This window comes from Cupressus sempervirens, chromosome 6, assembly GCF_028749045.1.
Source record: "Cupressus sempervirens isolate cs-2001-9-10 chromosome 6, ASM2874904v1, whole genome shotgun sequence".
In the NCBI taxonomy this organism is placed as follows: domain Eukaryota; kingdom Viridiplantae; phylum Streptophyta; class Pinopsida; order Cupressales; family Cupressaceae; genus Cupressus; species Cupressus sempervirens.
In genome coordinates, this window is record NC_143123.1 from 375,816,743 (window position 1) to 375,885,588 (window position 68,846).

A 68,846-nucleotide genomic window follows, 5' to 3' on the forward strand; every position below is an offset into this window, starting at 1 on the left:
ATCCCAACAACACAATGTTTGAAAACTCATATTGCTCGATATCCAAATATGGATACATGCAGAGCTTGACTCCAATTGTCCAACCCTACATATACCCACACTTGGGTATCGACAAGTGTAACTTAAAATTGAACTTCCCAATTTCCTTAAAAAAAAAATTAACACCCATAACAGTAAAAGGGTAAAGGTTAGGAACTGCCCCCCTACCTTAAAACTTAACAGATGAATTAAAACGTTCAACTCAGAGCTCCAAAATTCTGCTTGACTCTGAAGCCCCAATCAGAACAAAATCTCCACAATACAAAACAACTGAAACCAAATTTCCAACTGCAAGAAAAATTCCATTGAGTTCCCTTTTTCTCAATTACATAAGCAAGAAAATCCTTCCAACAGAAACCCCACATCTTGCCGGAAACCCAGCAACAACACACATAGGTGTTACTCGAAATAGAGGAAAAAGGCCCAAATTCAGGTCATTTCTATCGAAATCCTCTTTCAAACAGAAAAGGCCGACATTCCTTCAAGGATAGTAAAGCCTCCATAAAAGAGCATTTAATAAATCTGCAACTCCCAAAGAGTTGTGCATACGGCTTTCCTAATAGCCTCCGCCATTTTGGCCTCGAGAAAACAATAAACATTTTTTTTTTACCTATTCAAATCATGTGAAACCCTCTAGGGTTTTATGGTAAATGGTTTTATTCAAATATAAATAATAAGTGCATAACAAAATCACCCCCAATGGTTATTGCCATAGTATTTAAACATTGCAAGCTCCCAAAACCATTACTCCACACAAGAATTTATGTGAATATATGTGCGAATATCTCATACCTATATTTATATGAATTTTGTGTGTGACATCAAATTATCCCTTTATATAAATATATTCACAAGTCAAGAACTTAAAGGCATGGAATGAATTTCTCGAAAATAATAAAGATAGCAATATACCTAAGAAATTCCTAATAATACCATAATTCATTTGTCATACATGTACCAGATATGTTTTCTTTCCATCAATAAGATAAAGATTAACATCTATGTAAACATATATACAGTTACATAAAAATACAAAAGAGTTTTACAAACATCCTTTTAACATTATGCTCACAATCTAATATACCTGCAGAAGAATATAAAAATCAAATGTACCAATACATAAGTTATACCAGATCAACTTGAAGATACCAATTCTATTTTTCACAAGCATAGCCATAACTAGAAATCCTACAATTACAATCCTGTAACAAGAATTCCATGAAAAAATTAATTCTAATCAAAACCTGATTCAGTTTAGAGATCAAATGATGTATTTCAAAATCAACACTACAACTAAAATAGATTAGTTGTAAACCCGAGAATAGTCCAATTGCAATGCAAAAGCAGTATCCAAAATATATGTATCTCATAAAACCAAAACTAACCTATCTGATATAACAAAACAGTGTTCAAAATATAAAATCTCCCAGCCAAAGAACTTGTGTCAAAACAACATCTGAAGTGAATAAAGAGAAACAGGAAGAAGTAGGGTTAGGCATGACACCCTCCCCCACTAAGGTTCGACTTTCTCCTGGAAGTCAACAAATAAATGTGGATGAGCAGCTCTCATCATTTCAATATCCTCCCAGGTAGCAGATGCTTCATCATTGGGGTCCCATAAGACTTTTACCTACCTTATTTCTCTTCCTCTTAAACTCATAGTTCTGCTTTGCGTGATCAGCACTGGTTCCAGCATGACCTGCCCATCCAAAATCTGCAAATGTTTCCAATCCAGCACATGAGCAATGTTAGGAATATACTTGTGCAAAACTGAAACATGAAAAACATTATGAATGCGTGAAAGATTCGGTGGCAAGGCAAGTTTTTAGGCAACAGGTCCAATCCGTTCTAGAATTTCAAATGGACCAACAAATCGTGGTGCTAACTTGGACCCCTTTCCATAATGAATCGGACTCTTACGCGGCCTAATCTAGAGAAACACTTTATCACCAACCAAGAATTGACGGTCGATTCTATGCTTATCAGCATATTTCTTCTGCCTATCCTGAGTAGTAATAAGGTGCTCTCTGATCCTCTTAACTTGCTGCTCCAAATCTAACAATATATCAGGTCCTAGAAGAGTCTTGTCCTCCAAATTGTCCCAGCTGAGAGGAGTCCTACAAGGTCTTCCATACAATGCTTGAAATGGTGCCATGCTTATGGAACTGTGATATCCATTGTTATACACGAACTCAACCAAGTGTAGATACTGCTCCCATTTATTCTATCTATCCATTACGTACATCCTAAGCATGTCTTCCAAAATTTGGTTGACACGTTCAGTTTGTCTGTTCGTCTCAGGGTGATAGGCTGAACTGAAATTCAGCTGAGTACCTAACTCTCGCTGCATGGATTTCCAAAGAGATGAAGTAAACACTAGATCCCTATCAGAAATAATCTTTTTAGGAATTTCGTGTAACTTAACTATTTGTTCCATATATACTTTGGCAACCGTTGCGGCATTATAGGATGATCTAACTGGAATAAAATGAGCAACCTTAGATAAACGGTCCATAACCACCATGATAGCATCATGCCTTTGAGCTGTCATAAGCAATCCAGTAATAAAATCTATCGAAATGGTGTCCCATTTCCATTCTAGAATATTATGTGGCTGCAATAAACCTGCAGGGTGCTGATGTTCAGCCTTAACACGCTGACATTCCAAGCATCTAGCCACGAAGTCTACTATGTCTCTTTTCATTCCAAGCCAATAATAATGCTGCTTAAGGTTAGCATGCATTTTCTTGACACTCAGATGAGCCCAATATGGTGCCTTGTGTGCTTCAACCATAATTAGATTTCTCAAATCCCCCAGCTCAGGAACGTACACATTCCCTCTATACAGCAGCAAACCTTCAGGATTCACAGAATACCCCTCAAAATGTCCTTCCAAGATGCTGCCACTGTCCATAACAGCCATAACATCCTGAAACCAATGATATGCGAAAAGGTTCTGTAAGATCCTATCCTTAAGATCCACTGAAAGAATCAAAGAAGATAGTTCATGTCACCTTCTGCTAAGAGCATCAGCAACCACATTCTCCTTCCCTTGCACATATTTAATCTTGAAGTCATATTCACACAGGAATTCCATCCATCTTTGCTGCCTAGCGTTGAGGTCTGGTTGTGTGAAAAGATACTAAAGACTTCGATGATCCAAATGTAACTCAAAACATTGACCCAAAAGAAAATGCCACCACTTGGTCAAAGCATGCATAATCGCAACAAGTTCGAGATCATGAGTAGGGTAATTCACCTCATGACTCTTAAGTTTTCTAGACTCATAAGCTATAACACGTCCCTCTTGCATTAAAACTGCCCCTATGCCATCCAATGATGCATCAGTGCAAACCACAAACTCCTTAGCTAAATCAGGGATAGCTAGAACTGGTGCGCTGGTCAAACATTCCTTTAGTCTCTGAAATGCTGCCTCACACTCAACTATCCACACAAATTTCTTCCCTTTTCTCTAAAGAGATGTGATAGGATGCGCTATTCTAAAGAAATTTAATACAAATCTACGATAATAGCTTGCTAAGCCCATGAAACTTCGAACCTCGGATACATTCATAGGTGCTGGCCAATCTACAATAGCCCAAATTTTGGATGGATCCACCGAAATTCCATCACCAAAAATAATATGCCCTAAGTAACAAATCTCCGATTTGAAGAATTCGCACTTTTCAGGATTGGCATACAATCTGTTCCTACGAAGGCATTCCAAAATCTGTTCTAAATGCTGCTTGTGCTCGTCAACAGAGTTCGAGTAAACCAAAATGTCATCCAGAAAAAACCACCATGAACTTGTCAAGGTAAATTCCAAACACACCATTCATCAAACTCATGAACACAGAAGGTGCATTAGTTAACCCAAAAGGTACCACTGTGAACTCAAAGTGTCCATACCTGGTGCGAAAAGTTGTCTTATGGATATCAACTTCCTAGATTCTTAGCTGATGATATCCAGATTTCAGATCAATCTTAGAAAAGATTCGGGCACCCTTGACCTGGTCAAACAAGTCATCAATTCGAGGCAAAGGATACCTGTTCTTAATAGTGACTTTGTTCAACTGTCTATTGTACACTAGAAATGTGTCACACTCTAAACCCTTCTATCCAAACGATTCCATGAGTTTGGAATGCTTGGATGCCGACTTAGAGCTCCCTATCCACAGAGTGCAAGAGAGTGTATTTCAAGTTCAAGGGCTCTCAGATGAGCCTTAGAGATACTCTTCTTGCTAGTAAACCATGCAATGGGAGGTTCCAAAGACAAGATGCAAGAATGCAAATGTCTCAAGGAGTTCCTCAAGAATGCAATGCAAATGAAAATTAAGCTAGAATGAGATGCAAAGTGGAGCTATGCTAAAACATGTATGAGAGTGTTACAATACCATTACTAAGCTATGTGAGATTAAGCTACATGTAAAAATGAAAGCTAAGCTAAGCTAGAATGCCATGATGCCATGGATGAGAGAATGTAGACAAGAAATAGAAGTTCTCCTCAAAGCTCCAAAGAAACATATTAGAAAACCTGCAGCATAACAATATTCAAAATGAGGATTGATGCTTTGAGGGGAAAGCTCTCTCCCTTTTAAAGTTGTATGGACAATAGAGATCAAGATGAAGATGGTGGATGATCAACGGTGGAATTTGAAAAGAGGAGTGATCCATGTGCACACACAAGTCAACCAATAGAATATAAGTTGACTTGTCATATAAGACAAAAGTCATAAAGCCTTTTCTTTTAATTGCAAAATAGAAAAAGGACTTTATGTGTGCACTTTAAGTGGGTTAGAAGAATGGGGTCTTTTATTTAATTAAAAGGGGAGTTGTTCTTTTAATCAAATAATGAACTTAGGATAGCATAGACAAACTATAGGTTATAATCAAATAAATTGATTATTAGCAATTTGGTCTAGGTAAATGATTAAATTAATTTAGCCAAAATGTTGAAAAGGGGGCTAATAGTCTAGATGACCATTTTTAGGTGATTAAATAGTCTAGGATACCTGTTCTTAATAGTGACTTTGTTCAACTATCTATAATCGATACAAAGTCTTAAAGAACCATCTTTCTTCTTGACAAAGATCACCAGAGCACCCCAAGGTGAAACACTAGGATGAATCAAAACTTTTTCCAAAAGCTCTTCCAACTGACACTTAAGTTCAACCAACTCTTGAGCTGTCATTCTATAAGGAGTCTTGGAAATTAGTTTCGTTGCTGGCACTAAATCGATCCGAAAATCCATTTCTCTCTTCGGAGGTATCCCAGGAATCTCCTTAACAAAAACATCTGAAAAGTCCCGCAAAATAGGATGATCAAGAGAAGAACTCTTAACTACTGAATCTTCTAAGTTGTTTACCAAAATGGCAAACAAACTGTAGCCTTTCCGAGCACACCTTGCTAATTGCTTTGCAAAAATTGTCCGCAAAGACATAGGTCTCTTGATTCCTGTGATAACTCTGACTGATCCAAAATCATCAACACAATAGATTGACTTATCTTTGCAATCCAAAATAGCTTGATGTTGTTCTAACCAATCCATACCCAAAACTATGTCATACGATCCTAAAGGTATAACCCTAAAGTTCACTGAAGTTGAGAAAGATTTCATACAAATCTTACAGTCAGGAGCAATAATATCAATGTTTACCTTAGACCCTGATGCTAATTCCACTTTCCATCTATTCCTTGCCTTAACCACAGGTATATCACAATGTGCAACTAAAGCAGAAGAAATGAATGACTCTGTAGCTCCTGAGTCGAATAAGATACAAACTTTTGTACCTTGAGTATTACCTTGAGCTTCTATAACCGAGTTCTGGTGTTTGGCCTACTTCTAATCTAAAGTTGCAAAGATATGATGGTTCCTGGCAGAATCACCAACTGTCGCTTCAAACCTAGCTGGCTTAGGTCCAACCTTTGGCTTATCCCAATTAGGACACTAAGACTGATAGTGCCCTAACTGTCCGCAATGAAAGCACTCAACAGATTTCCTAAATCCCATATTCTGACCAGAAGGTTTAGGAGATGGCTTGTTACTCTGTACACTCTGAGGTGATTGAGATTGCTTAGGCTGTTCTGAACCTTTGGAGTTCTTATCAAACTTCCTCTTCTTGAATTTTCTACCTGAAAATCAAATTTTTGAACTACTCTGTGGAGGCTTCTGATTCTTACTAACATCCAGAGTAGGTGAATTCATGTTGGTTTTTTAAGTAGCCCCATGATAACCAGACTTCATCTCAATTAACTTTGCTCACTCTGAGGCTTCTTGCATAGTCAAAGGTCGGAAAGTTCTCACTTCCTCCCCAATTTTGGGCATAAGCCCTCCGATGAAATGTTGTATCATGGCCTTATCATTTTTAGCCCACCTAGAAAACTTCTTAAGTTCGAAGAACCTTCGTTCATAAGCTTCCACTGTAGAGCCAATCTGCATGATCTAAAAGAACTCCTCAGCACGAGCCTGACGCTAATATTCAAACATGAATCTCTCCTTGAAGCGCTCAACAAAAAGTTCCCATGTGACTAGGGAGATATCAATGCCAAGCTTTTCCAACTCCTGTTCCCACCATAAGGAACCAAATCCTCTCAAATGCATAACTATTCATCTGACCTTCACGTTACTCAGGTAACAGTGTAAGACAAAACATTGCTCAATATTTAGCAGCCAAGCTTCTGCCGCTATACCCTGTTTCGTACCATAGAACAATGGTCCTTTCATCTTGGATAGGTCCTTGAGCTGAGCTCTTGCAACTGGATCTTCTTCTATAGGAAGATTAACACCCTGCACAAGAGGTCTCCTATCATTCACTCCCCCACCAGGAATCTGGTTATTAGCCTCAATATTATCAACACGTTCCAAAATTCTCTGAAGTACCAAAGCCTGGTCTGCCTGATTATTCTGGTTGTTACCAACCCCAGCATTCTGATCAAATTGATCATTTCCAACATCATTCTGGTACCTAGGACCTCTACCATGGCCCCTACCTCTACCTCTTCCTCTACCTCTACCAGCAAGGTCATCCTCAGGGATACCGTGTCCTCAAATTCCTCTAGTGACGGGAGGCATGATAGCAACCTAAAAACCAAAATCTATTAATAATGCATCGATGACAGGTTAAACCCTATAACCCAAAAGTCCTGGTTATACTGAACCTTGCTCTGATACCAAATGTAATGCCACACAAGACATAACCAAAACAATCTAAAACAAAATACAATTCCATAAACATAATAATTTTTTTTTTTATAAAATCATCTCAACACAAATTCCAATACAAGGACTGAATCACTCTTATACAGAAAAGTTCCCAATGAAAGAGAATATCGTCCAAATACATTTTCATTACAATAAGAATACATAAAGAGTTTAGAACTATAATGAAATACAATTTCATTTCTTGACACCTATGTCCAATATAGGAATCCTAAATACTAATTCAAAAAGTAACTTCGATAAACATCCTTAGCTACTTGAAACTCGAAGCACTTGAAAACCACACAGAAAGCAACATAACACAAACAGGGGCTCGGTACATACTGAGTTTAAAAGCAAGATCCATCTGCATACATGTTAGTACCAACATATAGATATCCAAAAACAGATTTCTAATCCATCTAACATAGTGCAAATCTGGTAATAATATGCAAGAAGTAAACAATTACTTTGCATTGCTAAATTAAACCCGCACTAACAATAACTCATAAATGAAACATATATATTTTGAGGTGTCATCGTTATGGCACTAAGTTTCTGCATCCAAATATGGTATGCTCTTACTCATCATATAATGGTATTCTCTATTTTACTTGTCATTGACTGAATAGAGACATGCCTTTTCTCCGTACTTAACCATATAGGTTTAAGTCATAGGTAAGGCCAATTATCTTTTATGTGAAATTAACCCACCCAATTTATTTTAAATTTATCACTGAATTAATTAACTGAATAGGATAAACCAAATTCAGCCACCTCGATATACGTTCATCACAGCTATTCTTAAACACACTTCAAACAGATTTACTAAGAATTCACATGTAATGAATAACTATTCAATATAACCTGTAATACTACATTCCTTATCAAATCGAAACACATCCTCTTTTGCCAATTCTGAAAGTAAACTTAGGTCATTACAACAACAGAAACCAAAACTATAATACGATGATTCCATAAATATAATTAAACTGATTCAACCATTTAATGACATTTATCGAACCTTAATACTATACAATTGAATACTGCTGATATAACAAACTAACTTATCCTTCGTAATGACTAAGATATTAAAGTAATTTATGATAATAATGAAATTTCACTAATCACATATCATAAATTCACCTTTTTATTTGAAAACAACTTTTCTATTCAACAATGAATTCTAACAGTTCTGTAATCAAATATATAACAGAATACATCTTTCGAAATAAAAGACTTCTATTTTAAAGCATTTAATTTCAAGGAAAACATATTAAAGCTAATGAAATAATTCTTATCCATTTATGCATTCTTGACAAATTACCTATCTTCAAGGTTTATTCAATATTTAAACTGAGATCAAAGTCAATGATGTCGACTTAACATCTGTATATACATATATATCATCCTAATGCAAATTATTTTGTTTCACGAAAAGTTTTCATGTAAATCTTTCAGCATTTTACACAACTATTTAACAATATGTCAATACTCTAATTATATATGTATGTTTGTTTTCTGTAATGCCCCGCCAAGAGATCCAAAGAATTTTTCTAAGTTTTCCAAACAATTTTTTTTTTTTTTTAAACATGAAAGATAAAACCATTCATAACATTTGCGGAAGCAATAGCAACAATTCAAATTAAAATAAACACAACATATATACATAACAGGCTACATTCTTTAAAGATCTCTTAATGTTGTATCATATCTAAATTAACTATTCATCTAACATCCCATCCTTATGAAATAACAATGATACATCCAATGTACTTAAACAATATACAAGTGTCCTTTTGTAATTATATTTTAGTTTAGCTCAATCCTCCACTGTACATATCACAGGGTATGAAAAGCTTAAAAGAATAAACATCCAAGTAAATAAAGTACATCATCTTCATCTAATATTAATCCATGATGCAATAACATAAATGAAATCACATATCATACATGATACATCATCACAAAAGATATAAACATCCATCACAAAAGATAACCATATATCACAAACATAAATAACTAAGTGCACGATTCCTCCCAATCGTAAATAGCATCATTAGACCATCGTGGATCCTAGCCATCCCTCTGTGCGTAACATTCCCAAGCACCGAAGAGATCATCGGTATTAACATAGTAGGAATGTCACTCCTAAAAAATACTACTAACATGCAAAGTAAATCATAATAAATCATCAACTAACATATGCAAAGTAAAGCAAATCATCGATATAAGAAACATACCAGTAAATACATCTATCATAAGGTATATTATCTATCATAATGCTCCAAGAACATAATGAAGAATAAATACCAACCAAAGATACTCCAGCCACAGTGTCTCGGATGGATCTCAAATGATAAGAGTGAAAATACACTACCACCCAACCGTGTGGAACCTAAGTGGTCCACTCCCAACATGCTGAGGAGATAATCTCAAGTCCCAAATAGGATATCAATACACATAGCATAAAAAGTTCAGGAATCCTAAAAGTATACTAACTCAAAGGTTCCAACACACACAAAATCGACATCTAATTCCCAGAGGCACACAAAGACATGTAGGAAACCTACTCTGCAAGCGGAAAAGTGTCATCTCAATTATCATGTACAAGTTACTCTGGCAGTTAGCTAAACTCCACGGGTCCATACTGATCTCATGCGGCCACTAGTATCATCTCATACTAATGAGGCATACTATGGAATGCAAGGTCGCAACCCTGCATTCTCACTACTCCCATCCTAGCCTCTACAATCGCTAAAGGCATGGGCGAGAATATCAAAACAATTATCTTTTTAGGTTCATTTAATCTCCATTTAGTGTGTAAATGTTATCACTTATTAAGCAAACCTACAATGAGTTACCCTGGCAGCCACTTAGGGCCCCGGCCCCCATTGCAAGCCACTTCCCAACACTACAAGTAGATTACCTACCCTAAGCTCATGGAATCATAAATCTCAAAATCATAAAAGATAATCCATAATAAAATCATCAAATATGCATAAAAGTATCAAATATCCATAATAAGAATCATCAAATCTCCAAGATAAGAATCATCAAATCTCCATGAGCATCTGAAAAAGTATCCATAGAAAATCATGACCACAACAGTTCTCTATTGGCAACTGAAGGCATCACTAATAATCATAAGTATCAATTGGTTCTCAATAACCAAAATATATCTCAAGATAAATGGTTCTCAACAAGCAACCAAGAATATCTCAAAATCATACTGATCGAAGACTCCAAAATGGTTGAGTTAAACATGTCACAACATGAGATCATCAAAAAAAAAAAATTCACATTTCAGTCCCATCATGGCAACTAGAAAGTAATCCAAGGATAACTGATCGATGACTCAAAAATGATTAGCTCAAACATCTCAGATATATATATATCTCAGCTTCACACATGAAGGCTGAAGAACAAATAAAAACATTTCATAGAGCATACGATCACATAACCATGGTTGGACTTATAAAGATCAAGACCAAATAAGATCAACATGCCATCACATCTCATAACCCCCGAGCTTCTGGTAACAACCTAGGACTGGTCAACACTAGTCAACCCAAAACTCAAAACAAGAAGCATATAGAATACACAATGCAAACACATGTTTTGGTTTACTAAATTCACATAGTTGAATAATGTGTAGGGTTTTCGGTTTTCTGTTTGCAAGTATACTTCAAGTGTTTTAAGTTTCATCATTTGACCTACAAGTCAACTCAATTGTTCTCCGATAGCATTACCCTTCCATTATTAAGAATTACATTCTAAGAATAACTTAAGGATAAATATTCACTAAACTAATCATCATTGACCTTAATTAAATTATCCTTTATATTTAACCATGATCCATATTCTAATTGATTAATCTTTCAATTTTTTTAGGATCATTATTCATTATATTATAAGAGGACCAATTATCATTCTTTGAATAAGAGATTATAACTTTATTAAAATGATCAATTACATCAATCAATTAACATAGGTCCATATTCTAATAGTCCTCAATTAAATATTACTAAGTCTTCACCATTAAATATCTAAGGTCATCATTCAAGTCATAAGAATAAGACCTATCAACTTGATATCAATATTTCTACAATCTTATTAGAAAAATTATATTAATTAAATCTTCATTAATTAATTATTAATTAAATCTAATTAACTCTCATTGATTGATTTAATTAATAATTACATAATCATAGCAACGTTCCAATTAATATCAGTTGACTAATAACTAACTATAATTCTGTAAGTTAAAAGCCAACTATAATCTAGTACACAAATATTCACATTCATAGTTTAATAATAACTTGTTAATATTTAATAACAAGTTATATTGGGAATCTTATTAATAAATCTATAATGACCACATTCATCACTCTACAACAATGTTCCCATTTATATTTTAATAATAACAAGTTATAATAAATCCCCAATACCAAGTATTATTATCTCAAATAAGTTTCCCCTATGTACACTGATTCAGTTAATTGATATTCTTCCAAATTATTAACCAATTCAATTTGATTAATATCTTTTACAGTACTTCAATCATTAACTAATCTCCTCTAGATTAACTCTGATCGAATTAATTTGATAACTATTTAAACTATTTACACTATTATTTATTAATAGTTTGTTAGTCCTAACAAACATTAATAAATAATAAACTCATCAAAACTATTATTAATCGATCTAAAAAACTTTACATAAGCTTCATTAGTTAACTCTTAATACCATTAAGGTATTCAAACGTATTAACCAATAACATAATAATTCTGTCTTAATCCAATATCATTCAGAGTTTCTAAATTTAAATCAACATAATATAAATTATTATCTTACAATTATTTAATCAATATTAAAATCAACCATTAGACTCCATTTTCTAATTGTTCTAATAATATTTTGTCTATATAAATGTTGTTTGAAAGAGATCCCTATCACAAACCAATAAGACTCATTGTAGATTTTAACATGAATAATCTTCAAATTCTTAACATTATCATCTTCATTAAACAACTCTAAAATTGTTTAATATATATTAAATAGTATTCAATATACATTATAAAAAGTCCGCTATATAAACTATATTAAAATATCTTTTTTCTTTTAATTTTCTCTCATCCATTTACTTAGATTGACTAATAATTAATTACACTTCTTCTACTATTAATTAATCTTAATTAAATTTGATTTAATTAGATTAGATAATAAACCATATAAAAATAATGCATATTAATAAGATTCTAATAAGGGAAGATTTCAATAATATCTTTAATTCATTCCATGCTTTGATATATTATTTTTGTGAAGTTTAAGCATAAAGAACTCTTGGTTATGGGAAATGGAAAAATATCTGTCCTTGAATAAAATAGTCCCAGTACGATGGCCATATCTCCCTAATGAACCGTTGGATTGGAATGAAATTTAAATATGTTGGAGAGGGCCAAGTTGCGCTCTGACCGGAGTAATCCTAATAAAAAGTTATGAATGACTGAATTCAGGTCTATCCAAGGAGCAGCGACAGGTCAATTTGTGATGAATTAAGAATTTCCTGTTAAAATAATTGTTCTCTAAATTTAACCATAAAAGGGTTTGTTAATATGCATCTAAAAATATAATTGATAGAAAGATTACATCTAATCATTCGAATTTTCACAATAAAATTTCTATTTTAATTCCAAATCTTTTCTTTCTAATTTAATATAAATTCGAACCCAAACCCGATTAAAATCTAATTTCTTTCTCATTTGAAACTAGAATTTTTCTATTGTTTTCTTCTCATCCAAATAAAATATCTAGATTCCAATTTCAAATACAGAGAGTATTCAGACACATAAAATAGATATGATGAAGATAGGAAGAGAAAGAGTGCAAAGGGAATATGAGAATATCACGAGTGCACCTGGACACTGATGCTAATTTGCCATGCCTCAGAAGTCCATAGAAAATCCCTTCCTTCTCCATCATTTGCAATTCTTCCAATAATCCAAGCCAATCGAATCCTCCAAGTGATTAGAAGTGCTAGAAGGAGCATAGAAGCAAGTAGAAAATATATGAGCATATGAATCTTCTCCCATGCATGTAAGCTTTGAAGCTTCTTTTTTTTTTTTTTTAGCTTGTAGCTCGAGGCTTCCATTAAACTTGTAGCTTCTATTAAGCTTTTCATTTAAGCTTCTATGAATGCCTGAATATCAAGAGCTCTCAAGAAACTTTTGGAATGCTTCTTGAAACCACTTAAAGGTGTCACTAACTAAGCATGGGTCTTTTCTAATTCTTTTTGACGAGTCATAGAATTGTAGACACCTTGTGCTTAATTGATGCACTAACCCCCGTGTTGTTGACACATGTTAATTCTCATGCAAGCTTGTAACTCCAATTTACTTTTTAAATAATCTCTATTTAAATTTTATAACTTTCATTTTAATTTTTATAACTTTTATTATTATTATTTTATTTATTACTTTATTATTATTTTATAATTATTATTAATTTTAATTTCTAGTTTTCTTTTATTTAATTCTTTTTCTTCAATTATTAACATTTAATTAATTACAATCAAAATATCAAAGATCATGATATTTTATTAATTTTCTCAAATAAATAATTTATTAATTAAATCTATTTATTAAGACTTAATTAATGGAAATTTCACCATAGACCTCCAAGATAAAATATGAAAATCCATCATAGAACAAATCATACAAAATAAATCTAAAGGGTTAAAAATCACAAAATATGTCATCTGACACATTCGATGGCTATTCAACTCAGATACTTGTCCTAATTTTCCAATTAGGACAAATGGCTCAAAGGGTTGGGATTTGGACTTGAGAATTTATCTCCCCTCTCTTATCATTGTGATAATGTGATAGGGTACGCTCATCCTGGCAATTCAGGGAAGTCGATACACAAGTCAAATATTTGACAAAATGTTGTTGCCTTCAATTCCTACTAACAATACTTCAGAAACAAAACCTCACCGTCTACGAATGGATTATAACCGCTATGCACTAAGATTTTGACATCCTAAATACATACGGTGAACATCGTATTCATTCATGGATAACATAAACACAAAATTTCAACAACGCAATGTTTGAAAACTCATATTGCTCGATATCCAAATATGGATACGTGTAGAGCTCGACTCCAATTGTCCAATCCTACATATACCCACACTTGGGTATCGACAAGTGTAACTTAAAACTGAACTTCCCAATTTCCTTAAAACAAAATTAACACCCATAACAATAAAAGGGTAAAGGTTAGGAACTACCCCCTACCTCAAAACTCAGCAGATGAATAAAAACGTTCAACTCAGAGCTCCAAAATTCTGGTCGACTCCGAAGCCCCAATCAGAACAAAATCTCCACAATTTAAAACAACTGAAACCAAATTTCCAACCGCAAGAAAACTTCCATTGAGTTCCCTTTTGCTCAATTACATAAGCAAGAAAATCCTTCCAATAGAAACCCCACATCTTGCCGGAAACCCAGCAACAACACACACAGGTGTTACTCAAAACAGAGGAAAAAGGCCCAAATTTAGGTCATTTCCATCGAAATCCTCTTTCAAACAACAAAGGCTGACATTCCTTCAAGGATAGTAAAGCCTCCATAAAACAACATTCAATAAATCTACAACTCCCAAAGAGTTGTGCATATGGCTTTCCTAATAGCCTCCACCATTTTGGCCTCAAAAAAACAATAAACATTTTTTTTTTACCTCTTCAAATCATGTGAAACCCTCTAGGGTTTTATGGTAAATGGTTTTATTCAAGTATAAATAATAAGTGCATAACAAAATCACCCCCAATGGTTATTGCCATAGTATTTAAACATTGCAAGCTCCCAAAACCATTACTACACACAAGAATTTATGTGAATATATGTGCAAATATCTCATACCTATATTTATATGAATTTTGTGTGTGACTTATCAAATTATCCTTCTATATAAATATATTCACAAGTCAAGAACTTAAAGGCATGGAATGAATTTCTTGAAAATAATAAAGATAGCAATATACCTAAGAAATTCCTAATAATACCATAATGCATTTGTCATACATGTACCAGATATGTTTTCCTTCCATCAATAAGATAAAGATTAACATCTACGTAAACATATACATAGCTACATAAAAACACAAAAGAGTTTTACAAACATCCTTTTAACATTATGCTCACAATCTAATATACTTGAAGAAGAATACAAAAATCAAATGTACCAATACATAAGTTATACCAGATCAACTTGAAGATACCAATTCTGATTTTCACAAGCATAGCCATAACTAGAAATCCTACAATTACAATCTTGTAACAAGAATTCCATGAAAACATTAATTCTAATCAAAACCTGATTCAGTTCAAAGATCAAATGATGTATTTCAAAATCAATACTACAACTAAAACAAATCAGTTGTAAACCCGAGAATAGTCCAATTGCAATGCAAAAGCAGTATCCAAAATATATGTATCTCATAAAACCAAAACTAACCTATCTGATATAACAAAATAGTGTTCAAAATATAAAATCTCCCAGCCACAGAACTTGTGTCAAAACAACATCTGAAGTGAATAAAGAGAAACGGGGAGAAGTAGGGTCAGGCATGACAAATAGACTATCCTGGAATTCATCAACGGTTGAGATCGATTTCAATCAACGGTCAGGATTAAAGTTGAAGTTCATTCATAAAGGGATATTTCCAAATTAAAGGGAGTTAATAGATTTAATTTGAGTAAAATAAGGAGTTAACTGATTCAATTTGAGTAGAAAAAGGAGTTAACTGATTTAACTCATTTTTTATCAATAGTGAACTGGAAATTTCTCTTTTTGAACTGAAGAGAGATTTTGTTGAGATATTTAACTTAATAAAATGAGATATGCTCTCATAATTACTTTTTCTATTTAATTAAATAATCTTTAATTAATTAGAGACACTTTTATTATTTAATTAAATAACTTTATTTTATTTATTAGGAATGGCTTCTCATTTAATTAAATAGCTTTGGTTAATTAATTAGAAGTAACTACTCCATTTATTTAAATAATTTCGTTAAATTGTTTCAAAATTATTTTCGAAACAAGTCAACTCAAGTCAACCGTGGTTAAATCTGGTCAACTTTTGGTCAAACTTGATCTTTCCATATGTGAATATGAGCAAATGTGAGTACGAATTCCAGTTACAATTCGATGCAAATTCTCATTCAACCGTTCAAAATGAAGAGATGAGGGTCTCTTAAATAGACTTTCCTGAAATTCATCAACGGTTGAGATTGGTTTCAATCAACGGTCAGGATTAAAGGTGAAGTTCAGTCATAAAGGGAGATTTCCAAATTAAAGGGAGTTAAATGATTTGATTTGAGTAAAATAAGGAGTTAAATGATTCAATTTGAGTAGAAAATTAAGTTAACTGATTTAACTCATTTTTTATCAATAGTGAATCGGAAATTTTTCTTTTTCAACTGAAGAGAGATTTTGTGGAGATATTTAATTTAATAAAATGAGATATACTCTCGTAATTACTTTTTCTATTTAATTAAATAATCTTTAATTAATTAAAGACACTTTTCTTATTTAATTAAATAACTTCATTTAATTAATTAGGAATGGCTTCTAATTTAATTAAATAACTTTGTTTAATTAATTATAAGTAAGTACTCCATTTAATTAAATAATTTTGTTTAATTATTTCAAAATTCTTTTCGAAACTAGTCAACTCAAGTCAATTGTAGTTAAATTTGGTCAACTTTTGGTCAAACTTGATCTTTGCGTATGTGAATATGAGCAAATGTGAGTATGAATTCCATCAACAATTCGATACAAATTCTCATTAAACTTTTCAAAATGAAGAGATGAGGGTCTCTTAAATAGACTTTCTTAGAATTCATCAACGGTTCAGATCGATTTCAATCAACGGTCAGCATTAAAGGTGAAGTTCAGTCATAAAGGAAGATTTCCAAATTAAAGGGAGTTAACCAATTTAATTTGAGTAAAATAAGGAGTTAACTAATTCAATTTGAGTACAAAAAGGAGTTAACTAATTTAACTCATTTTTGATCAATAGTGAACTAGAAATTTTCCTTTTTGAACTGAAGAGAGATTTTTTTAAGATATTTAATTTAATAAAATGAGAAATGCTCTCACAATTACTTTTTCTATTTAATTAAATAATATTTAATTAATTAGAGACACTTTTCTTATTTAATTAAATAACTTTATTTAATTAATTAGGAATGGCTTCTCATTTAATTAAATAATTTTGTTTAATTAATTAGAAGTAAGTACTCCATTTAATTAAATAATTTCGTTTAATTATTTCAAACTTATTTTCGAAACTAGTCAACTCAAGTCAACCGTGGTTAAATCTGGTCAACTTTTGGTCAAACTTGATCTTTGCGTATGTGAATATGAGCAAATGTGAGTATGAATTTCAGCAATAATTCGATGCAAATTCTCATTCAACCTTTCAAAATGAAGAGATGAGGGTCTCTTAAATAGACATTTCTGGAATTCATCAACGGTTGAGATCGATTTCAATCAATGGTTAGGATTAAAGATGAAGTTCAATCATAAAGAGAGATTTCCAAATTAAAGGGAGTTAACCGATTTAATTTGAGTAAAATAAGGGGTTAACTGATTCAATTTGAGTAGAAAAAGGAGTTAACACATTTAACTTTTTGATCAATAGTGAATTGGAAATTTTTATTTTTGAACTAAGGAGAGATTTTGTTGAGATATTTAATTTAATAAAATGAGATATGCTCTCATAATTACTTTTTCTATTTAATTAAGTAATCTTTAATTAATTAGAGACACTTTTCTTATTTAATTAAATAAATTCATTTAATTAATTAGGAATGGCTTCTCATTAAATTAAATAACTGTGTTTAATTAATTAGAACTAAGTACTCCATTTAATTAAATAATTTCGTTTAATTATTTCAAAATTCTTTTCGAAACTAGTCAACTCAAGTCAACCGTGGTTAAATCTGATCAACTTTTCATCAAACTTGATCTTTGCGTATCTGAATATGAGCAAATGTGAGTGTGAATTCTAGCGACAATTCGATGCAAATTCTCATTCAACCTTTCAAAATGAAGAGATGAGGGTCTCTTAAAAAGACTTTCCTGAAATTCATCAACGGTTGAGATCGATTTCAATCAATGATTAGGATTAAAGGTGAAGTTCAGTCATAAAGGGAGATTTACAAATTAAAGGGAGTTAACAGATTTAATTTGAGTAAAATAAGGAGATAACTGATTCAATTTGAGTAGAAAAAGGAGTTAACTGATTTAACTCAATTTTGATCAATAGTGATTTGAAAATTTCCCTTTTTGAACTGAAGAGAGATTTTGTAGAGATATTTAATTTAATAAAATGAGATATGCTCTCAAAATACTTTTTCTATTTAATTAAGTAATCTTTAATTAATTAGAGACACTTTTCTTATTTAATTAAATAACTTCATTTAATTAATTAGGAATGGCTTCTCATTTAATTAAATAACTTTTTTTAATTAATTAGAAGTAAGTACTCCATTTAATTAAATAATTTCGTTTAATTATTTCAAAATTCTTTTCGAAACTAGTCAACTCAAGTCAACCATGATTAAATCTGGTCAACTTTTGGTCAAACTTGATCTTTGCATATGTGAATATGAGCAAATGTGAGTATGAATTCTAGCAACAATTCGATGCAAATTCTCATTCAAACTTTCAAAATGAAGGCATGAGGGTCTGTTAAATAGACTTTCCTGAAATTCATCAACGGTTGAGATTGATTTCAATCAACGGTCAAGATTAAAGGTGAAGTTCAGTCATTAAGGGATATTTCCAAATTAAAGGGAGTTAACAGATTTAGTTTGAGTAAAATAAGGAGTTAACTGATTCAATTAGAGTAGAAAAAGGAGTTAACTGATTTAACTCATTTTTTATCAATAGTGAACTGGAAATTTCCCTTTTTGAACTGCAGAGAGATTTTGTTTAGATATTTAATTTAATAAAATGAGATATGCTCTCATAATTACTTTTTCTATTTAATTAAGTAATCTTTAATTAATTAGAGGCACTTTTCTTATTTAATTAAATAACTTCATTTAATTAATTAGGAATGGCTTCTCATTTAATTAAATATCTTTGTTTAAATAATTAGAAATAAGTACTCCATTTAATTAAATAATTTCGTTTAATTATTTTAAAATTCCTTTCAAAATTAGTCAACTGAAGTCAACCGTGGTTAAATCTGGTCAACTTTTGGTCAAACTTGATCTTTGCGTATGTGAATATGAGCAAATGTGAGTATGAATTCCAGCAAAAATTCGATGCAAATTCTCATTCAACCTTTCAAAATGAAGAAATGAGGGTCTCTTAAATAGACTTTCCTGGAATTCATCAACGATTGAGATTAATTTCAATCAACAGTCAGGATTAAAGGTGAAGTTCAGTCATAAAGGGAGATTTCCAAATTAAAGGGAGTTAACAGATTTAATTTGAGTAAAATAAGGACTTAACTGATTCAATTTGAGTAGAAAAAGTAGTTAACTGATTTAACTCATTTTTGATCAATAGTGAACTGGAAATTTCCCTTTTTGAACTGAAGAGAGATTTTGTTGAGATATTTAATTAAATAAAAGGAGATATGCACTCATAATTACTTTTTCTATTTAATTAAATAATCTTTAATTAATTAGAGAAACTTTTTTTATTTAATTAGATAACTTCATTAAATTAATTAGGAATGGCTTCTCATTTAATTAAATAACTTTGTTTAATTAATTAGAAGTAAGTACTCCATAGAATTAAATAATTTCGTTTAATTATTTCAAAATTATTTTCGAAACTAGTCAACTCAAGTCAACTGTGGTTAAATCTGGTCAACTTTTGGTCAAACTTGATCTTTGCGTATGTGAATATGAGCAAATGTGAGTATGAATTCCAGCAACAATTCGATGCAAATTCTCATTCAACCTTTCAAAATGTAGAGATGAGGGTCTCTTAAATAGACTTTTCTGGAATTCATCAACAGTTGAGATCGATTTCAATCAACGGTCAGGATTCAAGTTGAAGTTCTATCATAAAGGGAGATTTACAAATTAAAGGGAGTTAACAGATTTAATTTGAGTAAAATAAGGAGTTAACGGATTCAATTTGAGTAGAAAATGGAGTTAACTGATTTAACTCAATTTTGATCAATAGTGAACTGAGAATTTCCCTTTTTGAACTGAAGAGAGATTTTGTTGAGATATTTAATTTAATAAAATGAGAAATGCTCTCATAATTACTTTTTATATTTAATTAATTAATCTTTAATTAATTAGAGACACTTTTCTTATTTAATTAAATAACTTCATTTAATTAATTAGGAATGGCTTCTCATTTAATTAAATAACTTTGTTTAATTAATTAGAAGTAAGTACTCCATTTAATTAAATAATTGTGTTTAATTATTTCAAAATTCTTTTCGAAACTAGTCAATTCAAGTCAACCGTGGTTAAATCTAGTCAACTTTTGGTCAAACTTGATCTTTGCGTATGTGAATATAAGCAAATGTGAGTATGAGTTCCAGCAACAATTCGATGCAAATTCTCATTCAACCTTTCAAAATGAAGAGATGAGGGTCTCTTAAATAGACTTTCCTGGAATTCATCAACGGTTGAGATCGATTTCAATCAACGGTCAAGATTAAAGGTGAAGTTCAGTCATAAAGGGAGATTTCCAAATTAAAGGGAGTTAACAGATTTAATTTGAGTAAAATAAGGAGTTAACTGATTCAATTTGAGTAGAAAATGGAGTTAACTGATTTAACTCATTTTTTGTCAATAGTGAACTAGAAATTTCCCTTTTTGAACTGAAGAGAGATTTTTTTGAGATATTCAATTTAATAAAATGAGGTATGCTCTCATAATTACTTTTTCTATTTAATTAAATAATCTTTAATTAATTAGAGACACTTTTCTTATTTAATTAAATAACTTCATTTAATTAATTAGGAATGGCTTCTCATTTAATTAAATAACTTTTTTTAATTAATTAGAAGTAAGTACTCTATTTAATTAGGTAATTTCATTTAATTATTTCAAAATTCTTTTCGAAACTAGTCAACTCAAGTCAACCGTGGTTAAATCTGGTCAACTTTTGGTCAAACTTGATCTTTGCATATGTGAATATGAGCAAATGTGAGTATGATTTCCAACAACAATTCGATGCAAATTCTCATTCAACCTTTCAAAATGAAGAGATGAGGGTCTCTTAAATAGACTTTCCTGGAATTCATCAACAGTTGAGATCGATTTCAATCAACGGTCAGGATTAAAGGTGAAGTTCAGTCATAAAGGGAGATTTCCAAATTAAAGGGAGTTAACAGATTTAGTTTGAGTAAAATAAAGAGTTAACTGATTCAATCTGAGTAGAAAAAGGAGTCAACTGATTTAACTCATTTTTGATCAATATTGAACTGAAAATTTTCCTTTTTGAACTGAAGAGAGATTTTGTTGATATATTTAATTTAATAAAATGAGATATGCTCTCATAATTACTTTTCTATTTAATTAAATAATCTTTAATTAATTAGAGTCACTTTTCTTATTTAATTAAATAACTTCATTTAATTAATTAGGAATGGCTTCTCATTTAATTAAATAACTTTGTTTAATTAATTAGAAGTTAGTACTGGGTATGTGCAGGATCATGGTGTGCCAAAAAGTGGCGATGTGAAAAAAAAAGAGTTTGAAGACACCTAAAAGTGCTTCAAAATCCGCTCTGACTTTTTTTTACCTATCCAGGAACCAAACCTGGAATGTTATGCCGAGCCTTATCGAATATCCGATATCATATCGGATATCTGATTTTAAATCCAATATCTGACTAGTAATTAAAATCATAATAGTATGATATATTATTTAATATTATTATTATTGATATAAAATAATAATAATAATATTAAATAATATATCATACTATTATATTATAATATTATTATTATTATTTAATATTATTATAATAATAATTATTATACTATAATATAATAATAGTATTATTATTATATTATAATCGTATAATATTATACTATAATAATAATATTATAATAACATATTATATTATAATAATATAATATAATATTTCATATATTATAATATATAGTAATGTAATATAATACATATATATATATATAATATAATATAATAATAAAAAGTAATATCTTATAATATAATATATAATAAAAAAGTATAATATATTATAAATTATAATAATATAGTATAATAATAATATGTTATATTATAATATATAGTAAATTAATATAATAAATATAAAATATAATATAAAAATATATAAAATGTAATATATATGTTATATTATATATATTGTTATATCAGATATCCGATATAATATCGAATATCCGATACCTGTGCATGGATTGAACACAAAATCACAGACCCACGGCCCTTATTTTCACGCGAATTTGGGCCAATCGGATTGGATATCAGATACCAAATTGAATATCAGATATCAAGTATGTTCCCCCCCCCCCCCCCCCCCCCGACTCGTTTTTAACCTAAATTTAATAGATTTTAACATAATTTTGTTTGTTTTAGTTGAATCTAGGGTTTGTTTGTTTTAGTTGAATCTAGGGTTTTTTTACAATTCAATAGGAATGGCTGATCAAAATAATGACACTGAGGTAGGGAATAATATTCCTCGCAACCCACCACCAAACGATCCAGTATCCCCACAAAACCGTCCACCAAATGATCCTCTACCTCCTCAAAACCCTCCTCGAATCGAGGATTTGGTAAATGAAAATCTCACTGAGTTGAGAGGTTTGCATAGAACATACAATAATGTACCTACACTGGCTCCTATGTTATCCACGTTAAACACCATAGTGGATAACATTGAAACCCTTACAAACCAACAAAATGTCGCTCTTCGTTGGCATGATGAAATGCACCAGATGTTTGATGATGGTTTGGATTATGATGAGGTCGCGGCCCTCAACATAACCAAAGATGATTTGGCAAGTCTTTTTGCTAACCCAAAAACGGGTATACTAGTTGACCCATAAAAAACCAAACTATCGATTAAATGGTGCACAAATGACGCCATACGTACAAATTTTTGGGACCGTTGGTGGATGGTCTTTGATATCCCTCCACATGGCAATTTAGACATACCATTTTATTTCCTTAGAAAATTATAAACAGAATTTGTGTTGAAACTTAAAATGAACTATTGGAGCATGAAGCCCAACATGAGCTTAGGACTAGGAGCTCCTCAGGATAGACCCTCTTCTCAGCGGAAGAAACTTGGCACTTCCCCCCCCCCCTGATACCCCCCCCCCCCCTCCTCAAGTGTAGCATCCAGATATTATGGCAGAGGCTAGCTCTCAGACCATCACAACCATTCATAGGCTGAGTAGCCTAATGATATCTCAGGCTAGGTCAGTCATGCCTCCTCGTGTTGATGATGTTGGTGCCAGTTCATCATCGGCTAGCTCATCACACATTTGTGTGCCTCACACTTGCATTACATGCAAGAATATTTTCCTGAGTCCCATAGGTGATCTTCCTGAGTATCATTTTGTATTAGACGAGGATACACCAGACGCACGTGCAGAGGCTACAGACCCTGATGCGAGAGAGGAGGGGAATGCAGAGACATGGACTCCTTCGGTGTTGTTACGTGTATACATTTTTTTGTTATGAAATATGTGATTTAAAGTTAATTTTTATAATAGAATAATTTTAATTTATAAGCCATACTGACTTTTACATGTATGTGATCTTCATTCATGTTTAGTTGATGACTGAGGAGGAGCTCAGACAGATAGATGATGCTACACTCTCGGCCATTTCATTTGGCCTTGAGACATCTACGGTACATTATGTTGTGTTCGCATTTCTTTTTTCTATTTGATATTGTAGCATATATGGTTGCTAATATTTCTTTTATCTTGCAGATACCACCTGCCCTGGGGGGACAAAGTGCGAGGGGTGAGCCAGCATGCATTGACAAAGGAAAGGTAATTAGATGTTTTCTAATTGATTAAATATTGATGCATTCTTGTAAAATGTTTGTGGTAATCTCATTTAATTACATTATTTATTGTATATAGGGTGTGGCTACTAGCAATGACCTTGTACAGATTCGGCGTCCTAGATCATCAGGAATTTTCATTCGCACAGAGAGCCCCATTGTATGTTTAAGTATCATTTATTTTTTATTCTTTTAATTGATGCAGAGGAAAGTATGATTGTTATTCTATACAATTTCTGTGATTTTTTCTGTACCAATAATGATTCATGTCTTGCATATGTTCATTACAACTTAAATAGGCTTATATGCACCTGTCCAACCGACCAAGTTGGTTACAAAGGTTTATTTAATCAAACAAATACCAAATTACTACTTTCCCTCCAAAACTAATATGACCGTTTGAATTTGAAATTCAAATTTCAAACTATAGTTTTTATGCATTCCCTAACTTTCTAAACTATTCCATTGACTCAAAATTGGTCATATGGATTTATTAAATGCAACTAAGTAAATTTCTAGAAAATTGAAGTTTTTATTATTTTTTCTCCAATCCACCATACACTCTGATCTCCCCCTTTCAACTAAGATCACATATGACATATATAAAGGTCTACATGACCGTTGGAACAACCATATAGGCGTTCCCCACCATAAAACAAACAAACAACCACTTTTTGCTAATATTGTTTAGACTCTAAATACCCTATTCTAAGGCCTTTTGGTCCCATGGAGTCACTTGGTTTATAACCACACCAAAATGCTTGTGGGCCTTACATGTGCCTTTATTACAAAACATATACCAACTTGTAAAATATGGACCAAACCTTTATTCCAACTTCCTAATCTACTTGAATCCTCGCTTTCATGGAGTGGCAAGGTGTCCGGCAACAGAGATACTTGTTCCCCCCTACCACATAGGTTAGGTGCCCTGCACCACCTTTCCTCTCTCTCATTCTGAACACTAGTCCACCAAGTGAGTGATGTTCCTCTCAATCTTGTTGTTGCTACTTTTACCTTCTTATCTGCCTCTATGTCTTCAAGATCAAAGTAGTTATCAAGGGCCTCTATCCACCCTAGCACTTCTTCACTATCCTTTTTACCCTGGTATATTGGAAAATCAATATGGTTCTTCCCACCATTACCTTGTACTGCCTTAATGATTCTCATAAATCTCCTTTCTTTAGGATCATCTGTTGTCTCATGCTCTTGCCTTGCATTACCAACCTCTTCTTCTTCATGGTTCTCTCCATGATTTCTTCCTCTAACCTCTTCTCCTCTAGGTTCTTGCCTTTCCTTTTCTAAGGATTCTATCCTTGCAATAAGTTTTAGTCTCTCTCTTCTCATCTGTCTTTCTTCCCTCACTCTAGATGCTTCAAGTTCTCTCCTCTCTCCTTTCTCTTTTGCCAACTATTCTCTCAATTCTTCAAGTTCTCTAGCCATTTGATTTTTAGGAGGCATTTTGACAAAAAGTTTTCTTCCTTCCCAAGGGCCAACTCACTGATTCTCTTTCTTTCCTCACCAAGAAATCTCTGGACACCACTTATGTACCTTTCAACTCTGGGACACACAAGGAGGAATTAGACACACCAAGGCTTCAACAAAGGGACCAACACACTAAGGATTTTCAAGATTATAGGTCTTGGTCACACTCCTAAACACCCAAACTTCAAAACCCTCCTTAAAATGGCTTAAAAACAAGGGCCTGCTTGTTCAAACCCCAAAACTCAATTCTAGAATGTTTTGACTTGTCTAATGACAAGATATGATCATGACAACCTACATGAACCTATCAAATGACTCATCTACCATATGAAATCCTAAAATCCTATCTCATGCCCAATTACAACTTTCTTCCACATATGAGTCCAACATTATAACTTTGTATGCTTCCATGAGCCATAATTGGTGCAAGGATTGCCCAATTGACTTCAAGAGATGTTCCATGACCTCCATAATGCCTTGGATCTTCAATGTTCCCCTGATGAGCATGGGATGCTCTTGCATCACTTATCTTCATAAATAAATTCAAAACTAATGTCCGTGATATTAACAACTACTATTTTGTATCTCATAGGAGACTCCTAGTGCACATGAGGTTCGGTGGGACAGTTATGTAGATTTGATGATGCGGCCACTCACTCCTGAGGAGGAGCCTACAATAGTAAGTTGTAGTTTGAATTCATGATTAAATATGTTATAAATTTAGCATGATATGAATTATAATGTTATAGTTTAAATTGTAGATTCATCTGACAAAGGTATTAGAACATATACAACCCATAATCACAGAGGTACCAGCATTGCCGAGGGCATACGAGAGGACTCCTGACCGGCGCAGGAGGTCGACAAGAGAGGTATTTATTATGAAATTTTGATAGTATTAATCTCCAATACAGAAAAGATCATTATGCATTTGAGTAATTCAATGTTAGATACGTAGAATCATATAAATTTAGTAGTCTAACTTTGGGTTTTCCTTTTTTGTTTATGTAGGAGGCATCCGATCCACCTAGTGCAGCAAAGAGGCTGCATTTTGATCATCCACCAGCACCCTAGGATAGTATAGTTTTCGTAGGATGCATCATGAGACATTTTGAGATGGCATATGCCACATTGTATACAGAAACATTAATATTATACACATTCTGATGGCAGGATCAACCACATTTTGTATATGGATCTATGTATTTTGATATATATATATATATATATTTGAGTACTTTGTCTATGGATACATGATCTTTGATATATATTTGTGTAAAATTTTGTCTATGGATACATGTATTTTGATATATATTTTTTTCATTTACATCCACAATGATATACATATTAATTTAGTATCTAGTATTGTTCAATTTATCGTGGATCATGTGTCATGCCCTAAATTTTACTAGTAAAAACACAACAATTTTTTTTTTTTTTTTTGTAGCTTATGAAGTCGCATAACAAATTACATATTGTAAAACAAGGTTATCATTGAATAGGAGTTCAAGACTCATGTGAATAGTGTGAAGGTGTTAACATTTTAGTCACAGGTGGTTTTCAAATAGATTGGATGACAATCTAGTTCAAGTTAGCGTCATGAGTCAAACAAGCAAGTTCAAGATACAACACTCATAAATTAGTGAGGTAATTCATATCCTAACAAGCCTCTGATACTAATATTCTATTAGGGTCTGTCAGTTGTATCATATGGACTAGGTTGTGATTCTAGCATGTAAGGGAAGGGGATCAGAATTACTTATTATCCTCATTACCAATGTACACACATTCATCAATCATTACAATATATATTAATGTGACAATTACTATTTTACTATATCCTCATTATCTATCAACATTGCTTCCTCACCAAACTAGCACTCACTACAGTTTTCTAAACACAAAAATTACTATTTCAATACATAAATTAAACTCACTCTAACAAAAGACAATTACTAACTATCTAGCTCATCAACTACTAACTAATCTAGCTACATTGCCATGCTTTTACATTTACTATTTTAATTACTATAATTACTATACTATTACATTTACTTTTTACATTAAATTACATCTAACTATTCACCATAAGCTCACTTTCTCACTATCAATATTATTATTATCAAAGCATGTTAAGATTCAAAGTAGTTTCATAGTACGAATTAGTAAGCACATAAAATGAGGAACTCTTAGTAAGTCTAAGGGCCAATTGAAAGTAATTAACTCAATAATAATTCACGATCTGTATTTAAACACATCCTACTACACCATCGTATTGAGTGTGTCAATTTAAATTTGTTAGATGAATTGTTTATGCAAGGATTAGGTGCAAGCGTATAAATAAGGTTTGTATATAACATATCTTGTCGTTCTGACATATATGTATCAATGTATCAATGTGCTTTATTGACTAGATAAAACTAGATTTGAGTTATTATTTTAATCCACCATCCATCCTTATCCTTGATTCCCCAATCCCATCATCCTGACAAATTACTTCATATTAAAACCCTATTATATGTACATCCAATCAATCTTGGCTTTTATTTTATTTTTGAGTTAAATATTTAAATTTGTCATATTCTCTAACATGCACCCTAATATGCCTTTATTTATTTAATTACTAGTTTATTATTTGAGTGTTGGATGTGACTTAGAGGTCACAAGATTGTAATGTGTACCATTCTATCACTTAGAAAATATATTAGTCTAGGACACTCATTAGTCTCTATATGCTATTATTATTTTTATTTTTATTGGATAGCAGTCTAGAATCTGGGAATATTCTTTAATATTTTATTGCTCTATATTAAGGAAGGGATTTATTTGCCTTTACCATACATTTTCTAGAGAGGAAAATGCATGCCTACAGCAATGTATCTCATAGATTTTATTATGTCTTCTCTTACAACAAACTTCATTTTGTTATATCATAAAATTAATTTGATGATTTTCTTGCTTAGAATTGCATTAAGCTTGGTAATTAAAATCAATGTTATCCATGCATGTGATATGAACATAAAAATTTCCTTCCAAATTATTGAGTGCACAACAAGATTGTAAGCAATCTACTAAGTTTTAAATTTATACAATCAATGGTATCACATAACATCTATGGATTGTTATTATCAACTAGTCATTTACAATACCAAAAGGAGAAAACTTTCTTTCACATTTTCAAATGATAACAATGATGTCAAAGCAAATTTGTGACTCGTACCAATGCTTTCATAACAATATAAACTCCAAATGAAACATGCATATACAACCTTATCAATTATTTCTTCTACACGTACATTAGGTAACAATGATACAATCTCCTTCCATCACAATGGGGCAACATAAGGGACTTTTCAAAATCATAAGGAACATGGACATTGAAAGATATGGACAATGAGTAGCATGAACATTGTCCAACATGATCATTGAGAACATAAACAAGCTGGTGAATCCTCCTTCACAAATGAGGGCACAATGTCAAATTTTCTCATCCAACATCAATCTGCAAGATGATCATTCCAAGCCATTTCCATTGCTCCCTTGGACACAAATCTGCATATGCAACACAAAAAAATAACAAGGACCATGGGTGCTTTCCACCCAACCATAGGCCTCAAAGAGACCACCCCCGCGCTAGGGAACAAGGCTCAAACTAGGATACACATACAATCTTTCAATGCATAAACATTACATTTCAAACTTGAAAAATTTCCCCCCAAGACTATTTCACAATGGCTTCATAGATGGAATCATAAACATAGGGTGAAGGTGTGTTCTAAAATGGAGACTTGCCATACCAAACCATATTTGCAATAAACAATTTTCATGCCCTCTCGGGGCTATCATAATTCACCAAATTTCATGCCCTCTCGGGGCTATCATAAATGAACCATTTAATGCCCTCTTGGGGCCTCCACATTTCCTCCTCCAAACCCACTACCATTAGCTGTAACTCCTCAAACTTCCTTTCTACACCATACTTTCCTTATCACCCCTAGCAAGATATGAAATGTTATGGCATACAATGGAGCCCATACTCCAAGGTTCTCAATACATTTTCCAAACCCAACTTAAGCCCTTCACCCTGGACTTCTCTTCCCTTCCCACAAGGGTGAGTGTAAGTCCCATGCCCATAACAATACTCAAGCACAAAACAAGAAAACAAAACCAAGTAGAAATAAAATAAGAAATTTTCAAGAGCACATCACATTTTCACAACACAATATCAACACCCATAATACAACAAGGAAATAGATGAAATCCAAACCTCATACTCACAATACTCCACACAATACAACAAGATGCACAATGGTGTCACACTAATCTACATGGAATGAACACCATTGAAGCACTCACATGAATGCTACTCCACAATGCAATGCAATGCATATTCCATTGATAAACTCCGCACTTGCATATTTTCTTAACCATGCTAAAAGAAAGAAATGGAAAAGAAGCAAGTTTGAGATACCAACCTTGGTCGAAGCTAGGGTAAGGATAGTTGTAGTAGAGCTCCCCTAATCTCCCTCCAAAACCTACATGTCTCTAAAATTAGAGAGTGGGTAAACACTCCACTAGTTTGGCCAAGACCCTCTAATAAAGCCTTCCCACTAACTTATTTTAGCAAAAACACTAAGCCGCTCCATCCTTACGAACTTGTCTCCTCTAACGGTTCAGCAATAGCCCTCACGAGCTCTAAGTTATGACCCTTGATGGATCGACCTCAAAATGCACTTAGAGCACCTTGAAGACTCCTTGGTACGGGGTGGCCGCAAATGATGGATGGTCTTCGTGGCCAGAAAAAGGGTGTGACTAGGGTTCACCCACCCATCTGGAGCTAATGGCACTGACAATTCGATGCCAAGATCAACGGTTTCAAAGTTACGTTGTGGTGCACCTATGAACTGAGGCACACTACAAGTTTTGGCATCGAGTGAGATCGCTGTGCTGAATCCAAATAGAATGTGATCTCTTGAAAATGAGATAGGTTATTTTAGGCCTCAGGATCACCGTTTTGTAGCATTTGATAGTTCATCGATAGCCCTCACGAGCTCTGAGTTATGACCCTCGAAAGATTGACCTCCAAATGCACTTAGAGCACCTTGGAGACTCCTCGATACGGGGTGGCCACAAATGATGGATGGTCTTCATGGCTAGAACAAGGGTGTGACTAGGGTTCACCCACCCATATGGAGCTAATGGCACTGACGATTCAATGCCAAGATCACCGATTTCAAAGTTACGTTGTGGTGCACCTATGAACTGAGGCACACTGCGAGTTTTGGCATCGAGCGAGATCACTGTGCTGAATCCAAATGGAATGTGATCTCTCAAAAATGAGATAGGTTATTTTAGGCCTCAGGATCACCGTCCTATAGCATTAGACAGTTCATCGATAGCCCTCATGAGCTCTGAGTTATGACCCTCAAAAGTTTGACCTCCAAATCCACTTAGAGCACCTTGGAGACTCCTCAATACGGGGTGGCCGCAAATGATGGATGATTGTTTGAAGACTACTCCATGTGTCACTATCTTTCTTGGAAAAAAAAAATTGCTTTTGAACATCAAGCTTGCAATATTATCAATTATTGTCAAACTTTTTCGACCAAGTCAAAACGTCAAATGAAAATATTTGTTTGCATTTTTTGCTAAGGGGAGTTTCATAAATTGACTTTGATTTTCTATGTCTTTAGTACTTGAACATGCTTAAAATGGCTCTTTGGTCTTAGAGCTATTGGTATTTTCTAACTTCATGGTCTATGATATGCATACTAAAAATTTCTTTCACTAAATGGTTTCCTTGATCTATTGACTACACTTAAATTTGTTCACTTGTCATCTCTCTTTCTATATGTTCAATACAAAGAGCTAGAAGAGACAAATAATCTTTCTTACCTTCATCTCTCTAAGCATATAATAGAAATCAATTCTAAACTTGAGAAAAGGTTAGAGTAGAATATTGCATTCTTAAATTAATCTCCCTTAAGACCTTTACATACACACGAGGCATTCTTAAATTAATCTCCATGGAAGAAAATTTCATAAAACTAAAGATTCCATAGTGTTGAAACATAAAATCCAAGATCTCATTTATGATGGGATTGTTGATACCTCTAATGACTCATCCACTCATAGCCTTCATATCCAACTTCATATCATGTCATTATGCATGTGCTATCTTGCTTATTGGCTTTAATTGCTTATCCTACATGCTATCTTCTTTCATGGATTTCATGGCTTATCCCAAATGTGCTTCATACAACTTTTCAATATGAAAGTCTTTCAAAACATTATACAATATTATGACTCTTTATGCTTTCAAATGCTATGATTGGTTGTAAAATGGAAGAAATCAAGTATTCTATTTGTTCATCCATACTTTTTAGATTTTTCTTATTTGATTAGTTTGATAAAAATAGTTTTAATAATCATAATGTCAGCTTTATGTCAAATAAGGAAAAAACCAAATTTGTAATAAGATATCGGCATGCAATTATCTTTCATATAGTTATAAATGCTCTTAAAATTGTCATTATAGCCTTGTATCACATGCAAATATGATTTGGAAGAACTTGTTCAATATCTTCCTCTTATAATTCCTTACAAAGAACCTACCAAAATACAAAAACCATATACAAAAAACTACACATTTTACATCATAATACATCATAAATTTTAGAAATTCTCCCCAATACCACCCCCCTCCAACTCTTCATGATGTACCTACATTTCAATATCATAAAAAAATTAGTAACTTATTGTATTAAACAAGATAATCATCAATTCATTAAATCATTATGAAGAAAATAACATAAGAAGTATATATACCTAGTCGAGTATTCCAATAGGGTCCTCTCTCTGTTTTAGGGTCTCCAACAAGGCTTTATGATCAACATTAGCAATAGTAAAAAGTTCTTTTACTTTTGGTCTTCCTTGATGCTTCAATATCTTTACATTTGTTGCTATAATAAGATGCGAATATATGAGAATTACTTTTTGCTTCTAATAGTCTTCGAATGTAGGAATTCCATTCCTTCTAAGCATGTATGTCCCCAACCATGTTCCAGCAACAACCATTGAACCAGTAGGATACGTGAATCCATCATCATCTGTGATCGGTTGTGCAAGTTTTTGTTTGCCTCTTACACAACATGCTAACCAATAATCAGATTTCTCATCATTCCCTTGTGGTGCAACCAATGCAAAGACATGTCCTGGCTGAAGTAGATCTGATAGATGGTTATGCTCAAGTGAACTTTCCATGTCATCATTTTTGATAGAGGGTATGATAGGCAATGGAGTAAGATAATGTGGAGCCCATGTGTCCACCCACTCACTTGACTCATAGTGATCCCAATCACACTGAAAACAAGTACGACAAAAACAAGCTAGTTGTCATTTCCAAATGGTCCATGTACTAGAATTAGAGCTTCGAAATGAATGCATTTTTTATGAGTCTCTCACTGTAGCACAATCTGATCTATCACCTATGGACCCTTCCTCAACCAACCAAAAGAACCTGCGTACCACTGAATTAAGAGTCCCCCCCTGTGATAATGTTAAACTACACCAATCAACAATGCTATGAGCATCAAGAAGCTCTGTTGTTGAAATCTTCAGTTGCTCCTTAACTAGAGCTCTCTTCACACATGCCTCTGCTCCATCATGTTCCCCTTTTCCATGGCCGGACTCAAAAAAACTCCAAATATGAGGCACCCCTCTCTCTACGTGCATCCTACACAACCAATAAAACATGCGAGCATTCTTGAATTGACCTGTACAATTATCTGACCAAATGATATGTCTATCCATAGCAATTGCATGCTCATGTAAGAAATCAAAAAAATTCTCGAAACAATGTTGCACAAACTCGTGAGAGTGAGATCTATCATCACTCATATAAAAATGATACTCTCTAATAATCTTTCGATTATCTTCTGCACTATCAGGGGCATGTCTATATGTTATGTGAACAAAAATTGCAATCTGAATAGAGTTGTAATACTGAGATTGTGTCTCATTTTGAGGTTGCAATGTGTAGTTCTCAGCAAAATCAACAACTAATATAATAGTGCCAATGGGAAAAGTCTCCTTACATTTTCTAAATTATTGATCCAACCACTGAGACCTGTGACTATGTATTGCATACTTGTAAAAAAGATTTGCCTTGAAATCTGAAATAAAATTAGCCACATTGATATCTTTTCCAACCAATTCACATCTAGAGCTCTCACTCCCACTCTTCAATGTGTATTTCACCATTTCATAGAACCTTTTTTTCACTATTTTCTTTCCAAGATCTTGTTCACACCCCTCATGGAAACATGTGTCAAACTTGGATAAGCCACCACATTCTGAACACTTCTCATTTAAGCAAGCATTTTTATAGAAGGAACAACCATCAACTCTACGACATAAGAGTTGATCTAACAAGTCTCTTGATGATTTTGGAAGCCCACTAGCCCCACTATCCTCCAACATTTCTTTACTATGCAAAGTAGAACATATGGAGCGTAATAGTTCATGGTGCATAGAAAACTCAACATGATATTTGCAACAACATGTATTTTGAATTTTGAGTGGCACACAATAAAATGGCTTCAAAGATTCAAAAGCCCTTTGTGATATATGAACACTTGGATGACTCTCTCTAAATTGTTTGAACAATATAGTTTGACTTACCTCCAAATAGTGTTTAGGATGTGGCGTGTGGTCTCTGATGCCAATTCTCAACTTTAAGACATCTTTAGCATTGGGTGATACTCGTGAGTTAGAGTGCCAAAACTGTATAATTTCTTCCTTCACATCGTCAAATAGCTTCTTATCAAAACGTGGAAGTCTCCCACCAAATGCCCATGTTTCATTTTGAAGAGGATCATCAATTTTCTCTCGTCAACTAAGTGCTCTTCTCAAAGTAGTACGATTTAGATTCAAATCAATACAAGTTTGTCTCATATATCTACCCTTTCTCAAATGATGACTTACCAAAGAGGTTGTAATATTCCTTCAAGGAGCTCTATTATCCTTCTCTCTGCTATTTTTCCCAACGCTATTGAGAGCACTGAAAAGATTCTTCACAATAATGGCATTTCTTTCCAACTTTTTATTGACATGAATTTTCAATTTGGAAAGCATAGGTCTCATCTTTTGCATCTTTAATAAGTGCATGAAAAGCTGGCATTGCTCTACCACTATCTTGTTGCCGAAAAATATCTGATATAGTCTTGAAGCCCATAACCAAATGGTTCTTTCTGATTTTTTTCCTTCCAAACTAGTCATAATCGTTTCATCAATTTCAATTATCCATTTTGGTGTTTTAGAACCTTCATATCGATTATAATTAGGAGATATGTAAGGTTCTTGTACATTAGGTTCCTGTGCATTGTCATCTTCGACATGGTCAATTATGCAATTTGGATTATGACTTGGCGGAATTTCTTCTTCAAAATTTTCAATCTCTACATTTTCAATTTTTGCATTATCATTTTCAATAGGTACATTTTCATTCCCCAACTGTACATTTTCATTATCTGACTCTATGATTTCACCTTCTATTAATTCATTGTCAACTTGATTGATATTTAGCGTACCATGTCTTTTTTTTCGGTGTTTCATTTTGTCCTTTTTCCTATATGTCGCAAGGTCTTCATTGGATATCTTCCTTTTACGTTTATTCTTTTGACGACTGTTGCTCCCCATTCAGATGATAAATTCAAACACCTAAAGTTATATTTTCGAATTCTTTTCGATTGGTTGGGCCCCAAAATGCGACTTTTTACAAATCCCGTGAAAAAAGAGGTAAAAAAGTAATGTTGTCGGGTCTGTAGGGACAGTCAAATATTTGAAATTGATGCCAGTAAAATCGAATATTCGATATGGAAAAATGACTTTTGGGGGGAAAACTTGCTAAGGTTTCCCTCCTTTGCCACAATAATATTAATATTATGAAAATATTTGGAGGCAAACGACTTTAATTTATAACTAAGTTAATAGTATATTAGTATTAGTATAAAATATCAATAATATTAATATATAATAGTATTAATATACCTATAGTATCAATATTATTATTATACCTATAATAGTATTAATATTATTAATATAGATATAATAGTGTAAATATATAGTGTTTATTTATATTAAGCTACAATATATAGTATTAATATATATTATTATTATAGCTATAATAGTATTATTATTATTACTATACATATAATAATATTAATATTTAGCATTTATTTATATTATAATTATTATCCTAAAATAGTATAAATAGTATATCCTAAAATATTACGTTATATATACGAAAATATTACATTATTATATAGATATATTAATAACATACATATTAATATAATAATATTTATAATATATATTATATTTAATAAAAATATTACGTTGTTATATATATATTATTATACATATTAATATAATAATATATAATACAAAGAGGGTCGTCGTTTAATGGGTCAAAGAGGGTCATAGGTCACCCTATGACCTCCTTTGACCCATATGAATGATTCGACTATTTCTTTAGGGGTCCTAGGACCCCTAGGGACATATGTCATCGTTCAATGGGTCGGAGACCTATGACCCCCTTTAACCCATAATACTCATTCAAAAATGTCTCTAGGGGTCCTAGGACCCCTAGAGACATATATCATCGTTTAATGGGTCAAAGAGGGTCATAGGTCACCCTATGACCCCCTTTGACCCATATGAACGATTTGAATATGTCCCTAGGGGTCTTAGGACCCCTAGGGACATATGTCATCATTTAATGGGTCAAAGAGGGTCATAGGTTACCCTATGACCCCATTTGACCCATATTACCCATTTGAATATGTCCCTAGGGGTCCTAGGACCCCTAGGGACATATGTCATCATTTAATGGGTCAAAGGGGGTCATAGATCACCCTATGACCCCCTTTGACCCATATGAACGATTCAAATATGTCCCTAGGGTCCTAGGACCCCTAGGGACATATGTCATCGTTTAATGGGTCAAAGAGGGTCATAGGTCACCCTATGACCCTCTTTGACCCATATTACCCATTTGAATATGTCCCTTGGGGTTCGAGGACCCCTAAGGACATATGTCATCATTTAATGGGTCAAAGGGGATCATAGGTCACCCTATGACTCCCTTTGACCCATATTACCCATTCAAATATGTCCCTAGGGGTTCTAGGATCCCTAGAGACATATATCGTCGTTTAATGGGTCAAGACCTATGACCCCCTTTGACCCATATGAACGATTCGAATATGTCCCTAGGGGTCCTAAGACCCCTAGGGACATATGTCGTCATTTAATGGGTCAAAGAGGGTCATAGGTTACCCTATGACCCCATTTGACCCATATTACCCATTCGAATATGTCCCTAGGGGTCCTAGGACTCCTAGGGACATATGTCATCGTTTAATAGGTCAAAAGGGGTCAGAGGTCACCCTATGACCCCCTTTGACCCATATGAACGATTCAAATATGTCCCTAGGGGTCCTAGGAACCCTACAGACATCTGTCATTGTTTAATGGGTCAAAGGGGGTCTTAGGTCACCCTATGACCCCCTTTGACCCATATGAACGATTCGAATATGTCCTTAGGGGTCCAAGGACCCCTAGGGACATATGTCATCGTTTAATGGGTCAAAGAGGGTCATAGGTCACCCTATGACCCCCTTTGACCCATATTACCTATTCGAATATGTCCCTAAGGGTCCGAAGACCCTTAGGGACATATGTCGTCGTTTAATGGGTCAAAGAGGGTCGTAGGTCACCCTATGACCCCCTTTGAGCCATATTACCCATTTGAATATGTCCCTTGGGGTCCGAGGACTCTTAGGGACATATGTTGTCATTTAATGGGTCAAAGGGGGTCATAGGTCACCCTATGACCCCCTTTGACCCATATGAACAATTTGACTATATCCCTAGGGGTCCTACGACCCCTAGGGACATATGTCGTCGTTTAATGGGCCAAAGGGGGTCATAGGTCACTCTATGACCTCCTTTGACCCATATGAACGATTCTAATATGTCCCTAGGGATCTTAGGACCCCTAGGGACATATGTCGTCGTTTAATGAGTCAAAGATGGTCATAGGTTACCCTATGACCCCATTTGACCCATATTACCCATTCGAATATGTCCCTAGGGGTCCTAGGACCCTTAAGGACATATTCGAATGGGTAATATGGGTCAAAATGGGTCATAGGGTCATATGTCATCATTTAATAGGTCAAAGGGGGTCATAGGTCACCCCTGTGACCCCCTTTGACCCATATTACCCATTCGAATATGTCCTTAGGGGTCCTACGACCCCTAGAGACATATATCGTCGTTTAATGGGTCAAGAGTGTCGTAGGTCACCCTATGACCCCCTTTGACCCATATGAATGATTCAAATATGTCCCTAGGGGTCCTAGGACCCCTAGGGACATATGTCGTCGTTTAATGGGTCAAAAAGGGTCATAGGGTAACCTATGACCCCATTTAACCCATATTACCCATTCGAATATGTCCCTAGGGGTCCTAGGACCCTTAGGGACATATGTCATCATTTAATGAGTCAAAGGTGGTCATAGGTCACCCTATGACCCCCTTTGACCCATATGAACGATTCAAATATGTCCCTAGGGGTCCTAGGACCCCTATGGACATATGTCGTTGTTTAATGGTTCAAAAGGGGTCATAGGTCACCCTATGACCACCTTTGACTCATATGAACGATTCGAATATGTCTTTAGCGGTTCGAGGACCCCTAGGGACATATGTCATCATTTAATGGGTTAAAGAGGGTCATAGGCCACCCTTTGACCACCTTTGACCCATATTACCCATTCGAATATGTCCCTACGGGTCGTAGGACCCCTAGAGACATATCGTCGTTTAATGAGTCAGAGAGGGTCATAGGTCACCCTATGACCCCCTTTGACCCATATTACCCATTTGAATATGTCCTTAGGGTTCCTAGAACCCTTAAGGACATATTCAAATCATTCATATGGGTCAAAGGGAGTCATAGGTTTGAATATGTCCCTAGGGGTCCTAGGACCCCTAGAGACATATGTTGTCATTTAATGGGTCAAAGGGGGTCATAGGTCACCCTATGACCTCCTTTGACCCATATGAATGATTCGACTATGTCCCTAGGGGTCCTAGGACCCCTATGGACATATGTCATTGTTTAATGGGTCAAAGAGGGTCATAGGGTGACCTATGACCCCCTTTGACCCATAATACTCATTCGAATATGTCTCTAGGGGTCCTAGGACCCCTAGAGACATATATATTCGTTTAATGGGTCAAAGAGGGTCATAGGTCACCCTATGACCCCCTTTGACCCATATGAACGATTCAAATATGTCCCTAGGGGTCTTAGGACCCTTAGGGACATATGTCATCTTTTAATGGGTCAAAGAGGGTCATAGGTTACCTTACGACCCCATTTGACCCATATTACCCATTCGAATATGTCCCTAGAGGTCCTAGGACCCCTAGGGACATATGTCATCATTTAATGGGTCAAAGACAAATGACCCCCTTTGAACAATATGAATGATTCAAATATGTCCCTAGGGTCCTAGGACCCTTAAGGACATATGTCGGCGTTTAATGGGTGAAAGAGGGTCATAGGTCACCCTATGACCCCCTTTGACCCATATTACCCATTCGAATATGTCCCTTGGGGTCCGAGGACCCCTAGGGACATATGTCGTCATTTAATGGGTCAAAGGAGGTCATAGGTCACCCTGTGACCCCCTTTGACTCATATTACCCATTCGAATATGTCCTTAGGGGTCCTACGACCCCTAGAGACATATATCGTCATTTAATAGGTCTAGAGGGTCATAGGTCACCCTATGACCCCCTTTGACCTATATGAAGAATTTGAATATGTCCCTAGGGGTCCTAGGACCCATAGGGACATATGTCATCATTTAATGGGTCAAAGAGGGTCATAGGTTACCCTATGACCCCATTTGACCTATATTACCCATTCGAATATGTCCCTAGGGGTCCTAGGACCCCTAGGGACATATGTCGTCGTTTAATGGGTCAAAGGGAGTCATATGTCACCCAATGACCCCTTTTGACCCATATGAATGATTCAAATATGTCCCTAGGGGTCCTAGGACCCCTAGGGACTTATGTCATTGTTTAATGGGTCAAAGGACCTATGACCCCCTTTGACCCATATGACTCATTCGAATATGTCCGTAGGGGTCCGAGGACCCCTAGGGACATATGTCATCGTTTAATGGGTCAAAGAGGGTCATAGGTCACCCTATGACCCCCTTTGACTCATATTACCCATTGGAATATGTTCCTAGGGGTTTGAGGACCCCTAGGGACATATGTCATCGTTTAATGGGTCAAAGAGGGTCATAGGTCACCCTATGACCCCCTTTGACCCATATTACCCATTCGAATATGTCCCTAGGGGTTCAAGGACCCCTACAGACATATATCATCGTTTAATGGGTCAGGGAGGATCATAGGTCACCCTATGACCGCCTTTGATCCATATTACCCATTCGAATATGTCCCTAGGGGTCCTAAGACCCCTAGAGACATATATCATCGTTTAATTGGTCAAAGAAGGTCATAGGTCACCACCTTTGACCCATATGAACAATTTGATTATGTCCCTAGGGGTCGTAGGACCCGTAGGGACATATGTCATCATTTAATGGGTCAAAGGGGGTCATAGGTCACCCTATGACCCCCTTTGACCCATATGAACAATTCGAATATGTCCCTAGGGGTCCTAGGACCCCTAGCGACATATGTCATCTTTTAATGGGTCAAAGAGGGTCATAGATCACCCTATGACCCCCTTTGACCCATATTATCCATTCAGATATGTCCTTAGGGGTCCTAGGATCCGTAGGGACATATGTCATCATTTAATGGGTCAAAGGGGGTCATAGGTCACCCTATGACCCCCTTTGACCCATATGAACGATTTGACTATGTCTCTAGGGGTCCTAGGACCCCTAGGGACATATGTCATTGTTTAATGGGTCAAAGAGGGTCATAGGTCACCCTATGACCCCCTTTGACTCTTATATATTAATAATATACTTGTATATTAATAATATACATATTAATATAATAATATATATATACATATACATATTACATTATTATATAGATATATTAATAACATACATATTAATATAATAATATTTATAATATATATTATATTTAATAAAAATATTACGTTGTTATATATATATATATATTATATTATTATACATATTAATATAATAATATATAATACGTATTTTATATATATATAAATTACGTTATTATATTTAGTAATAATAATAATAATATATATTATATTTATAGATTGTAATAAGATTAACATAATATATTATTATATATTACTAGATTATATCTTGTATGTTTACATTACGTTATTATATATATATAATATATTAAAATATGCCTTTACATATTAATACAAATGAAATAATTTAAAAATAAAAAATTGGAACGTTTAAATCGAATTTTCCTCCAAAATTTGAAGGTTTTTGAAATTTGACTACCGAGCCATATCGGATATCCAATTTCGAATCGGATATCCGATCAGGCTTGGTATTTACCAAGCCTGCTCGGTCAGCCCCAAAGACGTGTTTATAGAGAGTTTTAGTGATACTCAGATTTCGGGTAGCCGTTTGACAATGTTATTTTGATCGAAATTGAATGAAACAAAATGATGTTATTTATTAGTTAATTATCAATCAAGATTATTGTAAAGTGCTGATTGACATACTAAATGAAAAATAGCTATAACTTTCAAACGGTATAACATTTTTTAAATCTAAAAGTTGTGTCACATTCTATACTTTGCCTAGTAGAAGAAAAATAATAATAATAATAAATTTGATCAAATTTTCTATTAGTTAGGGTGGTCAGACACGAGACTTTTTTTAATCCGAAAACGTTTTGGTAGAAAATTCATATTGAATTATTTATTTGGAATAAAAATATCAAAAAATATGCATCACCTCCGGGCATGAGTCTAGTTTTCATATCTATAATTATATTAAAAAAATATTATGATTTGATTTTGATTAAGGTGGTCAGACATACACCTACTTTTTATTTTCGCCCTGAAATTTTCTTAGTACTGCATTAAAATTCAAACTTTTGACCAATCAATTATTTTTTTCTCCTGATAAGGCCTAGTAGTTTAGAAACTATATTTCAATTTTCTACAAATTATTTTCTTACAACTTTTTGATATAAAGTCCATAACCACTTCAAAATTATGTGTCAAGTTGACATAAACTTGATTTGCTGATTTTTCACTGCCACTTAAGGCCATAGTTTGGTACACCATGATCTTGCACATACCCTACTCCATTTAATTAAATAATTTCATTTAATTATTTTAAATTTTTTTTTGAAACTAGTCAACTCAAGTCAACCGTTGTTAAATCAGGTCAACTTTTTGTCAAACTTGATCTTTGCGTATGTGAATATGAGAAAATGTGAGTATGAATTCCAGCAACAATTTGATGCAAATTCTCATTCAACATTTCAAAATGAAGAGATGAGGGTCTCTTAAATAGACTTTCCTGGAATTCATCAACAGTTGAGATCGATTTCAATCAACGGTCAGGATTAAAGGTGAAGTTCAGTCATAAAGGGAGATTTCCAAATTAAAGGGAGTTAATAGATTTAATTTGAGTAAAATAAGGAGTTAACTGATTCAATTTGAGTAGAAAAATGAGTCAACTGATTTAACTAATTTTTTATCAATAGTGAACTGGAAATTTTTCTTTTTGAACTGAAGAGAGATTTTGTTGAGATATTTAATTTAATAAAATGAGATATGCTCTCATAATTACTTTTTCTATTTAATTAAATAATCTTTAATTAATTAGAGTCACTTTTCTTATTTAATTAAATAACTTCATTTAATTAATTAGGAATGGCTTCTCATTTAATTAAATAACTTTGTTTAATTAATTAGAAGTACTCCATTTAATTAAATAATTTCATTTAATTATTTCAATTTTTTTTTCAAAACTAGTCAACTCAAGTCAATCGTGGTTAAATCTGATCAACTTTTTGTCAAACTTGATCTTTGCGTATGTGAATATGAGCAAATGTGAGTATGAATTCCAGCAACAATTTGATGCAAATTCTCATTCAACCTTTCAAAATGAAGAGATGAGGGTCTCTTAAATAGACTTTCTTGGAATTCATCAACGGTTGAGATTGATTTCAATCAACGGTCAAGATTAAAAGTGAAGTTCGGTCATAAAGGGAGATTTCTAAATTAAAGCGAGTTAATAGATTAAATTTGAATAAAATAAAGAGTTAACTAATTCAATTTGAGTAGAAAAAAGAGTTAACTGATTTAACTCTTTTTTGATCAATTGTAGTGCCTACCCCTGGTTCACATTTTGTTATCGTTGCTGAACTCTTTTAGAACTAAGTTTATGTTATTGGTTAGTAGCATTCTTTTGAGATTATCAGATATTGTGCTATTGATTCAGTTTATTATGTGATGAGATTACTTAGACTCTAAATTTTATGTATGTATGATGATTATTTTTAGTGTTCACAATTATTGATGATGATTATTACATTGCTTTCAATTATTAATAATGATTGGTAAGATGATTTATTATCATATGTGCTTTCTTATGGATACTTATCCCATACTTGCATGTGTATGGTGTGCGTGTTTGCCTTGCGTGTTTGCTTTTGTATGGCATGTCTAATGTGATTAAGGAAGGGAGTCGTAGTCACTTGCTAGTCAGGATCTACACGATGCACCACTTCCTACCATGTTGTCTGTTTAGTTTAGTATATATTGTGTTTGTACATGCATGATTTTTATGCAGGTTGTAGGTATCGGGTATCGACTTCCCTGAATTGCCAGGATGAGCGTACCCTATCACATTATCTCAATGATAAGAGAGGGGAGATAAATTCTCAAGTTCAAATCCCAACCCTTTGAGCCATTTGTCCTAATTGGAAAATTAGGACAAGTATCTGAGTTGAATACTCATCGAATGTGTCGGATGACATATTTCATGATTTTTAACCCTTTAGATTTATTTTGTATGATTTGTTTTATGATAGATTTTCATATTTTATCTTGGAGGTCTATGGTGAATTTTTCATTAATTAAATCTTAATAAATAGATTTAATTAATAAATTATTTATTTGACAAAATTAATAAAATATCATGATCTTTGATATTTTGATTGTAATTAATTAAATGTGAATTATTGGAGAAAAGAAATTAAATAAAAGAAAACTAGAAATTAAAATTAATAATAATTATAAAATAATAATAAAGTAATCAATAAAATAATAATAATAAAAGTTATAAAAATTAAAATGAAAGTTATTAAATTTAAATAGAGATTATTTAAAAAGTAAATTGGAGTTATAAGCTTGCATGAGAATTAACATGTGTCAACAACACGGAGGTTAGTGCATCAATTAAGCACAAGGTGTCTACAATTCTATGACTCACCAAAAAAAATTGGAAAAGACCCATGCTTAGTTGGTGACACCTTCCAGCTGTTTCAAGAAGCATTCCAAAAGTTTTTTGAGAGCTCTTGATATTCAGGTATTCATAGAAGCTTAAATGAAAAGCTGAATGGAAGCTACAAGCTTAATGGAAGCCTCGAGCTACAAGCTAAAAAAAAAAGAAACTTCAAAGCTTACATACATGAGAGAAGATTCATATGCTCATATATTTTTTACTTGCTTCTATGCTCCTTCTAGCTCTTCTAATCACTTGGAGGATTCGATCGGCTTGGATTCTTGGAAGAATTGTGAAAGATGGAGAAGGAAGGAATTTTCTATGGACTTCTGAGGCATGGCAAATTAGCATCAGTGTCCAGGTGCACTCGTGATATTCTCATATTTCCTTTGCGCTCTTTCTCTTCCTGTCTTCATCATATCTATTTTATGTGTCTGAATACTCTCTGTATTTGAAATTGGAATCTAGATATTTTATTTGGATGAGAAGAAAACAATATAAAAATTTTAAATCCAATTAATGAGAAATAATTAGATCTTAATCGGATTTGGGTTAGAATTTATATTGTGAAATTAGATAGACAAGATTTGAAATTAAAATAGAAATTTTATGGTGAAAATTCGAACGATTAGATGTAATCTTTCTATCAATTATATTTTTAGATGCGTACGAATAAACCTTTTTATGGTTAAATTTAGAGAATAATTATTTTAAGAAGAAATTTTTAATTGTCCTGTCGCTGCCCCTTGGATAGACCCAAACTCAGTCATTCATAACTTTTTATCGGAATCAAATTTATTCGATCGCTCCAGTCAAAATTGGCGCAACTTGGCCCTCTTCAATATATTTAAATTTCAGCCCGATCCAATGGTTCATTAGGGAGATATGGGCATCGTACTAAAACTTTTATTCAAGGACAAATATTTCTCCATTTCCCATAACCAAGAGTTCTTTATCCTTAAACTTCACAAAAATAATATATCAAAGCATGGAATGAATTAAAGATAGTATTGAAATCTTCCCTTATTAGAATCTTATTAATATGCATTAGTTTTATATGATTTATTATCTAATCTAGTTAAATCAAATTTAATTAAGATTAGTTAATAGTAGAAGAAGTGTAATTAATTACTAGTCAATCTAAGTAAATGGATGAGAGAAAATTAAAAGAAAAGAGATTTTAATATAGTAAAATTTTTATAATGTATATTGAATACTATTTAATATATATTAAACAATTTTAGACTTGTTTAATAAAGATGATATTGTTAAGAATTTGGAGATTATTCATGTTAAAATCTATAATGAGTCTTATTGGTTTGGTGATAGGGATCTTTTTCAAACAACGTTTATATAAACAAAATATTATTAGAATGATAAATGGTCATGGATTGTGAACTTATATTAATTGATTGATTTAATTGATCAAGTTATAATCTTCTTATTCGAAGACTAGTAATTGGTTCTTATAATGAATAATGATCATTGAAAAGTTGAAAAGTTATTTAATTAGTAATATGGATCTCAGTTAAATAAAGAGAACAATTTAATTAAAAGTCAATGATGATCAGTTTAGTGAATAATTATCCTTAAGTTAATATTAGAATAATGCTATCGGGGAACTAATGGGTTGACTTGTAGGTCAAATGATAACTTTATACATTTGAAAGTATACTTGCAAACAGAAAATTGGAAACCCCTACACATTATTCAACTATGTGAATTTAGTAAACCAAAACATGTGTTTGCATTGTGTATTCTATATGCTTCTTATTTTGAGTTTTGGGTGGACTAGTGTTGTCCAATCCTAAGTTGTTACCAGAGGCTCGGGGGTTATGAGATGTGATGGCATGTTGATCTTATTTGGTCTTGATCTTTAGAAGCCCAACCATGGTTATGTGATCGTATGCTCTATGAAATGTTTGTATTTGTTCTTCAGCCTTCATATGTGAATCTGAGATGTATATATATCTGAGATGCTTGAGCTAATCATTTTTGAGTCATCGATTAGTTATCCTTGGATTACTTTCTAGTCGCTATGATGGGACTGAAATGTGGATTTATTTTTTGATGATGTCATGTTGTGACATGTTTGACTCAACCATTTTGGAGTTTTCGATCAATATGATTTTGAGATATTCTTGGTTGCTTATTGAGAACCATTTATCTTGAGATATATTTTGGTTATTGAGAACCAATTGATTATTATGATTATCAGTGATGCCTTCAATTGCCAATAGAGAACTATTGTGGTCATGATTTTCTATGGATGCTTTTTCAGATGCTCATGTAGATTTGATGATTCTTATATTGGAGATTTGATGATTCTTATTATGGATATTTGATGCTTTTATGCATATCTGATGATTTTATTATGGATTATCTTTTATGATTTTGAGATTTATGATTCCATGAGCTTAGGGTAGGTAATCTACTTGTAGTGTCGGGAAGTGACTTGCAATGGGGGCCGAGACCCTAAGTGGCTGCCAAGGTAACTCATTGTAAGTTTGGTTAATAAGTGATAACATTTACACACTAAATGGGGATTAAATGAACCTAAAAAGATAATTGTTTTGATGTTCTCGCTCATGCCTTGAGTGCTTGTACAGGATAGGATGGGAGTAGTGAGAACGCATGGTTGCGACCGTGCATTCCGTAGTATGCCTCGTCAGTATGAGAGAATACTAGTTGCTGCATGAGATCAGTATGGACCCGTAGAATTTAGCTAACTACTAGGGTAACTTGTATGTGATAATTGCGATAACACTTTCCTGCTTGCAGAGTCGGTTTCCTACATGTCTTTGTGTGCCACTGAGAATTAGATGTCAGTTTTGTATGATGGAATCTTTGAGTTAGTATACTTTTAGGATTCCTAGACTTATAGAGATTTGTGCTTTGTGAATTGATATCCTATTTGGGACTTGAGATTATCTCCTCAGCATGGTGGGAGTGTACCAGTTAGGTTCCACGCGGTCGGGTAGTACTGTATTTTCACTCTTATCATTTGAGATCTGTCCGAGACACCGTGGATGGAGTATTCTTGGTTGGTATTTATCTTCATTATGTTCATGGAGCATTATGATAGATAATATACCTTATGATGGATGTATTTACTGGTATGTTTCTTATATTGATAATTTTGTTTTACTTTGCATATGTTAGTTGATGATTTATTATGCTTTATTTTGCATGTTAGTAGGATGTTTTAAGAGTGACATTTCTACTATGTTAATACCGATGATCTTTTCGATGCTTTGGAATGTTACGCATAAAAGGATGGCTAGGATCCACGATGGTCTAATGATGCTATCTACGGTTGGGAGGAATTGTGCGCTTAGTTATTTATGTTTGTGATATATTGTTATCTTTTGTGATGAATGTTTATATCTTTTGTGATGATGTATCATGTATGATATGTGGTTTCATTTATGTTATTGCATCATTGATTAATATTAGATGATGATGATGTACTTTATTTACTTGGATGTTTATTCTTTTAAGCTTTTCATACCCTGTGATATGTACAGTGGATGATTGAGCTAAGCTAAAATATAATTACAAAAAGGACACTTGTATATTGTTTAAGTACATTGGATGTATCATTGTTATTTCATAAGGATGAGATGTTAGATGAATAGTTAATTTAGATGTGATACAATGTTAAGGGATCTTTAAAGAATGTAGCCTGTTATGTATATATGTTATATTTATTTTCATTTGAATTGTTGCTATTGCTTCTGCAAATGTTATGAATGGTTTTATCTTTCATATTTAAAAAAAAAAAATTGTTTGACAAACTTAGTAAAATTCTTTGGATCCCTTGGCAGGGCATTACATCAATAGTGAACTGAAATTTTTTTTTTTTGAACTGAAGAGAGATTTTGTTGAGATAGTTAATTTAATAAAATGAGATGTGCTCTCATAATTACTTTTTTTTATTTAATTAAATAATATTTAATTAAATAATATTTAATTAATTAGAGACACTTTTCTTATTTAATTAAATAACTTCATTTAATTAATTAGGAATGACTTCTCATTTAATTAAATAACTTTTTTTAATTAATTAGAAGTAAGTACTCAATTTAATTAAATAATTTTGTTTAGTTATTTCAAAATTCTTTTCGAAACTAGTCAACTCAGGTCAACCGTAGTTAAATCTGGTCAACTTTTGGTCAAACTTGATATTTGCGTATGTGAATATGAGCAAATGTGAGTATGAATTCCAGCAACAATTCGATGCAAATTCTCATTCAACCTTTCAAAATGAGGAGATGAGGGTCTCTTAAATAGACTTTCCTAGAATTCGTCAATGGTTGAGATCGATTTCGATCAACGGTCAGGATTAAAGGTGAAGTTCAGTCATAAAAGGAGATTTCCAAATTAAAGGGAGTTAATAGATTTAATTTGAGTAAAATAAGGAGTTAACTGATTCAATTTGAGTAGAAAAAGGAGTTAACTGATTTAACTCATTTTTGATCAATAGTGAACTGAAAATTTTCCTTTTTGAAGTGAAAAAATATTTTGTTGAGATATTTAATTTAATAAAATGAGATATGCTCTCATAATTACTTTTTCTATTTAATTAAATAATCTTTAATTAATTAGAGAGACTTTTCTTATTTAATTAAATAACTTCACTTAATTAGTTAGGAATGGGTTCTCATTTAATTAAATAACTTTCTTTAATTAATTAAAAGTAAGTAATCCATTTAATTAAATAATTTAGTTTAATTATTTCAAATTTTTTTTCGAAATTAGTCAACTCAAGTCAACCGTTAATAAAATAATAAAACGAGCATATCTCAACTTAAATAATTATTAATAGAGAGTAAATTAACAATCATAATTATTAAATTATTTAAATTAATTATTAATTAAATAAAATTAAACATAATTAATATTTAGCCGTTAATGAGCATATCTCAACGGTTAATGAGTTAAGTCAATCAACTTATCTCTTTAACCACGGTTAATTATTTAACTGTTAATAATTAAATAAAATGTGAATTTACTCAAATTAATTAAAAGGGAAATTTCTAATTAATTAAAAAAAGTTATTTAATTAATCTCTTAAATTATTAATTTAATTTAATAATTAAGTTAATTGGCTCCGAGAACTAAAAGAGTAGTGAAAATAAGTAATTTAGTTATTTAATAAAGGGAGATTTCCAAATTAAAGGGAGTTAACAGATTTAATTTGAGTAAAATAAGGAGTTAACTGATTTAACTCATTTTTTATCAATAGTGAACTGGAAATTTCTCTTTTTGAACTAAAGAGAGATTTTTTTGAGATATTTAATTTAATAAAATTAGATATGCTCTCATAATTACTTTTTCTACTTAATTAAATAATTTTTAATTAATTAGAGACACTTTTCTTATTTAATTAAATAACTTCATTTAAATAATTAGGAATGGCTTCTCATTTAATTAAATAACTTTGTTTAATTAATTAGAAGTAAGTACTCCATTTAATTAAATAATTTCGTTTAATTATTTCAAAATTCTTTTCGAAACTAGTCAACTCAAGTCAACTATGGTTAAATCTGGTCAACTTTTGGTCAAACTTGATCTTTGCGTATGTGAATATGAGCAAATGTGAGTATGAATTCCAACAACAATTCGATGCAAGTTCTCATTCAACCTATCAAAATGAAGAGATGAGGGTCTCTTAAATAGATTTTCCTAGACTTCATCAACGGTTGAGATCGATTTCAATCAACGATCAGGATTAAAGGTGAAGTTCAGTCATAAAGGGAGATTTCCAAATTAAAGGGAGTTAATAGATATAATTTGAGTAAAATAAAGAGTTAACTGATTCAATTTGAGTAAAATAAGGAGTTAACTGATTTAACTCATTTTTGATCAATAGTGAACTAGAAATTTCCTTTTTTGAACTGAAGAGAGATTTTGTTGAGATATTTAATTTAATAAAATGACATATGCTCTCATAATTATTTTTTCTATTTAATTAAATAATCTTTAATTAATTAGAGACACTTTTCTTATTTAATTAAATAACTTCATTTAATTAATTAGGAATGGCTTCTCATTTAATTAAATAACTTTATTTAATTAATTAGAAGTAAGTACTCCATTTAATTAAATGATTTCGTTTAATTATTTAAAAATTCTTTTCGAAACTAGTCAACTCAAGTCAACCGTGGTTAAATTTGGTCAACTTTTGGTCAAACTTGATCTTTGCGTATGTGAATATAAGCAAATGTGAGTATGAATTCCAACGACAATTAATAAAATGTGAGTATGAAATTATTTAAATAAATGGAGTACTTTCTTCTAATTAATTAAAAAAAGTTATTTAATTAAATGGATGCACCTTATACAACACTCCAAACATGCCTTATGGGGCACCCAAAATGCATGAGCAAGTAAAGAGCACTCCGACATCAAGAATGCGCCTTATGGGGCAATCAGAAGGCACCAATAGGAAGAAAGGTGCGAGTTTCCACGAGGATAACATCTCCTAATGAATCCACGTTGTCGAGAATTTCAAGATGAATGGAGGTGGGGGTGAAAAGTTACGACCCTCGAAAGTTTTCGAATACAATGAGTTGTAACGTATAAGCTTCTGTCAATCATAAGAACGCATTGTTATTGTATCGACTGTTTCAACCACACGGGGATCACTTTGTTGAGGAACATCATTTTAACATCGTGTCCATCATGTAGAATGCAACTCGTCCGGGATAGGAAGAGAGACGTAGCAAGTTCCTATCCCGGAGTTGGAAGTAGGCTTGGGGACCCAAAATGAAGTGGAATTGGGGAACGGGGATGCACAATCGAAAATGGGCTCCGAGAACTAAAAGAGTAGTCCAAATATAATGATGACACAGTTTAAGAAGTAAAAGAAGGGCGCAACACCGGGACTTCTCGAGAGGTTACCCATCCCAGTACTACTCCAGCCCAAGCGCGCTTAACTGCGGTGTTTTGATGGGATCCGGTGCACTAACGCTGGTATGATCGCACCCGACATGAAACTGTTGCGTTGTCACCTTAAGGCATGCATCGGGTTGCACCTCATCTGGGATGCACCTTATCCAGCACTCTGAACGTGCCTTATGGGGCACCCAGAATGCACGAGCAAGTAAAGAGCACTCCAACATTAAGAATACGCCTTATGGGGCACTCAGAAGGCACCAATAGGAAGAAAGGCGCGAGTTTCCATGGGGATAACATCTCCTAATGAATCCACATTGTCGAGAATTTCAAGAAGAACGGAGGTGGGGGGTGAAAAGTTATGACCCTCGAAAGTTTTCGAATACCATGACTTGTAACGTATAAGCTTCTGTCCATCATATGAACACATTGTTATTGTATCGACTATTTCAGCCACACGGGGATCACTTTGTTGAGGAACATCGTTTTAACATTGTGTCCATCATCAAGAATGCAACTCGTCCAGGATAGGAAGAAAGACGCAACAAGTTCCTATCCCAGAGTCGAAAGTAGGCTTGGGGACCCAAAATGAAGTTGAATTGGGGAACGGGGATGCGCGATCGAAAATGGGCTCCGAGAACTAAAAGAGTAGTGCAAATATAACGACGACACGGTTTAAGAAGTAAAATAAAAGTGCAACAATGGGACTTCCCGGGAGGTCACCCATCCCAGTACTACTCTGGCCCAAGCGTGCTTAACTGCGGAGTTCTGATGGGATCCGATGCACTAACGCTAGTATGATCACACCTAACATAAAATTGTTGCATCCTCAACTTAGGGCATGCATCAGGTTGCACCTCATCTGGGATGCACCTTATCTAGCACTCTGAACGTTCCTTATGGGGCACCTAGAATGCACGAGCAAGTAAAGAGCACTCCGACATTAAGAATGCACCTTATGGGGCACTCAGAAGGCACCAATAGGAAGAAAGGCTCCAGTTTCCACGGGGATAACATCTCCTAATGAATCCACGTTGTCGAGAATTTCAAGAAGAACGGAGGTGGGGGATGAAAAGTTATGACCCTCGAAAGTTTTCGAATACCATGAGTTGTAATGTATAAGCTTTTGTCAATCATAAGAACGCATTGTTATTGTATCGACTGTTTCAGCCACACGGGGATCACTTTGTTGAGGAACATCGTTTTAACATCTTGTCCATCATCTAGAATGCAACTCGTCTAGGACAAGAAGAAAGACGCAACAAGTTCCTATCCCAGAGTCGAAAGTAGGCTTGGGGACCCAAAATGAAGTTGAATTGGGGAACTGGGACGCGTGATCAAAAATGGGCTTTGAGAACTAAAAGAGTAGTGCAAATATAACGATGACACAGTCTAAGAAGTAAAAGAAGGGTGCAACACCGGGACTTTTCGGGAGGTCACCCATCCCAGTACTACTCTGGCCCAAGTGCGCTTAACTGCAGAGTTCTAATGGGATCCGGTGCACTAACGCTGGTATGATCGCACCCGACATGAAACTGTTGCATCCTCACCTTAGGGCATGCCTCAGGTTGCACCTCATCTGGGATGCACCTTATCCAGCACTCCGAACATGGCTTATGCGGCACCCAGAATGCACGAGCAAGTAAAGAGCACTCCGAAATTAAGAATACGCATTATGGGGCACTCAGAAGGCGCCAATAGGAAGAAAGGCGTGAGTTTCCACAGGGATAACATCTCCTAATGAATCCACGTTGTCGAGAATTTCAAGAAGAACGGAGGTGGGGGGTGAAAAGTTACGACCCTCAAAAGTTTTTGAATACCATGAGTTGTAACGTATAAGCTTCTGTCCATCATAAGAACGCATTGTTATTGTATCGACTGTTTCAGCCACACAGGGATCACTTTGTTGAGGAACATCGTTTTAACATCGTGTCTGTCATCTAGAATGCAACTCGTCCGGGACAGGAAGAAAGATGCAGCAAGTTCCTATCTCAGAGTCGGAAATAGGCTTGGGGACCCAAAATGAAGTTGAATTGGGGAACGGGGACGGGCGATTGAAAATGGGCTCCGAGAACTAAAAGAGTAGTGCAAATATAATGACGACACGGTCTAAGTAAAGGAAGGGCGCAACACCAGGACTTCCTGAGAGGTCACCCATCTCAGTACTACTCCGGCCCAAGCGTGCTTAGTTATGTAGTTCTGATGGGATCCAGTGCACTAACACTGGTATGATCACACTCGACATGAAACTATTGCGTCCTCACCTTAGGACATGCATCGGGTTGCACCTCATCTGGGATGCACCTTATCCAACACTCCGAACGTGCCTTATGGGGCACCTAGAATGCATGAGCAAGCAAAGAGCACCCTGACATTAAGAATGCGCCTTATGGGGCACTCAGAAGGCACCAATAGGAAGAAAGGCGTGAGTTTCCACGAGGATAACATCTCCTACTGAATCCACGTTTTTGAAAATTTCAAGAAGAACAGAGGTGGGGGGTGAAAAGTTATGACCCTCGAAAGTTTTGGAATACCATGAGTTGTAATGTATAAGCTTCTGTCAATCATAAGAACGCATTGTTATTGTATCGACTGTTTATGCCACACGGGGATTACTTTGTTGAGGAACATCATTTTAACATCGTGTCCATCATCTAGAATGCAACTCGTCTGGGACAGGAAGAAAGATGCAGCAAGTTCCTATCTCGGAGTCAGAAGTAGGCTTGGGGACCCAAAATGAAGTTGAATTGGGGAACGGGGACGCGCGATCGAAAATGGGCTCCGAGAACTAAAAGAGTACTGCAAATATAACGATGACACGGTCTAAGAAGTAAAGGAAGGGTGCAACACTGGGACTTCCCGGGAGGTCACCCATCCCAGTACTACTCCGGCCCAACCGCACTTAACTGCGGAGTTCTGATGGGATTTGGTGCACTAACGCTGGTATGATCGCACCTGACATGAAATTGTTGCCTCCTCACCTTAGGGCATGCATCAGGTTGCACCTCATCTGGGATGCACCTTATCCAGCACTCTGAACGTGGCTTATGCGGCACCCAGAATGCACGAGTAAGTAAAGAGCACTCTAACATTAAGAATATGCCTTATGAGGCACTCAGAAGGCGCCAATAGGAAGAAAGGCGCGAGATTCCACGAGGGTAACATCTCCTAATGAATCTACGTTGTCAAGAATTTCAAGAAGAACGGAGGTGGGGGGTGAAAAGTTATGACCCTCAGAAGTTTTTGAATACCGTGAGTTGTAATGTATAAGCTTCTGTCCATTATAAGAACGCATTGTTATTGTATCAACTGTTTCAGCCACATGGGGATCACTTTGTTGAGGAATATCGTTTTAACATCGTGTCCGTCATCTAGAATGCAACTCGTCCAAGACAAGAAGAAAGACGCAGCAACTTCCTATCCCGGAGTCGGAAGTAGGCTTGGGGACCCAAAATGAAGTTGAATTGGGGAACGGGGACACGGGATCAAAAATGGGCTCCGAGAACTAAAAGAGTAGTGCAAATATAACGACGAAAAATTAATTAATTAATATAAATTAATTAATAAACATAGTTATTAATTTTATTATTTAATTAATTAGAGTTAACAGATTTAATTTGAGTAAAATAAGGAGTTAACTGATTCAATTTGAATAGAAAAAGGAGTTAACTGATTTAACTCATTTTTGATCAACAGTGAACTGAAAATTTTTCTTTTTGAACTGAAGAGAGATTTTTTTGAGATATTTAATTTAATAAAATGAGATATGCTCTCATAATTATTTTTTCTATTTAATTAAGTAATCTATAATTAATTAGAGACACTTTTCTTATTTAATTAAATAACTTCATTTAATTAATTAGGAATGGCTTCTCATTTAATTAAATAACTTTGTTTGATTAATTAGAAGTAAGTACTCCATTTAATTAAATAATTTCGTTTAATTATTTCAAAATTCTTTTCGAAACTAGTCAACTCAAGTCAACCGTGGTTAAATTTGGTTAATTTTTGGTCAAACTTGATCTTTGTGTATGTGAATATGAGCAAATGTGAGTATGAATTCGAGCAACAATTCGATGCAAATTCTCGTTCAACCTTTCAAAATGAAGAGATGAGGGTCTCTTAAATAGACTTTCCTGGAATTCATCAAAGGTTGAGATCGATTTCAATCAGTAGTTAGCATTAAAGGTGAAGTTCAGTCATAAAGAGAGATTTCCAAATTAAATAGAGTTAACAGATTTAATTCGAATAAAATAAGGAGTTAACTGATTCAATTTGAGTAGAAAAAGGAGTTAACTAATTTAACTCATTTTTAATCAATAGTGAACTGGAAATTTCCCTTTTTGAACTGAAGAGAGATTTTGTTGAGATATTTAATTTAATAAAATGAGATATGCTCTCATAATTACTTTTTCTATTTAATTAAATAATCTTTAATTAATTAGAGACACTCTTCTTATTTAATTAAATAACTTCATTTAATTAATTAGGAATGGCTTATTATTTAATTAAATAACTTTGTTTAATTAATTAGAAATAAGTACTCCCTTTAATTAAATAATTTTGTTTAATTATTTCAAAATTCTTTTCGAAACTAGTCAACTCAAGTCAAACGTGGTTAAATCTGGTCAACTTTTGGTCAAACTTGATCTTTGCGTATGTGAATATGAGCAAATGTGAGTATGAATTCCAGCAACAATTCGATGCAAATTCTCATTCAACCTTTCAAAATGAAGAGATGAGGGTCTCTTAAATAGACTTTTCTGAAATTCATCAACGCTTGAGATCGATTTCAATCAACGGTCATGATTAAAGGTGAAGTACAGTCATAAAGGGAGATTTTCAAATTAAATGGAGTTAACAAATTTAATTTGAGTAAAATAAGGAGTTAACTGATTCAATTTGAGTAGAAAAAGGAGTTAACTGATTTAACTCATTTTTTATCAATAGTGAACTAGAAATTTCCCTTTTTGAACTGAAGAGAGATTTTGTTGAGATATTTACTTTAATAAAATGAGATATGCTCTCATAATTACTTTTTCTAATTAATTAAATAATCTTTAATTAATTAGAGACACTTTTCTTATTTAATTAAATAACTTCATTTAATTAATTAGAAATGGCTTCTCATTTAATTAAATAACTTTGTTAAATTAATTAAAAGTAACTACTCTATTTAATTAAATAATTTTTGTATAATTATTTTAAAATTCTTTTCAAAACTAGTCAACTCAAGTCAACCATGGTTAAATCTGGTTAACTTTTTGTCAAACTTGATCTTTACGTATGTGAATATGAGCAAATGTGAGTATGAATTCCAACAACAATTCGATGCAAATTCTCATTCAACCTTTCAAAATGAAGAGATCAGGGTCTCTTAAATAGACTTTCCTGAAATTCATCAACGGTTGAGATCGATTTCAATCAACGTTCAGGATTAAAGGTGAAGTTCAGTTATAAAGGGAGATTTTCAAATTAAAGGGAGTTAAAAGATTTAATTTGAGTAAAATAAGGAGTTAACTGATTCAATTTGAGTAGAAAAAGGAGTTAACTCATTTAACTCATTTTTGACCAATAGTGAATTGAAAATTTCCCTTTTTGAAATGAAGAGAGATTTTGTTGAGATATTTAATTTAATAAAATGAGATATGCTCTCATAATTACTTTTTCTATTTAATTAAGTAATCTTTAATTAATTAGAGACACTTTTCTTATTTAATTAAATAACTTCATTTAATTAATTAGGAATGGCTTCTCATTTAATTAAATAACTTTGTTTAATTAGTTAGAAGTAAGTACTCCATTTTATTAAATGATTTCATTTAATTATTTCAAATTTTTTTTCGAAACTAGTCAACTCAAGTCAACCGTGGTTAAATCTGGTCAACTTTTGGTCAAATTTGATCTTTGCGTATGTGAATATGAGCAAATGTGAGTATGAATTACAACAACAATTCGATGCAAATTCTAATTCAACCTTTCAAAATTAAGAGATGAGGCTCTCTTAAATAGACTTTCTTAGAATTCATTAATGGTTGAGATCGATTTCAATCAACAGTCAGGATTAAAGGTGAAGTTTAGTCATAAAAGGAGATTTTCAAATTAAAGGGAGTTAAAAAATTTAATTTGAGTAAAATAAAGAGTTAACTGATTCAATTTGAGTAGAAAAAGGAGTTAACTGATTTAACTAATTTTTTATTAATAGTGAACTAAAAATTTTCCTTTTTGAACTGAAGAGAGATTTTGTTGAGATATTTAATTTAATAAAATGAGATATGCTCTCATAATTACTTTTTCTATTTAATTAAGTAATCTATAATTAATTAGAGACACTTTTCTTATTTAATTAAATAAGTTCATTTAATTAATTAGGAATGGCTTCTCATTTAATTAAATAACTTTGTTTAATTAATTAGAAGTAAGTACTCCATTTAATTAAATAATTTCGTTTAATTATTTTAAAAAAAAATTCGAAACTAGTCAACTCAAGTCAACCGTGGTTAAATCTGGTCAACTTTTGGTCAAACTTGATCTTTGCGTATGTGAATATGAGCAAATGTGAGTATGAATTTCAGTAATAATTTGACGCAAATTCTCATTCAACCTTTAAAAATGAAGAGATGAGGGTCTCTTAAATAGACTTTCTTGGAATTCATCAACGGTTGAGATCGATTTCAATCAACGGTCAAGATTAAAGGTGAAGTTCAGTCATAAAGGGATATTTCCAAATTAAAGGGAGTTAATAGATTTAATTTGTGTAAAATAAGGAGTTAACTGATTCAATTTGAGTAGAAAAAGGAGTTAACTGATTTAACTCATTTTTTATCAATAGTGAACTGGAAATTTCCCTTTTTGAACTGAAGAGAGATTTTGTTGAGATATTTAATTTAATAAAATTAGATATGCTCTCATAGTTACTTTTTCTATTTAATTAAACAGTCTTTAATTAATTAAAGGCACTTTTCTTATTTAATTGAATAACTTCATTTAATTAATTATGAATGGCTTCTCATTTAATTAAATAACTTTGTTTAATTAATTAGAAGTAAGTACTCCATTTAATTAAATAATTTCATTTAATTATTTCAAAATTCTTTTCGAAACTAGTCAACTCAGCTCAATCGTGGTTAAATCTGGTCAACTTTTGGTCAAACTTGATTAAAATAAGGAGTTAACTGATTCAATTTGAGTAGAAAAGGGAGTTAACTGATTTAACTCATTTTTGATCAATAGTGAACTATAAATTTCCCTTTTTGAACTTAAGAGAGATTTTGTTGAGATATTTAATTTAATAAAATTAGATATGCTATCATAATTACTTTTTCTATTTAATTAAATAATCTTTAATTAAATAAAAGCACTTTTCTTATTTATTTAAATCACTTCATTTAATTAATTAGGAATGGTTTCTCATTTAATTAAATAACTTTGTTTAATTAATTAGAAGTAAGTACTGAATTTAATTAAATAATTTTAAAATTTTTTTTGAAACTAGTCAACTCAAGTCAATCATGGTTAAATCTGGTCAATTTTTGGTCAATCTTGATCTTTGTGTATGTGAATATGTAATGCCCCACCAAGGGATCCAAAGAATTAACTTAGAATTTCGCTAAATTTAGTAGCATTTTTTTTTTTGAAAGCAAATACCACATATAACTAATGCACAATAACAGAAGCAATAGTAATGTCCATCTGAAAATAAACATAACATAAATAATAGATTAGAGATTTTATTATTTAATTAATTAGAGTTAACAAATTTAATTTGAGTAAAATAAGGAGTTAACAGATTCAATTTGAGTAGAAAAAGGAGTTAACTGATTTAACTCATTTTTTATCAATAGTGAACTGAAAATTTTCCTTTTTGAACTGAAGAGAGATTTTGCTGAAATATTTAATTTAATAAAATGAGATATGCTCTCATAATTACTTTTTCTATTTAATTAAATAATCTGTAATTAATTAGAGACACTTTTCTTATTTAATTAAATAACTTCATTTAATTAATTAGGAATGGCTTCTCATTTAATTAAACAACTTTGTTTAATTAATTAGAAGTAAGTACTCCATTTAATTAAATAATTTCGTTTAATTATTTCAAAATTCTTTTCGAAATTAGTCAACTCAAGTCAACCGTGGTCAAATCTAGTCAACTATTGGTCAAACTTGATCTTTGTGTATGTGAATATGAGCAAATGTGAGTATGAATTCCAGCAACAATTCGATGCAAATTCTCATTCAACCTTTCAAAATGAAGAGATGAGGGTCTCTTAAATAGACTTTCCTGGATTTCATCAACGGTTGAGATTGATTCCTATCAACGGTCAGGATTAAAGGTGAAGTTCAGTCATAAAGGGAGATTTTCAAATTTAAGGGAGTTAACAAATTTAATTTGAGTAAAATAAGGAGTTAACTGATTCAATTTGAGTAGAAAAATGAGTTAACTGATTTAACTCATTTTTGATCAATAGTGAACTGAAAATTTTCCTTTTTGAACTGAAGAGAGATTTTGTTGAGATATTTAATTTAATAAAATGATATATGCTCTTATAATTACTTTTTCTATTTAATTAAATAATCTTTAATTAATTAGAGACACTTTTCTTATTTAATTAAATAACTTCATTTAATTAATTAGGAATGGCTTCTCATTTAATTAAATAACTTTGTTTAATTAATTAGAAGTAAGTACTCCATTTAATTAAATAATTTCGTTTAATTATTTCAAAATTCTTTTTGAAACTAGTCAACTCAAGTCAACCGTGGTCAAATCTAGTCAACTATTGGTCAAACTTGATCTTTGCGTATGTGAATATGAGCAAATGTGAGTATGAATTCCAGCAACAATTCGATGCAAATTCTCATTCAACCTTTCAAAATGAAGAGATGAGGGTCTCTTAAATAGACTTTCTTAGAATTCATCAACGGTTGAGATCGATTCCTATCAACGGTCAGGATTAAAGGTGAAGTTCAGTCATAAAGGGAGATTTCCAAATTTAAGGGAGTTAACAAATTTAATTTGATTAAAATAAGGAGTTAACTGATTCAATTTGAGTAGAAAAAAGAGTTAACTGATTTAACTCATTTTTGATCAATACTGAACTGAAAATTTTCCTTTTTGAACTAAAGATAGATTTTGTTGAGATATTTAATTTAATAAAATGAGATATGCTCTCATAATTACCTTTTCCATTTAATTAAATAATCTTTAATTAATTAGAGACACTTTTCTTGTTTAATTAAATAACTTCATTTAATTAATTAGGAATGGCTTCTCATTTAATTAAATAACTTTGTTTAATTAATTAGAAGTAAGTACTCCATTTAATTAAATAATTTTATTTAATTATTTCAAAACTTTTTTCGAAACTAGTCAACTTAAGCCAACCGTGGTTAAATCTAATCAACTTTTGGTCAAACTTGATCTTTGTGTATGTGAATAGAAGCAAATGTGAGTATGAATTCTAGCAACAATTCAATGCAAATTCTCATTCAACCTTTCAAAATGAAGAGATGAGGGTCTCTTAAATAGACTTTCCTAGAATTCATCAACGGTTGAGATCGATTTCAATCAACGGTCAGGATTAAAGGTGAAGTTTAGTCATAAAGGGAGATTTCCAAATTAAAGGGAGTTAACAAATTTAATTTGAGTAAAATAAGGAGTTAACTGATTCAATTTGAGTAGAAAAATGAGTTAACTGATTTAACTCATTTTTGATCAATAGTGAACAGGAAATTTCCCTTTTTGAACTGAAGAAAAATTTTGCTGAGATATTTAATTTAATAAAATGAGATATGCTCTCATAATTACTTTTTCTATTTAATTAAATAATCTTTAATTAATTAGAGACACTTTTCTTATTTCACTAAATAACTTCATCTAATTAATTAGGAATGACTTCCCATTTAATTAAATAACTTTGTTTAATTAATTAGAAGTAAGTACTCCATTTAATTAAATAATATCGTTTAATTATTTTAAAATTTTTTTTGAAACTAGTCAACTCAAGTCAACCGTGGTTAAATCTAGTCAACTTTTTGTCAAACTTGATCTTTACGTATGTGAATATGAGCAAATGTGAGTATGAATTTCAGCAACAATTCGATGCAAATTCTCATTCAACATTTCAAAATGAAGAGATGAGGGTCTCTTAAATAGACTTTCATTGAATTCATCAACGGTTGAGATCGATTTCAATCAACAGTCACGATTAAATGTGAAGTTCAGTCATAAAGGGAGCTTTCCAAATTAAATGGAGTTAATAGATTTAATTTGAATAAAATAAAGAGTTAACTGATTCAATTTGAGTAGGAAAAGGAGTTAACTCATTTAACTCATTTTTGATCAATAGTGAACTAGAAATTTCTCTTTTTGAATTGAAGAGAGATTTTGTTGAGATATTTAATTTAATAAAATGAGATATGCTCTCATAATTACTTTATCTCTTTAATTAAATAATCTTTAATTAATTACAGACACTTTTCTTATTTAATTAAATAACTTCATTTAATTAATAAGGAATAGCTTCTCATTTAATTAAATAACTTTTTTCTAATTAATTAAAAGTAAGTACTCTATTTAATTAAATAATTTTGTTCAATTATTTTAAAATTTTTTTCGAAACTATTCAACTCAAATCAATCGTGGTTAAATATGGTCAACTTTTGGTCAAACTTGATCTTTGCATATTTGAATATGAGCAAATGTGAGTATGAATTCCAGCAACAGTTCGATGCAAATTCTCATTCAACCTTTCAAAACGAAGAGATGAGGTTCTCTTAAATAGACTTTCCTGAAATTCATCAACGGTTGAGATCGATTTCAATCAATGGTCAAGATTAAAGGTGAAGTTCAGTCATAAAGGAAAATTTTCAAATTAAAGGGAGTTAACAGATTTAATTTGAGTAAAATAAGGAGTTAACTGATTCAATTTGAGTAGAAAAAGGAGTTAACTCATTTAACTCATTTTTGATCAATAGTGAACTAGAAATTTCTCTTTTTTAACTAAAGAGAGATTTTGTTGAGATATTTAATTTAATAAAATGAGATATGCTCTCATAATTACTTTTTCTATTTAATTAAATAATCTATAATTAATTCGAAACACTTTTCTTATTTAATTAAATAACTTCATTTAATTAATTAGGAATTGCTTCTCATTTAATTAAATAACTTTGTTTAATTAATTAGAAGTAAGTACTCCATTTAATTAAATAATTTCGTTTAATTATTTCAAAATTCTTTTCGAAACTAGTTAACTCAAGTCAACCGTGGTTAAATTTGCTCAACTTTTTGTCAAACTTGTTTTGTGCGTATGTGAATATGAGAAAATGTGAGTATAAATTCTTGCAACAATTTGACGCAAATTCTCATTCAACCTTTCAAAACGAAGAGATGAGGTTCTCTTAAATAGACTTTCCTGAAATTCATCAACGGTTGAGATCGATTTCAATCAATGGTCAAGATTAAAGGTGAAGTTCAGTCATAAAGGAAAATTTTCAAATTAAAGGGAGTTAACAGATTTAATTTGAGTAAAATAAGGAGTTAACTGATTCAATTTGAGTAGAAAAAGGAGTTAACTCATTTAACTCATTTTTGATCAATAGTGAACTAGAAATTTCTCTTTTTTAACTAAAGAGAGATTTTGTTGAGATATTTAATTTAATAAAATGAGATATGCTCTCATAATTACTTTTTCTATTTAATTAAATAATCTTTAATTAATTAGAGACACTTTTCTTATTTAATTAAATAACTTCATTTAATTAATTAGGAATGGCTTTTCATTTAATTAAATAAATTTGTTTAATTAATTAGAAGTAAGTACACCATTTAATTAGAAAAATTCATTTAATTATTTCAAAATTCTTTTCGAAACTAGTCAACTCAAGTCAACTGTGCTTAAATCTGGTCAACTTTTGGTCAAACTTGATCTTTGCGTATGTGTATATAAGCAAATGTGATTATGAATTGCAGTAAAAATTCGATGCAAATTCTCATTCAACCTTTCAAAATGAAGAGATGAGGGTCTTTGAAATAGACTTTCTTGGAATTTATCAACGGTTGAGATCGATTTCAATTAACAGTCAGGATTAAAGGTGAAGTTCAGTCATAAATGGAGATTTCCAAATTAAAGGGAGTAGAAAAACGAGTTAACTAATTTAACTCATTTTTGATCAATAGTGAACTGGAAATTTCCCTTTTTGAACTGAAGAGAGATTTTGTTGAGATAATTAATTTAATAAAATGAGATATGCTCTCGTAATTACTTTTTTCATTTAATTAAATAATCTTTAATTAATTAGAGAGACTTTTCTTATTTAATTAAATAACTTCATTTTATTAATTAAGAACAGCTTCTCATTTAATTAAATAACTTTGTCTAAATAATTAGAAGTATGTACTCCATTTAATTAAATAATATGATTTAATTATTTCAAAATTCTTTTCGAAACTAGTCAATCGTGGTTAAATCTGGTCAACTTTTGGTCAAACTTGATCTTTGCGTATGTGAATATGAGCAAATGTGAGTATGAATTTTAGCAACAGTTCGATGCAAATTCTCATTCAACCTTTCAAAACGAAGAGATGAGGGTCTCTTAAATAGACTTTCTTGGAATTCATCAACGGTTGGGATCGATTTCAATCAACGGTCAGGATTAAAGGTGAAGTTCAGTCATAAAGGGAGATTTCCAAATTAAACGGAGTTAACATATTTAATTTGAGTAAAATAAGGAGTTAACTGATTCAATTTGAGTTGAAAAAGGAGTTAATTGATTTAACTCATTTTTGATCAATAGTGAACTGGAAATTTTTCTTTTTGAACTGAAGAGAGAATTTGTTGAGATATTTAATTTAATAAAATGAGATACGCTCTCATAATTACTTTTCCTATTTAATTAAATAATCTTTAATTAATTAGAGACACTTTTCTTATTTAATTAAATAACTTCATTTAATTAATTAGGAATGGCTTCTCATTTAATTAAATAACTTTGTTTAATTAATTAGAAGTAAGTACTCCATTTAATTAAATAATTTTTTTTAGTTATTTCAATTTTTTTTTCAAAACTATTCAACTCAAGTCAATCGTGGTTAAATCTGGTCAACTTTTGGTCAAACTTGATCTTTGCGTATGTGAATATGAGCAAATGTGAGTATGAATTCCAACAACAATTCGATGCAAATTATCATTCAACCTTTCAAAATGGAGAGATGAGGGTCTCTTAAATAGACTTTCTTGGAATTCATCAACGGTTGAGATCGATTTCAATCAAAGGTCAAGATTAAAGGTGAAGTTCAGTCATAAAGGGAGATTTCCAAATTAAATTGAGTTAATAGATTTAATTTGAGTAAAATAAAGAGTTAACTGATTCAATTTGAGTAGAAAAAGGAGTTAACTGATTTAACTCATTTTTTATCAATATTGAACTGAAAATTTTCTTTTTTGAACTAAAGAGAGATTTTGTTAAGATATTTAATTTAATCAAATGAGATATGCTCTCATAATTACTTTTTCTATTTAATTAAATAATCTTTAATTAATTAGAGACACTTTTCTTATTTAATTAAATAACTTCATTTAATTAATTAGGAATGGCTTGTCATTTAATTAAATAATTTTGTTTAATTAATTAGAAGTAAGTACTTCATTTAATTAAATAATTTTGTTTAATTATTTCAATTTTTTTTGAAACTAGTCAACTCATGTCAACCGTGGTTAAATCTGGTCAAATTTTAGTCAAACTTGATCTTTGCGTATGTGAATATGAGCAAATGTGAGTATGAATTCTAGCAACAATTTGATGCAAATTCTCATTCAACCTTTCAAAATGAAGAGATGAGGGTCTCTTAAATAGACTTTCCTGGAATTCATCAACGGTTGAGATCGATTTCAATCAACGACCAGGATTAAAGGTAAAGTTCAGTCATAAAGGGAGAATTCCAAATTAAAAGGAGTTAAAAAATTTAATTTGAGTAAAATAAGGAGTTAACTGATTCAATTTGAGTAGAAAAAGGAGTTAACTAATTTATCTCATTTTTGATCAATAGAGAACTGGAAATTTTCCTTTTCGAACTGAAGAGAGATTTTTTTCAAATATTTAATTTAATAAAATGAGATATGCTCTCATAAATACTTTTTCTATTTAATTACGTAATCTTTAATTAATTAGAGACAATTTTCTTATTTAATTAAATAACTTCATTTAATTAATTAGGAATGGCTTCTCATTTAATTAAATAACTTTGTTTAATTAATTAGAAGTAAGTACTGCATTTAATTAAACAATTTCGTTTAATTATTTCAAAATTCTTTTTGGAACTAGTCAACTCAAGTCAACCGTGGTTAAATATGGTCAACTTTTGGTCAAACTTGATCTTTGCATAATTGAATATGAGCAAATGCGAGTATGAATTCCAGCAATAATTCGATGCAAATTCTCATTCAACCTTTCAAAATGAAGAGATGAGGGTCTCTTAAATAGACTTTCCTGGAATTCATCAACAGTTGAGATCGATTTCAATCAACGATCAGAATTAAAGGTGAAGTTCAGTGATAAAGGAAGATTTCCAAATTAAAGGGATTTAACAGATTTAATTTGAGTAAAATAAGGAGTTAAATAATTCAATTTGAGTAGAAAAAGGAGTTAACTAATTTAAGTCATTTTTTATCAATAGTGAACTAAAAATTTCCCTTTTTGAACTGAAGAGATATTTTGTTGAGATATTTAATTTAATAAAATGAGATATGCTCTCATAATTACTTTTTCTATTTAATTATGTAATCTTTAATTAATTAGAGAAACTTTTTCTATTTAATTAAATAACATCATTTAATTAATTAGGAATGGCTTCTCATTTAATTAAATAACTTTTTTTACTTAATTAGAAGTAAGTACTCCATTTAATTAAATAATTTTGTTTTATTATTTCAAAAAAAATTTTGAAACTAGTCAACTCAAGTCAACTGTGGTTAAATCTAGTCAACTTTTGGTCAAACTTGATCTTTGCGTATGTGAATATGAGCAAATGTGAGTATGAATTCCAACAACAATGTGATGCAAATTCTCATTCAACTTTTCAAAATGAAGAGATGAGGGTCTCTTAAATAGACTTTCCTAGAATTCATCAACGGTTGAGATCGATTTCAATTAGCGATCAGGATTAAAGGTGAAGTTCAGTCATAAAAGGAAATTTCCAAACTAAAGGGAGTTAACAGATTTAATTTGAGTAAAATAAGGAGTTAACTGATTCAATTTGATTGGAAAAAAGAGTTAACTAATTTAACTTATTTTTTATCAATAGTGAACTGGAAATTTCCCTTTTTGAATTGAAGAGTGATTTTGTTGAGATATTTAATTTAATAAAATGAGATATGCTCTCATAATTACTTTTTCTATTTAATTAAGTAATCTTTAATTAATTAGAGACACTTTTCTTTTTTAATAAAATAACTTCATTTAATTAATTAGGAATGGCTTCTCATTTAATTAAATAACTTTGTTTAATTAATTAGAAGTAAGTACTCCATTTAATTAAATAATTTCATTTAATTATTTTAAAATTCTTTTCGAAACTAGTCAACTCGATTCAACCGTGGTTAAATTTGGTCAACTTTTGGTCAAACTTGATTTTTGCGTATGTGAATATGAGCAAATGTGAGTATGAATTCCAGCAACAATTCGATGCAAATTATCATTCAACCTTTCAAAATGAAGAGATGATGGTCTCTTAAATAGATTTTCCTGGAATTCATCAACGGTTGAGATCGATTTCAATCAGCGGTCAGGATTAAAGGTGAAGTTCAGTCATAAAGGGAGATTTCCAAATTAAAGGGAGTTAACATATTTAATTTTTAAGTAAAATAAGGAGTTAACTAATTCAATCTGAGTAGAAAAAGGAGTTAACTGATTTAACTCATTTTTTATCAATAGTGAATTGGAAATTTCCCTTTATGAACTGAAGAGAGATTTTGTTGAGATATTTACTTTAATAAAATGAGATATGCTCTCATAATTACTTTTTCTATTTAATTAAGTAATCTTTAATTAATTAGAGACACTTTTCTTATTTAATTAAATAACTTCATTTAATTAATTACGAATGACTTCTCATTTAATTAAATAACTTTGTTTAATTAATTAGAAGTAAGTACTCTATTTAATTAAATAATTTCATTTAATTATTTCAAAATTCTTTTTGAAAGTAGTCTACTCAAGTCAACCGTGGATAAATCTGTTCAACTTTATGTCAAACTTTGTAACGCCCCGCCAAGGGATCCAAACAATTAACCTAGAGTTTCACTAAGTTTGGTAACATTCTTTTTTTTTTTACATGAAAGTAAATACGATACATAACTTATTCACAATGACGGAAGCAATAGTAATGTCCATCTGAAAGTAAACATAACATACATAACAGATTGTATTCTTTAAAGATCCCTTAACATTGAATCACATACAAGAATCCATCTAGTAAAACATCCACATGAAATAATAATGATAAGTCCAATGTTTAAACATTACATTTCCAAATGCTCAATCATCCTCTGTACATGTCACAGGGTATGACAAGCTCAAAGAATATACATATGTAGAATAAGGTACATCGTCCTATTCCAATCCATGATACATCAAAGTAGAGATAATCACATGATACATCATCATAGAAGACATATACATCCATCATAAAGATCAAACAAATAAAACTAAGTGCATGGTTCCTCCCTACCGTTAATAGCATCATTAGACCATCATGGATCCTAGCCATCCTTTCGTGCGTAACATCCCAAGTCACTGAAGAGATCATCGATATGAACATAGTAGGAATGTCACTCCTAACATATACAACATCATATGTAGAAAGTAATCTAACATGCAAATATAAGCATAAGGTAACATCATCTAACATATGCTAATCATCAATGAAAGGATACATATCCACCATCACGAAGGACGCATCAGCCACGATGTCTCAATGAGTCTCAAATGATAAGAGTGGAAAATACACTACCACCCGACCACGTGGTACCGAAGTGATCCACTCCCACCGTGCTAAGGAGATAATCTCAAGTCCCAAACAGGCTATCAAAATCACATAGCACATATCTCTATAAGTCCAAGAATCTTAAAAGTATGCTAACTCAAAGCTTCCAATCACAAAACTGACATCTACTTTCCAGAGGCACACAATGACATGTAGGAACCTGCTATGTAAGCGAGAAAGTGTCATCGCATTTATCATGTACAAGTTATCCTTGCAGTTAGCTAAACTCCACGGGTCCATACTGATCTCATGCGGCCACTAGTATCCTCTCATACTGACAAGGCATACTATGGAATGCAAGGTCGCAACCATGCATCTCACTACTCCCATCCTAGCCTGTACAAGCACTCAAGGCATGGGCCAAACGTAACGCCCCGCCAAGGGATCCAAAGAATTAACCTAGAGTTTCACTAAGTTTGGTAACATTTTTTTTTTTTTACATGAAAGTAAATACCATACATAACTTATTCACAATAACGGAAGCAATAGTAATGTCCATCTAAAAGTAAACATAACATACATAATAGATTACATTCTTTAAAGATCCCTTAACGTTGAATCACATACAAGAATCCATCTAGTACAACATCCACAT

At 32.4% G+C, this 68,846-nt stretch overlaps 5 pseudogenes; all 5 read right to left on the reverse strand.

Annotated features, from left to right (window-relative positions):
• Positions 1-51,177: 51,177 nt before the first annotated feature.
• On the reverse strand, positions 51,178-51,296 carry LOC149552627 (5S ribosomal RNA; annotated as a pseudogene).
• Positions 51,297-51,894: 598 nt separating this feature from the next.
• LOC149552628 (5S ribosomal RNA) lies at positions 51,895-52,013 on the reverse strand (annotated as a pseudogene).
• Positions 52,014-52,611: 598 nt separating this feature from the next.
• Positions 52,612-52,730, reverse strand: LOC149552629 (5S ribosomal RNA; annotated as a pseudogene).
• Positions 52,731-53,325: 595 nt separating this feature from the next.
• On the reverse strand, positions 53,326-53,444 carry LOC149552630 (5S ribosomal RNA; annotated as a pseudogene).
• Positions 53,445-54,042: 598 nt separating this feature from the next.
• Positions 54,043-54,161, reverse strand: LOC149552631 (5S ribosomal RNA; annotated as a pseudogene).
• Positions 54,162-68,846: the final 14,685 nt, after the last annotated feature.